Below are 72,089 nucleotides of genomic sequence, written 5' to 3' on the forward strand. Positions count from 1 at the left end.
TTGGGGGTGGGAAGTTAGAAGTTTTAGGCCACCTATTGGAACCTTCTGTGCAAGGAAGGTGAGTTGGAAAATCTGTGCCTAATGAGATTGAACATGCTGCAGGGAATGGGTGGAAGGGGTTGTAGGAACAGAGAAGAGTTGGACACTCTCCTGTGGTGTGTCCCTGCAGGCGAAGTTGCTCATTAGTACATTGGAAAGTCATGCCCAGGTATGTGTGACAGCTAGTTCAAGGACCCACTCCTAAAGCAGCTGCACCAGTGGCCTGGGAGTGTGGCCTTATTGAAGGGAAGGGGTGCACTTGTACTAGGGCCAATACTAGCGACAGTACTAGGGCTTGAATTCATGGCTTGGGCATTGTACCTTAGATTTTTTCCTCAAGGCTGGCACTGTACCACTAGAGCCACAGCTCTTCTTCCAGCTTTTTTGGTGGTACGTTGGAGATCGGAGTCTTACGATCTTTCCTGCTTTGAACCACAATCCTCATATCTCAGCCTCCTGAGTAACTAGGATTACATGCATAGGCCACTGGTACCTGAACATTTATTTTTCTTTCTACCCTATGTTTTTATTATCTTTAGTTGTCAAACGGGTTACCAGTCATTTTGAGTACAGTGCCTCTTATTTGGTCTTTTTAGCCTTGCCATCATTTATGGTAGTCAGATCAAGCATTGTGGCTACCACTAGGTGGCACTGTTCCCTTTTTTCTTTTTTTCTTTTCATATAGTTTTAATTGTAAAAAATACCGTACAGAGGGGTTAGTTACATGAGTAGGGTAATGAGTATATTACCTATCGAGCATTATTACCTCCTATTTTGTTTTTCTCCTACCATATCTTCCCTCCCACCTCTCCAACTCCTCTCTCCCCAAAGTTGTAAAGTTCGTTTTCAACATCGTGTCTTATACATCTCATTGTTACAATGAGTCTACCTGTATCCTTATTTCAGCACTTTATTTCCCTTCCCCTCCCCAAATTAGAAAAATATTTATACAAGATGCAGGGAACCAGAATCAAATACAGTGAAAATGAGTTATGCCATGGAGGAAGAACATCATCTTTACAATTTGGATTTCTGTGTCTGAGAAATCCAGAGGGATTAGGGGAGGTGGAGGCAGATGAACAAGTTGGCTGGGTAGGTCAGTTAGAGTAAAGCATGAGGAAGAGGCTTTGGACTGTCTATCTCATGACTGTCCAGGCTGTGATATGTCCTGAGCACAAGGTCACATGGCTTGGGGGAGCTTAGGCTTGACATTGAGAGTCACTGGGTAGAGAATGACAGTAAGTATATATGATGCTGTGATATGGGACATCAGGGCCTAGTGTGAGCCTGGTGTTTTGGGTGGTGGCTAAAGGATTTAAAGTTGAGGGCAAACATGGACAGTGGCCATATGATGAACTTGGTCTCATAAGGTAGTCTGTCTAGAGAGTGACAAGTATGGAAAATGGATGAACAGAGACCACTATTAACTACACAGGGCTGAATAGGGGATCTAGAGGAAGAGTGGAAACAGGCCTATAGGAAAGATAGGGACAGTGCAGTTCATCCAGGACAGGAATGCAGCTGCTGTTCATAGAATATTAGCTATTTTAGTAGAGTAAGGCAAGGACATGTACATATCTCACAGTTAAAGCAAAATGTCACTCATTTATGATTGAAATCTCAGCACATGGGAAAAATGGGAAACTCAGTAACTGATTGATTCCCAGTACTTGTGCCTGAACTCAGGGCCTGGGCACTGTCCCTTATTAGCTTTTTTGCTCAAGGTTGGTACCACTTAAGCTCCACTTTTGGCCTTTTTTTGGTGGTTAATTGGAAGTGAGAGCCAGGCAGACTTTCTTACAGGGGCTGGTATCAACCATGAATCCTTAGATCTCAATCACTTACATAGCCAAAATTCCAGGTATGAGCCACAAGGTTTATATAAAACATACAATAAGCATAATACTGAATTTTAGACTGATGGTTGCCCTGACACTGAGGATGAGACAAAGGTGTACTGAACATCCTCAACTGTGCAGTCAGGTAAGGGAAAGGAGGTCATGTCAGACCAAAGCGGTAAAACTCTCTCCATTTAGAGAACACATAATTATATAGGAATTCTCCAGATATCAATAAAAAGTTATTTGCCTAATTAACAAGGTTAACCAGGGTCACTGGAACCAGGGGACAATGGACATTCCATATAGTAGCAGTTTACAATAACATCAATACAGGCTGAGAATGTGGCTTAGTGGTGGAGTGCTCGCTTAGCATGCATGAAGCCATGGGTTTGATTCCTCAATGCCACATCCACAGAAAAGCCAGAAATGATGCTGTGGCTCAAGTGATAGAGCACTATCCTTGAGCAAAAGAAGCTCAGGGACAGTGCCCAGGTCCTGAGTTCAAGCCCCAGGACTGGCAAAAAATAATACCACAAAACAGGAAATACCTCTCCCTCCTTGGCCTTCCCCTCCTCTCTTGCAAGTACCCATTTTTTGTTGGCTTTGACTTAGTCTTTTAAAAGAATTATACTGTTTGTGCTCTCCACAGTCTCTTACACTTAATTAATTTGTAACCCATTGCTTACCACCTAGTGTGTTTACTTGTAGATTTGTAGGCTGCCAAAAATGTTGGGAAACCATGCAACTTACATTTCTCTGGGTCTGGTTTGCTTTGCTTAATGTTGAGTGAGAATGCAGGCAAGAATTAAGTGTATATACCACAGAATTGAGATATATAAGGAAAGGGGTGGGTTGAAGGAGGGTGAAGATGTTCAAATGGCAACACAGATCAATATGCATTGTACACATGGCAAAAAATTCAAAACACACCTTAAAATTATGTAAGGGAAGGGGGTTTGGATGGTTGGGAAGGGTGGGTAAGAATGTTGAAAGGGAGCGGTGATGGCAGCGGGGGCTGCGGGTGGTCAGGGCTCTGGGCCGGGGCAGTGGCGCCATCTTCTGCCGGGGGGCCGGGGGGCGGCCAGGAAGGGGGCCCCCGAGGGTCGCAGGGGACTAAGGGAATGGCCTGGAGACTGAGGAACTGGATCCTGGGGAGCTGCTGCTGGAGCTGGAGCCCAAGCCTGAAGAGGAGCTCCCATGTGCCCGCCCCCCTCCCTGGGAGCTCCGGGCCCTGGGCCTGGCTCGGGAATGCCTGGCAGCCAAGAGGAGGAGGAAGAGCCGGGACTGATCGAGAGTGATCCAGGGGACAGCACCATTGAGGACTCGGAGCTGGAAGCGATCAAAGTTCACCTCAGGGAGATGGAGGAAGAAGCTGAGAAGCAAAAGGAGCTACAGAACGAGGTAGAGAAGCAGATGAACATGAGCCCACCTCCAGGCAATTCTGGCCCAGTGATCATGTCTATTGAAGAGAGGATGGAGGCTGATGCCTGCTCCATCTATGTTGGCAATGTGGACTATGGTGCAACAGCAGAAGACCTAGAAGCTCCCTTTCATGGCTGTGGTTCAGTCAACTGGGTTACCATACTTTGTGACAAATTTAGTGGCCATCCCAAAGGGTTTGCATATATAGAGTTCTCAGACAAAGAGTCAGTGAGGACTTCCCTGGCCTTAGATGAGTCCCTTTTTAGAGGAAGACAAATCAAGGTGATTCCCAAATGGACCAACAGACCAGACATCAGCACGACAGACGGGGGTTTCCTGCTACCGTGCCAGGACCACAAACTACAACAGTTCCCGATCTTGATTCTATAGTGGTTTTAACAGCAGGCCCCGGGGGCACGTCTACAGGAGCCGGCTAGAGCGACATCATGGTATTGCCCTTACTAAAAAAAGTGTGTATTAGGAGGACAGAGAGGGGGGAAAAAAAGAGGAAAGAAGGGGGAAAAAAGAATTAAAAAAAAAAAAAAAGAAAAACAGATGACCTTGAGGGAAAAAAATATTTTTTAAAAAAAGATATACTGTTGGAAGGGGGGAGAATCCCTTAACTAACTGCTGAGGAGGGACCTGCTCTGGGGAGTAGGGGAAGGCCCAGGGGTTGGGGCAGGGGGCTGCTCATTTACTCTGGGGATTCGCCATGGACATGACTCAACTGTGCAAACTGCTCCCCATGTTTCCCTGCCCCTTTTATTCCCTTGGGGGCTGCTCAAGGGTAGGTGGGCTTGGGTGGTAGGATGGTTTTTTTTTGTTTTTTTTTTTTACCCAGGGCTCTGGAAGGACATCAAACTGTTCTGCTTGTTACCTTCCCTCCATCTTCTCCCTGCCTTTCCCAGACCCCACCTGCCTGCTCCTGTCCTGCCAGGTCTACCACCCACCCCACCCCTCTCTCCAGCTCCCTGCCTCTCCAGATTGCCTGGTGATCTATTTTGTTTCCTTTTGTGTTTCTTTTTCTGTTTTGAGTATCTTTCTTTGCAGGTTTCTGTATCCAGAAGATCTCCGTTCAGCTCCCAGCAGCTCCAGTGTAAATTTCTCTTCCCCCTGGGGAAATGCACTACCTTGTTTTGGGAGGTTTGGGTGTTTTTGTTTTTCAGTTTTTTGTTTTATTTTTTTTTCCTTTGCCTTTCTTTCCCTTCTTTTGGAGGGAATGGGAGGAAGTGGTAACAGGGAGGTGGGAGATTGGATTTTGATTATTTTTTTTAGCTCATTTCCAAGGGTGGGAATTTTTTTTAATGTGTAATGAATAAAGTTGTATTGAAAATTAAAAAAAAGAATGTTGAAAGGGATGGCATTGATCAAGATGCAGTGTACTCATAATCTGCTTCAGTGAATGGCAACTTCTTTGTCAGTACTTTCCTTTGCCTCAGAGCACTGCCTGAGTGCTGTGAACCTCTTATTTTTTAGTTTGCATGGTGGTTTCATCATGTAGGCATTAACCACTGATGATCCAACACTGCCTTGGCCTCTGTTTCTCTAGGTGAAAAGCCCCAGCCTTTTGATCCAGCCTTTGGCTTTCTGGGGCCCAGCCCCAATCTGAGGCTTCCATGGGCTGCCCCTCATCAGCCAGCTCAGCAACACACAGCAAGTGTCATCACTGGGGATCTCAAGAGTAGTAGCAACTGCGCACAGGCCAGACCTGCCTAATGGTATCACAAGGTACTACTTTCATATAGTGAATTTCCAGTGCTGCCAGAGTGGCAGTTTACTTAACTATGTCCTAGCAGGCTTTTTTGGATAGAAATTAACAAACCAGTTTCTAAAGTTTGTATAGATGTGTGTAGAATGGGCAGGATAATTTTGAAAAGGATCAAGTTCAAGAAAGTTACAAAGTGCTTGGGACACTGAAAAGTTGGGACAAAGACAAGACAGATAAATGAATATAACAGAATGAAAAGTTCAGAAGTAATCAAGAATATAGTGTCCATTATTTTTTTAAATTGAAAGTGTCATGATAATTCAGTGAGAGAAAGAGGATCACTTCAAATGGTGGTACAACACAGAACATCTGTGTGGAAGTAGATGAGCCCAAACTGCAGCTTATACACCAAACCGAACTCCAAATGTCATGTAGGCCTATAAAGAGAAGCCAGAACTCTGAAAACATACAGAGCATGAATTAATTATACTTGGGAAAAATAGTGTATTGGACTTTAGTTTGCTTTCAAAGGGATCTAACGAAAGGACAGACTATTGTGTATTGGCAATGTGTGTGTGTGTGTGTGTGTGTGTGTGTGTGTGTGTGTGTGTGTGTGTGTGTGGCTGAAGATGTATACCAAAACTATGTAAAGATTTCTTTTCTCTAGTATTGGGGATTGAACTCAGGACCTAAGTACTTGCTGAGGCCAGGTTAGAAAGGCAGAAGTTGGGGTTCAGTGGTAGACTACCTGCCCAGTATGTACATGGTCTTGGCTTTGAGCCCCATCTTACTTTTTTGAACTAGCACTTTTTTGAAAAATTGATTTATGAGATGTGGTATATGATAGCTAAATAAGGACATGAATAGCTGTAGCATTAGTAGGCCTTAGATCACAGGGTACTGAACTGGTATGAATGTTCCCTAAAGACTCAGGGTGCTAGAGGAAGAGGGTGGAATCTTTGAGATGTAGGGCTTGGTGGAAAGAGATTTATGTTATTGAGGTATGCCCAGGAAGGGACTCTCGCCCTCTCTGTCTTTGCCACCCCATTGCTGGAAGTTGAGCAGGCTCACTTCTGCCAAGGTGCACAGTGTTGTTACAGGACCCAAAGCAGTGGTGCCAACTGACACAGACTGACACCATGAATGAGTGATCATCTGTTGTTGGTAGAGAATAATACAGAATATATGTGTTGCTGTTGAGCATAGAAAATGGTACAAATAGTCACTTTGGAAATAATTGACAGCTCTTTGTGCACTTGAAACGTAACCCAGCAATTCCGCGCTTAGATATTTACCCAGGCTACAGTGTAGCCTCATAAGGACTTGTTTAAAGACACTTATAGGAGCTTTATTTATAGTATCAGCAAAGAGCAGAAACAGAGAGATGTGTGTCAGCAGGTGACAGGATATGTGAGCATGGTACATCTGCACAAGGAATAAAATACAGAGCAGTGAGGAGCAGACATGCAAGAGACATGCTGAGAGGTGAAGCTTGAATTCATAAGATTTGTGATTCCGTTTACCTGAGGTGTTGTAAAAGGTGACACCGACTGCTTTCAATGGAAGCACTACCTGGATGCATATGCAATATTGGTGAAGCTTTTTTTAAAAAAATACATTTTTATTGTAAAAATACTGTACAGAGGGGTCACAGTTACATGAGCAAGGTGATGAGTACATTTCCTATCAAGCATTGTTACCTCGTCCTTTGTTTTCCCCTACACTCCCTTCCCTCCCCCACCACCCCTCAACCTCGCCTAAATTGTAAAGTTCGTTTTTCAACAGTGTCTTCTGTCTCTCATTGTTACAATGGGTCAACCTGTATCCCTATATAAGAATTTTGTTTTTTCCCTTCCCCTCCCCAAGATAGAGAAGTGTATATACAAGATGCAGGGCACTGACATCAAATACAGTGAAAACAGGAGTTATGCTGTGAGGGAGGAACGTACAAAGAAACAGAAAAAAATCACATGGTATAATATAAATACATTAAAAACAGTAGCAAGAAAGAAAAAACCACTTGTGTCCCTATCTTGGGGTTCATTTCGCTTAACATCATCTTAGCTGGTCATATGTACATAGCTTTTGAACTTTTCTGCTTGTCCCAGACATATACTAGTTATTGCAAATAAGGGAAACCATAGGACCTATGTTTCTTTGGGCCTGAAAGACTTCACTTAGTACAATTTTTTCCAAGTCTTTCCATTTCCTAACAAATGGGGGGATGCCATTCTTTCTGATGGAGGCATAGAATTCCATTGTATGTGTGTGTGTGTGTGTGTGTGTGTGTGTGTGTGTGTGTGTATCACATTTTCTTGATCTATATATCTACTGAGGGGCATCTGGGTTGGTTCCATATTTTAGCTATGGTAAATAATGCTGTAATAAACATATTTGTGCTGGGTAGCTTTAGTATGGTCTTGTTTGTGATCATTTGGATAAATGCCCAAAAGTGGGTCATAGGGGAGCTCTATGTGGAGTCTACTGAGGAACCTCCATACTACTTTCCAAAGTCATTGAACAAGTTTACACCACCACCAACAATGCAGTAGGGTTCCCTTCCAGCCAATGCCCTTCACCATCTGTTGTTATTTCTTCATAATATCCATTCTAACTGGGATGAGGTGGAATCTCAATATTATTTTGATTTGCATTTCTTTTGTGGCTAGAGAGGTTGAGCATTTCTTCATATATGTCTATTGGCCATTCTTATTTCTCTTCAGAGAAGTTTCTCTTTAAGCCTTTAGCCCACTTATTTATTGGGAAGTTGTTTCTTTGAGGATTTGTTGTTGGAGGATTTAATTTTTTGAATTCCAGGTATATTTTAGATATGAGACCCTTGTCCGTTGTATGGCTAGTGAAGATCTTCTCCAATCTGTGAGCTTTCTATTGATCTTGCTAACTATGTCCTTTGCCATGCAGAAGCTTTGCAGCTTCATGCAATCCCATTTGTTCAACCTTTCTTTGATTTGTTATGATTCTGGGTCTCTACTGAAAAAAATTCAGCCTGTGTCTAGGAGCCCTAAGGTTTTCCTATTCTGTCCTGTAATGTTTTCAAGGTGTCTGCTTTGACTTTGAGGTCTTTCATACATTTGGAGTTGATTTTGGTGCAGGGTGATATATGAGGATCTAACTTGAGTTTTCTACAGGTATTTAACTAATTTTGCCACCACCATTTACTGAACAGGCTGTCTTTCTTCCATTCTATTTTTTTAGCTCCCTTATCAACGATTGGGTAGCTATAGGTCTGTGGGGTTCATTTCTGGGTTTTCATTCTATTCCATTGGTCCTGAAATCTGTTTTTGTGCAGTACCAAGCTGTTTTGATTACTAGGGCTTTGTAGTAGAGTTTGAAATTTGGTATCTATATTCTTCCAGCACTGTTTTTTCTGTTAAGGATCATTTTTGCTATTTGGGGTCTTTTATTGTTCCATATGAATTTTTGGATTGGTCTGTTTCATTAAAGAATGAGGTTGGATTATTGATAGGTATTGCATTGAATTTGTGCTGTGCCTTTTTCTAGAGTAGATCCTTTGTTGTGTCCTCCCATTGTCAGTGCCCAACACTTGCTCTGTTGCCATCTTTTGGAGTCATTGTGGTGCAGGGTGCACTGAAGCAGACCCACTGTACCTGTTGCTCCCTTGGTGGCTGGCTGCTGGTGGTGAACACCACCTGTGTGTCTCCTGCCCATATTTTGGCTGGATGGTTGACAGCTATGTTTGAGACAAAAGTCCTAGGCCAGAGTCTATCAATTCCAACCTATCAGGTCCAGCCCTTTGCCCAAGGAAAGAAAACAAAAACAATAGGGAAAGGTAGGAAAGGATTTTGGTGAAAATATCCATTTTGAGAAGATGGAACAGAAACATTTCAGCTCATCTTTGGCGTACAGAGATAGGTGAGCTTGTAGGTATAAGTAGCAGAAGAACTGGGGTGTTTGAGTTATGTGTATGTAAGCAATTTTGATTAATCAGAGCAGTCTGGTTGATCATGACCTCAGCTCTGGTTATGTAGCAGGGTCCTGGAGAGATCCTCATCCCTGGAAGGCATGGTACGGCTGTACTTGTGCTTGTAGGTGATCATGTCCAGTGATGTCTGTGAGGCTCTGTCCTTCCTGGAATCAAAGGTGACTGCAGGTTTAAGACAGGAACTGGAGACATTTAGGCACTTTTTCAGGGAACCTGGATGTTGTAAAAAGCTGTCAAGGAAATACCCAGTTATTATCTTTAGCCATGAAAGAGAATGACAGGTCATGTGTCACTATTTAGGCAAATCTCTTTAGTGACGTGAGAGGCTTCTATGCAGTGACAGATATTAGATATACTGAAACTAGCAAAACTCCTGTCATTTGGTGAGACAAATTTTCATAGTCTCTTGCGTTGACATGTTTGTTTGGGTGTGTGCCTGTGTGTGTGTGTGTGTGTGTGTGTGTGTGTGTGTGTGTGTGTGTGTGTGTGTAGAGATGAGTCAGAGTTTCCTACCCTGGCTGACTTTGAAACATGATCCTAAGATCGTAGCTTCTTTACTAGCTAGGATTACAGGTGTGAGCTACTGGCACAGGCTCTAATGATGTTTGGTTTTTTGTTTGCTTGCTTGTTTTATTTCTTGTTTTTAAGTTTTAAAGAGTTTACTTAGTAAAGAGAAAGTAAGGCAACTTAGAAAAATGAGCAGCAGGACCAAAAAACTGGTTGTCCTTCTAATGATGTTTTTTTGATAAGTGAAAATACTTGATTTTGATTAGATCTACCTAGTTTGTCATTTTTTTCTTTTGAGTGATTTCTCATAGGCTGCATGGTTTCCCTCATTTGTACTAATTAGAATATGCCTATAAATCTTCATGTAAACCTAATGGATAGCAAAAGACAATAAATTACACTTGGACATGATTGATTTGAGGCGGACAGAGGTCTCAATAGCTATGTGCATATATGATCATATAAAATGCTTATTGAAATGAACCAAGAAATGGAAACAAGAGGTTTTTTATTGTACTGTTTGTGGTTCTTTTTTCTTTCTTTCTTTCTTTTTTCTGTTTTTTTATTTCTGTACCCCTTGTCTTTCATATAAGTGTATCTGATTAGGGGAGGGGGGTAAGGAGGAGGCACAGAAATGGTGGAACAAAGGGTGAACCAATTCAGCAATGAAACCCACTAGTCACTACATTGGAAATGATCTATACAACTTGGGGGGGGGCAGGAGAAATGGGAGGGTAGGATTAAGGATCATCTTCTCCCCACAAGTTTGTCAAGTTTCAACATTTTTGAAAAGTTCAAATCTTTAAAGAGCTTTGAATATCTTTATCACTTTTGTCAAAAAATCTGTTGTGTGCATGGTGGTCTATTTCTTATGCTGTTGAGAAGAGTGTGTGTGTGTGTGTGTGTAACTGGGGTTTGAACTCGACCTTGTACTTGCTAGTCAGGCACACTACCATTTGACCCCCAACCCTAGCCATATACTGACTGTAAAAATGGTAGTACTGCTAGCCTTCTAATTTTTTTAAGATTGTCCTGCTGTTAAAGATTTGCTTGTTTAAAATATGTTTTAGAAATAGGTCATTGATATATGAAAAATGCCTTGTGTATGATGGTTTTACAGTGAATTTATGGATTAGTTTGGAGAGAGTTGTCATCTTAACCACAAACCTTCCAATCCCTGACACAGCATACCTCTACATTCATGTCAGTTTTTTCAGCAATCCTTCATAATTTTAAATGTACTGCCTTTACAGATTGTGTTTGTTTACAGGTGCCAAGTCTTATCAATTCATGAGGAATAATGTGTGCTCTTACAGCTAATCCAAAGAAGAATTAGAAGTATAAAATGTCTTCAAAATTTAAAATAAGATATGGAACTCTGAGATGAATTCTTAAGTATATGCCACCCTGGGAAGCAAGTTAGTATCCTGAGGCCTATATGCAGCTTCAGTTTACAGGACAAGCTTCTGTAGCAGAATTCATTTCTCTTAGACTCCCATTTTTTTCAACTCATGTTGTGAATAGCTTGATGGTAATATTAGCTGTGTGTGGTAGAAAAGATACAATTTTCCCTTTTATTTGTGTTCATGTTCAAGGCTTCTGAGGCCAAAATACTTCCACTTTGTAATTGTGAAGTGCAGGTTTCAGGGTGACCACTGCCTTTTTAAGTCTGTTATGCCAATTGGCATGACTCTTGTCTAGTCACAGCACTTAACTAATCACTGCTGGATAAGCATCTCTGAGTAGTTTTACCCACACTTAGATCAGGAGGCTTCTAGAAAATAAGCCTTCTTCCTGCCCATTAGAGGTCTGTTGGTCCCTAGTCTTTGTTTTGTGGTGTGAGGGCTCTGGTTGTGTATTCGTCTTCTGAGATTCTCAGCAACTCAGCCTGCGTTGCTGTTCTCAAGAGGAGCTCAGGGTTTCAGATGGGCCACCAAAAATTGAGAGCTACACTCTTTCCAGCAGAGTGAACTTGGTTCCTGAATACCAGGGCTTCTTGATCTCCCCACCCCCCATCTTCCTTTTTCATGTGCCCTGTTCCTTTTGATCTGCTGTCCAGTGTCATGCTGGCCTGAACAGTGTGTGGTGAGTATAATATCTTGCCAGAGCTCTTAGGGGACATTTCAGTAACTTACTCCACTCATTAGCTTATTCCCCCCACACACAATCTAAGTTGTCCTATGTTTTATTTATACATAAATAGCATGTATTACATAAAAAGTATGTATTCTCTTTACAAGAAGATTACATAGTACACATGACATTAAAGCTCCCTGTATTGCCACTCCTGACCCCAGCTCTGACATGGCGGTGAGCAATCCATGATGTATTTGGGGTGCAGCTTTCTAAAATATGTTCTGTAGTAGTAGTAGTAGTAGTAGTAGAGCTGGGTTGAGCTATGTCCCCAACCCTAGGGTAGATAATGTAAGAGTATCCTTTGTACTCCTTTCCTAGGATGCACATTTGTGCAAGCACTTTGGTACATGCAGTCATGCTCTCTGCTTGAGCCCTTTGCTAAGCATCCTTTGTAATGGCTCATGTGATTGGTCCTTCTGCAAGAGCAGTGTCCCAGCCTCTGTGCCTTTGCTGCCTTGCTTAATCCATAGGCAGGGCTTGAAGAATAGGAGATTCTTCCTGTAGTTCTGGAGACAATTCTCTACCTCTGAGGCTGGCTCTTTTCCTATCTTCTCTTTTTCTTTGGTCCCGATCTTGGGTCCAGAACCTGGATACTGTCACTGAGCTTTTGTGCTCAAGGATAGGACTCTACCACTTTGAGTCCCAGTGCCATTTCTGGCCTTTTGGTAGTCAACTGGAGAGAAGAGTCTCAAGGATTTTTCTGCCGTGGCCTTGCTTTGAACTTTGACCCTCAGGTCTCAGCCTCCTGAGTGAATATCTGGGATTACAGGCCCAGTGACTATTTTGCTTAGCAAAGAAAGTTGATTTTTATATAACCTGTGCAGCCCAAGAGAACTCACTTCTCTGTGGAAGCGAGTGGTAAATGGTGAGCAGTGAGTGCTGGAGTAGTACTGAGGAACACAAAGGAACAAGCTACAGTGAACCCAACAGTCTCTGCGGGTATCTGGATCATTAGCCAATCCTTAACAGTCTCATTTAGTGTCAGATGGTAATTGTGACATCATTTTGTCCAATGTCAGCTTGAGTGCGGCTGGTAAACCCTTTATATGATCTCTACTGTTTTCCACAGAGGCATGCAAGTCTATGATTCTGTCAGACTGAGGAGTTTAGAGTCATACCCAACAGCAACCACAGAAAGGAAACCAACACAGTAATGGGGCCACAGAGTTAAGAAATGTAAGACTATATAAAAATTCATTTTCAGAGATCACATTTCCCCCTCACTCAATTAGCTCCCTACATAGGCTAAGTGTGAATATACTATTAACTGAGCACCACAGACATTTGAGTGGAGTTCTTATTAGATGGCAACATCTAATAAGAGAGAATATTCTCAAGGATTTTCCTTCCTCAGCTGCTTTCATTGTGTGTGACAAAGTTAGGTGTTAGGAAAAACCTCAATATAGGAGCACATGTAGGTATGGAGCAGACATTTATGCCTCCTCACTAAAGTCACTTTTACTATCCTCCTGTTATTACACTTATGAAATTGCTTCTTTTTTCTAGGAAAAGAACTTGTCTGTGCTTCAATATGCATAAGAAAAAAACCCCCACAGGTCTTTCACTGAAAAGATCACTGAAGATGCAGAGGATAGACATAGTATGTGATGACCCTTCCTCTAGGAATAAAGGATGATGAGGAAGACATTGCGGTCTGAGGTACCTCAGTGAAGAAAGAAATGGCTGTGAACCTTCTGTCCCAGCAGAGCTAGTCGGGACATTGGGTTCCAGTCAGGTGGGGCAGCTGTCAGAATGTGTCTTGTCTCCTGGGACTGTCTTCATGTCTGGGTCGAGTGGGACTAGGGATTCTTTGGTTTCTGTGTCTGCTCACAGGTGAACATCTCAAGTGCATGTGGTGCTTTCTGCTCTCCACAGTGACATGTCCACAGCTGCCTTGTCAGGGAAAAGGGTTTTTTGCTAGGCTTCCTGAATACTCTGTGACAGAGAATGGGCCCGCCCAGCCTCCTCTCCTCCTGCTGCTGCTTGCAGCAGGTAACACTACCACACAGTGTTCCCTGGTAGCCATGGACCAAGTGTGCCCATCAGTGCTTTCTGTGCGGATGTTCTAGAGCTTACCAAATTCTTGCTCTTCCCAGTGCTGTCAGGAGGAAGTTGTGTTGCCAAAATATCTTAAAAGTTGTGCAAGAGTCCCCGGGGCATGAATCCCCAGCATTGGCTCCATTAGTTAATTCAGGTGACCTATTTCTTAAGAGCTTAGATGGGTTCTCTGATCTACCCCCGATTTGTCTAGGGAGGGTTCTCCCAGGGGTCTGTCTCCCCCATATTCTCTTGAGTGCTGGCCAGCAGTTCCTTCCACCCCACCTGCCAGGGTGCTGGCTAGAAAATGAAACCCGAGGACTCTGTACAATGGTTTGCACACGGGTTGGTGGGTGGGTTGGTTTTTCCATCCATGTCTGCATTAATTTAGACCATTTGTGTGTAGTCATTGGGCAAAAGAGAGGAGATGGGCTGGCCATGTTCTTTGGATTGAAAGGCTCTCCCTCATGGATTCCTGAGCAAGAGAGCTTCTGGTAGGACCTTTTGTGTACTTCCAGCCCAAGGAATGGTCTCTTCAACATGTACTCCTGGGTAGTTCTTCCCCAATGGACCCAGGTAACCGCTGGAATATGCCCTTCCCTTTGTGTGTGCCTTTGCACTCCTGACCTCTCAAAGTCCATGCACCCTGGGAGAATGCAAAGAGGATTGCCAGGCTTTCTCTTTTACCCTGTGAGTTTTGTTCTCTTTCATTTCCCATTGGGACACAGAGACCTGTGACCTGAATCAGAGCTTTCCTCCTCCTCCTTTTTGTCTTCCTACTCCTACTCCATGTGCAGATAAGAAGCCACCAGCAAGGGAGGTGAGCAATCTAGAATAAGGTTGTCTAGTCTGTTGGCTGCCAAGAACAAGGAGAGGTATGGGGCGGGGGTGTCCTCTGAAAGCTAGCTGTTTGAGGACTGTGCTCCCTAGTAGACAGGCCCAGTGACTGTACCACCTTGAAAATGACTTGAGTCCACAGATTAGAACTGTTTGGATTGGGGTGCGGGGGGCGGGGGGAGGTTGGCTAGAGAGTGGTTATTGTGTACCTTGTTTTCCTAGAAATAAACTTTAGTTGTAAGAAGAGTAGATATAAAGGAAACAGCAGGTCATATGGGATAGAAGGCAAAGGATTAGTGAGGCAAAGGGCAGGTGTGTGGCAGGGGCTGGTGCAAAGTGGAATTTAGCTCTAGAGTTGGCTGAAGAGTAAGGAGGAAGTTTCCATGTATGTAGCAGATTGTGGTCGAGGCATTTGTGCTGGTGCCTATTGCTCTAATGCTGAAGATGATGAGGAGTTGCCAGTGCTGGCCACAGTGCTGGTGTAAGGTCCGTGGATGCTTAGACAGCTGGAGCTGGTCCTGCAGCTGCAAGCAAAGCAGAGAAGATCCAAAGTCCATGTTGGTATAGGGATACAGTCCTGCCCACTGCCTTGCAGAAGGAGCTCTGCTTACTAAGGTACCCTGAGGTCGATGTAGGTCCTGATGACACTCATGAAGTTATTGACCTTTCATGATGTCATCTCCCCACCACACCCAAAAATACTCTGCTGTCTGTTTTCCATATAGTATGCACACTCCTCCTCTGTGCTTGAATAACCTTGTCTTGTATACATAGTAGGATTCTTTTCTTTCCCACAGAGCCAAAGGGCCAACCTTACCCTCAAGTGTGACTGATGCATCAAGAGGTTCCAGATATTCTGGGCATGTTTTTGACATATATATCCAGCCCTTCTCTCCACTTAACTTTTCGTTTCAAAAGTTATCTTTCAAAATCTTCAGTGAGCTTTGAGTTTTTTGCATGTGCATCCAGCCCTTCTTCCCATGCTATTTTTCCTTCCAAATGATATCTTCTGTATTCTCTTGTCTGGTTGAAGGCATGTCACACAGCTCCTGAAGAAAATATAGGGATAGGGTTGACAGCAATTCTTTGATGTCCCCTTTCTGGGTAGTGCCCATGTCTGTCCCCACCCAGCCCAGCACAAGTTGTTGGGGTCCTGGGTCACAGAGGAGTTCCATATGGAAGGTTCCCTAGTTGGTTCAGTTTAAAGCCCTCCCTTCTAAAGGAAGCCTCTCTATCTCTCTACCAGTTGGACACTGGTCTGTCAATTCTGTCTTACAAGGAAATTGTGTTGTGCACATATACTTGTGCATGTTGTTACCTACCTACTTGCTTGCCTGCCTGCCTTCCAGTACTGGGGCTTTGAACTCAGGAGTCTCATGTTCTTACTTGGTTTTTCTTTGTTTTTTGTGGGTTTTTTGTTGTTGTTATTTGTGTTGTGTTGCACTAGTGCCTAAAACTAAGGGTCTGGGCACAGTCCTTGAGGATATTTGCTCAAAGGTATTGTTCTAATCCTTGAGTCACAAGCTGTACTTCTTAGGTTTTTCTCTTATTTTATTGTAGATAAAACTTTCATGGGCCTTCCTGCCTAGGCTAGCTTTACATCGTGATTCTCAGCTCTCCATTTCTCAGTAGCTAGGATTACAGACAAAATTTGAGCCTTTTATTGTTCATGGAGACAATATTCTAATTTATGCTAAAATATTTGGTCAAGATTTTGAGTCCCTCCTCCTCCCTCCTCCCTCCTCCCTCCTCCCTCCTCCTCCTCCTCCTCCTCCTCCTTCTCCTCCTGTTGCGAAGCTTGATTTCTGGGCTTGGTCACTGTCCCTGCACTCTTCAGCTCAAGGTGAATGCTCTACCACTTGAGCTACCAAGCTACTTCCAGTTTTCTAGTGGTTGATTGGAGACAAGAGTCTCACAGACTTTCCTACCCAGTCTTGCTTTGATCCATGATTCTCAGATCTCAGCCTCCTGAGTAGCTAGGATTATAGGTGTGAGCCACCAGCGCCTAGCAAGAGTCCAGGTTCTTCTAAGACATGAATCAAGAGCTTACAGAATTTGGTCATGCTGTCTTGTAAGATCACTTGTACCTCAAAGGATACATGAACAGGCCAGAAATATTCACAGTATATTATGGAGTATATTATGTGCTTTCTGTTTCAAAGTCTGTGTGTAAAAACTGATTACTACCTTGGTTTATGTGACAATAAAAGGCAACTTGATATCCCTGGCAGAAAGCATCTATGAACTCCATGGGCTGGAAGGTAGTCAAGCACAGTTTACACAGGGATACTAAAAAAATTCTCTGCTATGACTGAATCTTAAGTCCATTTTGGCAGTTGGGAGAAATGGCATTGGCTGAGTTCACAGTTTGTATTTCCTACATGAAGATTTTTGAGAAGTTCAGACATTAATTTGCTTGCATTAGTTTCTTCCCTGGGTATGAGCAGTGGGGGTGACAAATCTAACTTGTTGCTTCTCAAGAGGAATAGGCAACTTCATACATAGAAAGTTTGAAGTGTGTCTTTTTTATGGATTTTGTATCTCAGGAGGTTATTGAGGGCTATTGTTTGCTTAGGTGTAAGGTCGAAGTAGTTTCTGAGAAAATACATGTACCTCATACAGTGGTACACGGATTAACAAATCAGTCAGGAAACACAGAATCACATAAAATCATGGCAGTCTCAAAGTATACAAATGCTTCATGAACCAGATTTCTTCCAGAAATTGGAGAAACCAGATTTCTTCCAGAAATTGGAGTTTTTACCTAAATGGCCAATTTTTATCCAATGCTTGTATAAGGCTATTACACTTAGCCTTACTTGGAATCTGACTTCTTTTCCTTAACACAATCATAATGGTAGAACACTTACTTGCTTTGAGGAACTGGGATATCAACTGAAATGAAAGGAATATAGACATCTGCAGGATGACTTACACTTTAATTTTGACCTATTTGCACACGCTCTTAGTAGTCTGACTGACTATTGGAAAGATATGAGAAATCATGGCAAAGTCAAAAGGATCTCAAAACCAAAGGTAAGGTAATTGTATAGAGAACCCCAGCAGTCTTTTCTAGATGTGTATCTCAACTCTGTTTAGGTCATTTATCAGTCATGAAATACTTAATCCAAACAACAGGAGATCCCTTGCATGCAGATTTTAATGCAATCCTACCACTCGTAAGTGTCCACTTGCAACAGATATTAGTTGTTAAGGGCCTACTCTTCTACCACACCAGCAGCAGAATCTGTTGTGCACAATGGACATTGTGGGAGTTTCCTGAGACTGGTGTTACTGTTGTGGGTGAACTCAAACACACATTATGCAAACGCCTTACCACTTAAGCTGTGCTCCTGAGTCCCTTTTTTGGCTTTTCTTAATGTTGAATAAGGTCTCGCTTTTGGCCTTGATTACTAGTGTGCACTGCGATCTTCTAACGATTGTTTCTCAAGTGGCTGAGATGGCAAGTGTGCACTGTCACACCAGGTGTTTTATTGGTCAAGGTGGGTCTCATGGACCCAGGCTCAGGCTGCCTTGAAAGGCAATCTTCCCCCTCTAAGCCTCCTGAGCAGTAAGACTATATAGGTGTGAGCCACTGCAAATCAACTGTGTTTTCTTTTTTTTTTGTGGGGGGGGGGGGGGTCCGGTCGTGGGGCCTGAACTCTGAGCCTGGGCGCTGTCCCTCAGCTCTTCAGCTCAAGGCTAGCACTCTACCACTTGAGCCACAGTGCCACTTCCAGCTTTTTTTTCTGCTTATGTGGTACTGAGGAATCGAACCCCAGGGCTTCATGCATGCAAGGCAAGTGCTCTACCACTGAGCCACCTTCCCCACCTTCCCAGCCCTCAACTGTGTTTTCATAACTAAACCTTATTTAAAAAGAGATAATGGAGGGGGGGAAATGAATGCTCTAAAACATAGTTTTCCAAACTATAACCAGTGAGTTATAAAACCAACTTACTAGATTGTGACCAGCATTTTTATGGGAAGGAATAGAACAGGATAGAAAACATGAAAAGGAAAGCGTCCATTATTTTGGTGAGACAATGCATTACAAGGAGTATAAACTCCATCGCAAGGAGTGTAAACCCCATCACAAAGTCATTACGTTGAATACTTACAAAATTGTGAAAAAAAAAATGTTTAATTAGAATTTACCAACTGAAAGAACCCTCAAAATTACAAAGATTCTAATCATAACTTATTCAATTGAAGACAAGGGGGCACTTACGGCAGGGAGTTCCCCACATCCCCTCGCCCCACTTCAGTGACTTGATGGCAGCAGTGGCCCCTCGGAGCCCAGGTTCCACCTTGGCAGGCTCAGACAAAGGCCTCTCCCCGCTGCCGAAGATGCAGCGCCCTTGGGTGGTGGCAGGCAGGACACAGCGAGGCAAGAAGAATGGCAGAAGCTTTCACAGGCTGGAGGATGGAGACCTCCAATGGCCTTGGAAGCTGGCCAGCATTCTAGGCCATGGAGCCAATAGATCTGGCACCAGGGGTGACCTCCCTGCCCCAGAGGGACCTCACCTCACCACAAAGACAGACAAAGGCCCTTAATGGTCCTGGAAGGTCAGCAGAGCCCTGGATGACTAAGTGCAATGGGTGGTGGCCCAAGCCGTTGTGCCCACCGGAAGCCCCAAAAATTTACTGGCTGCTTGTAGGTCTGTGTATATAATATGAAAAAGCTGCTCTCAACTTCCCCAGCCTTTTAAAAAATGACTTTTAGTCCATCTGAACATCCCAGATGTGAGGAGGTTGCTGATGTATGATGAAGTTGAGTTAGAAAGTCACACCTGTCAATGCCCATTTGTTTGTAAAGACCACAGAAATGTCTTCTGGAAGTGACTTTGAATGGACAGCCTCCAGATGAGATAGCCAGGGAGACACTCATCTATGTTTGTCCTATGGATGGAAGACATGCAACAGAGGACACATAAGAAGGAAAAAGAGAGGACCAGCAAAGTCTTTTTCCAGTGACAGCCATTGATCTGTGGACATCTCATTCCCCTTGCTGTATAGAGTTGACTGTGCTTAAGGACCTTTGATATTCTGAAGTACCTGTTGTATTGTGCCTGTTCTGTTGGTTCAGGTTGTCTAGCTTTGTTGTATATATGTATTTTAGTTAATATTGTTGCATATTAGCAATAAGTAGTAGCTAACTCGTAAATATCTGTTGAAATGAGCAGATCCATTTTGGATGGATTGTGCCACCTCAGGGCAATGAAGTCAGGACTTACTTCAAGGTTGGCAGAGGGTAGGAGGAAGAAGCGTGCAGGGAGACATATGTGCAGCTGTGCTCAGATACTTTGATTACAGCCATTGATGATTATGGTTCTGGTTGTACCATAGGGATGCAAATATTTAGTAGAAACAGTCTTGCTAATACTTTAATAGTATACCATAAAACCTACTAATGAGCTTAGAAATTTCTTAGTATATCTTGCTTTTGTCTCATTTTAAACTGAGCATAAAGAAAATGCAGTATTTTAATTGTAATTCTTCTGTCTAGAAGCCTGATGCCATTTTTGTCTTCAGGGAAATTCTTTCCCTAAGAAAAGCAGAAATACATTTTTTACCAGAAAGATATTTTCTGTAATGCAATGTTACAGGTTATTTAAAAAAAACATAATAAACAAAGCAACATTTTGGTTTCAGGCAAAAAGGGTTGTCTTACTAATTCAATGGAAGCTTCAACAGGCACATTTGGGGAATCTAGAAATAAAACTAAGAATTTTATGTTAATCTTTAATTAAATGTGACTTGGTAGTTTCTCCAGCAAATCAAGTTGACTACCAGGACTAATGAGCACAGGTAGCCTGTATAGAGACATAACCCTTTTTACTGATCTTCCCAAAGAACCAGATTGTAAGTTTCATTGCTTTTCTAACAATTAAGTTTTATTTAAAAGTTTCAGACGCTTTCATTACTGTATAAATTACTTAAGAGTTTCTTTTGTATTGCTTTCCTTACCATTTCCTAAACATTTTAATTACCAATTTCAAATCTCTCTCTCTCTCTCTCTCTCTCTCTCTCTCTCTCTCACACACAAACACACACACACACACACACACACACACAGAGACATACACACATATAACTTTCCATTCTCTAAATTACTTTGTAAGCATTGCTTGCGTTTCACAAATTTATTCTACTGGAATTTTTACTTCCTTTAACTCAGAAATCTATGAATGTCAATGGAGACTTCTTTGTTCCAAGGGAATTCAAAAGCAGGCATGTGACAAAATTATTCCTCCTATACATCTGTCACGTGACTACTGATATCTCCTTGAAATAAAACAACTAATGATTGCGCTGAAACTTTCTTTTTCATTTGGTAGTACTAACATTTGAGCTCAAAGCTTTGTGCTTGGGAAGCAGGCACTCTCCCAGCCCGTTCTGCATCCCCTCGGTGTTCCATACTGTCCAGAAAGAGTAAGTACTCAGCCTTTTTCATGGAATTCTATTTTTGTGGTGAGAAACAGCATCACCTCTTGGCTTTAGTGTTTAGAAATTTATCTGAGGCTCCCTTCCTACCTGAGCAAAGTCTCATTATCAATTGCAGGTAAGATACTAGGACATCCCAGGGTTCTTTCCTGATTTCACAGCCTGTGTATGTGGATAGCCCTATGCAAGAGTGCATTACTCACTATGTACTCAGTATTTCCTTCAATATTTGTCCCATCACCCTATATAACCCCAAGAGAAACATTGCATATAACTTTTTACACCAAATGTCTGTAAGACAATACTGTCTTCACTATGGAAGTTGGCCTTACTTCAAATACACACCAATGTGCATATAGAAATATCAGACAGACAGAGTGATACCTTGCATGAAAAGAGGCACTGAGGGAGCTGCATTCCTGTCATATTCCCCTTCCCGTGGTTTCCTCATCTTCACCATAAATATTGTCTCTCTCTTTTTATATTTGTTTCTTTTTTGCTGGTCCTGGGGGTTGTCCCTAAGCTTTTCGTGCTCAAACCTAGTACACTACCACTTGAGCCGCAACTCCACTTCCAGCTTTTCAGTAGTTTATTGGAGATGATACATTATACAGGTCTCTGGGCATTCACACACAGGGAGACCAAAGAAGTATGTTCTCAGGAAAGGAACACAAAGGTATACCTTTACAATAACAGTTTTTAAAATGCATCTGCCCTGAAGTGAGATGTGAGAATGACATTCATGATCAAACTCTGCTTGTAGCAGTACTGATTAGGTCAATGAAAGCTTTCACTGATTGAAAATTCTCCTGCAAATCTTCAGTTTCCTCTCTCTCTACTGGCAACAGTATGTCACATAATTCTTGTCCCTGACTCAAGCTAATGATTAAATTTCCATAGCACCTTTCAGAATGTCTGGTGTTGAGAGCACTACGGGGAGTGGATAGACTTCATTTGGGGTTTCTGGTGCCACCTTCGAAGATCTTTGGATCTCATCTATCATGAAGGTTACTAAGAAAGATAGTTGCAGAAAATGGTGTAATAAATCAATTTCACATACCAGAAAGCCACAGACTGGCAGATCTTCACTAGCCATACAACAGACAAGGGCCTCATATCTAAAACATACTTACAGCTAAAGAAATTAAATTACCCAAAAAACCCAAAGTGGTCTATTAGTCTTCTCTAAAGAGGAAATAAGAATGGCCAAGTGTAACCAGGTGCCAGTGGCTCACGCCTGTAATCATAGCTCAGGAGGCTGAGATCTGAGTATTGAGGTTCAAAGCCAGCCCAGGCAGTAAAGTCCCATGAGACTTTGATCTCCAATAAACCACCAGAAAATCAGAAGTGGTACAGTAGCTCAAGGGGTAGAGCACTTGCTTTGAGCTGAAGAGCCAATAGACAGTGCCCAAGCCCAAAGTTCAAGCCCCACAACTGCAAAAAAAAAAAATAGCCAAGTGGTACATGAAGAAATACTAACAAGCCTGGCCATAAAAAGAATGCAAGTCAAAACAATGCTGAGATTCCACTCACCCTAGTTAGAATGGCCATTATCAAGAAATCTAATAACAACAGATGCTGGCAGGGATGTGGCCAAAGGAGAACACTACTACACTGTTGGTGGGAAAGCAAACTGGCCCAACCACTCTGGAAAGCAGCATGGAGGTTCCCCTATGACCCAGCAATCCCCCTTCTAGGTATTTACCCCAATGACCATAAACAAGGCCATACTAAAACTACCACCACAACCATGTTCATTGCAGCATTATTTACCATAGCTAAGATATGGAACCAACCTAGATGCCCCTCAGAAGATTAATGGGTCAAGAATATGTGTTTTATATACACAATAGAATTCTATACTACCAACAGAAAGAATGGCATCACCCCAATAAGGAAATTGAAAGACTTGAAGAAAATCATACTAAGTAAGCCAGTCCCAAAGAAACATAGATTTCCTGTTTCCCCTCATTTGTAATCATTAATATATGTCTAAGAGTGTCCTAGCAGATGATCACAACAGTTCAAAAGCTATGTACATATGATCATATAAGATGATGACAAGCGAAATGAACTCCATGGCATGGAAACAAGCTTTTTATTGTGATTTTTAATGTATTGTGTGAAGTTACTTCCTTTTTCTATGTTTTTCTATGGTTTGTCCTCTGTTGTCACTGTATTTGATTTGGTTCCCTGGGTATTGTATATATGTTTATCTGAATTAGGGAAGGCGGAAGGGTAACAACAAAATGGTGAGACAAAGGTCAAAGTGCAAACCAATGCAACCGCATTACAAGACAATATGTTTAAATGAATTGGAGGAGCAGAAAGGGAGAAAAACGAGGGAAAGGGTAACAAGTTTGACAAGAAATGTACTCACTACCTTATGTATGCAACTGTAACCCCTATGTACATCACCTTGACAATAAAATAAAAAATAAAAATCAGCTTCACGACAGAAAATCAAAAGAAAATAAGTTATAGGATGGAAGAAGATAGTGGAGGAGCAGCTGGGGTCTGAGCTCTTGCAAAGAAACCAGTTTTAGTGTTCCAGCAAAAAATCCAAGGCTAGAGAGTCACACTAAGTATCACACTAAGTAAGCCATCATAGTACAGAGATTTTGGCCAGACAGGAAAAATTCAGGCAGCCTGCTTACAACACAGATTTGAGCATATTCTGGTAGTGGTGGAATTGGAAATAGCAACAGACAGAGCCCAGGACAAACGTGCCAGAGATAGAGTGTGAGCGGCTTCTCGCTACCAGAGAGAACTGAATAGAAGCAGAAATCTTGATCCTGCTGGCCACAGACAGACACAGATCATGGATGGTCCGAAAAACCAAGGTTAACTACTCCACAAAAGATATTCCCACTCTTCACAGAACAGTGTTTGGAAAGTAGCCCTTCCCCTACCACCCGAGGATACTGGCAAAGACTGGGCCAGAGCAGCTAGCAGGAAACTCAGGCCTGTGACTGTGGTGCCATTTTTCATCAGGGCAAAGGAATCTGAACAGTGGGACTCAACTCCACCCATGGGAAAGCTGCCTACACCAGAGAGTGTAGCTCCTCCCAGGGTGGGGTGACTTTAGGTAAACAAAGCCAGAGGCAGCCCTGCCACTCTTAGCCAGCTTAGCCAGCTGCAGGGTAAAATAATTAAAAACTGGATACACATAAACCCAAGAGTGGCTCCAGGCTGGGCCACAAGAGTGTCTCAGGAGCTTGCCCCTCTGGGAAAAGCCACTGATTCCAGACAGCCCACAACCCCACCCACACAAGCTCCCTAAAGACCACTCCAAGCTAGAGAAAACAGCCACCTCCCTCCTGTGTGACACACTAAACAGATTGCCCTCCCACTGAGCTAGTCTGCTCAAACTGATTTAAGAAACCAACTAAACCACAGGAAAACTGAGCACCACAAGGAAATCAGAGGCTTCATCAAGAGACTGGATACGGACACAGGGGAGACATAAGATCCCCCAAATGAATTGAAGATTAATTTTTTGTAATTATATACTTTTAAATTTTGTCTAATTTTTCATTGTTTTTGTTTTATGTTTTTCTCAGAGATATAGCTGACAGTTATTATTAGGTCTCCTCTTTGTGGGCATACTTAATTTAGACTTTACTCAATTCTCTATTTCTCAATCTTAGTACTTTATACTTCTATCATTCTTTAAGTTTTCCATTTATTTTTTAATATTTTTTCTTTTTCCTCTCTGAATTTAGGTCTTAGTTATCTTTTCTTCCTTCCCTACATTCCTCTATAATCTTATTTTCTCCTCCTAATGTTCCTTATACCTCTTAATGTCTGACACGCTTCTCCTTTCTTGATTTTCTTAGTCTATTGATCCCGAGTTGTTTTTTAGCTAGACCGTATCTGTATTCATTTTGACTATGTCAAAGTGGCTCATCAGGTTATCCTTTTGGTTCAGATTGAGTTAAACCTCATGACAGATTGGTTCACTGGTTACAACTGTATATAATCCCCACTGGATTCACAATAACCCCCCCCCCAACACAAAGAAAAGCAGAGATGGATAGGGGAATACCTACCTATGATTTTGTACATTTAAAATCTGTGCAAATACATGGCGTAGGATTGGATTTTGTCTTAAAATTGTGCTCTGAAGTGTATTGGACCTACTTACATATCCAAAAAAGAGATATAGTGAGAAAACTTATCTTTGGTTGTAACCTCAAAGTCTGTGCCACTACAGGGCTCTGGATTGGTTGGTGCTTAAGAATGTGTGCTGGCATAGAATTGGATATACTCAAAAAATAAAGGAGAGAGTGAAAATACCCATAGTTGATTGTAAACCTCCAAAGTCTGTGCAATTACATGGCCCTGGGTTGGTGCATGCCTTAAAATAGTGTTCTAGCATGGAATTGTTTTTGTTTTCATTCCCAAATCGGCAGAAGAAGCCATAGAAACACAAGAAGAATGGCAAGTCAAGGAACCTCAAGTCCTTCAAGATAAACAGGCAACAGAGCAGTTAATGAAAAATCCAGAAGATAGTTCTTAAAAGTGCTCTACAAACACTATTAAAACCATGCTGAATGAAGATTGAAAGCTGTATAGGGCTATGCATAAGCATGATGAAGCTAACAAAAGATTAATAGATGATTTCATGGAATCCACAAACAACTGAATGAATTCCAACAGAAGGAAAGGGAGTTCAATGGAAGTATAGCCATTCAACTAAGGGATTTGAGAGTAAACACTGAAAAACAAATCCAGGAGATAAAGAAGTCCATACAAGATCTAAAACAAAGTTTCAAGGAAGAAATGGAAGCCATTAAAACTGAACAATTGGAAGGGAGATAAAAAAAAAACAAGTAGTCTCTACAGTTGGCTAGATAATGCAGAAAATTGAATCTCTGGAATTGAAGATAACCTGCAATTTACAGATTAAGAACAATTATTCAAAACAAATCCAAGAACAATGATAGATCCACTCAAGAGAAGACAGTATCAGAAGGCCTAATTTAAGGCTAATGAGTGTAGTGGAGGCCCTAAAGGACTAGGAAATTTATTTAACAGAATCCTAGCAGAGAACTTCCCAAACATCAAAAAGGATGGGCCCATTCAGACATAAGAAGCCTTTAGGACCCCAAATAGACCAGACCACAATAGGATATCCCACCACCACAGGATCAATAGAGACCAAGGAAAAGATCCTTAAAGCTGTCAGGGAGAAAACAATCACCTATAAAGGAAAACCAATAAGAATAACTACAGCTTTCTCAGCAGAGACCATGAAACAAGAGGAGCCTGGAATGAAATATGGCATGCCCTAAACACAAACAACTAAGAATAGCGTACCAAGATAAACTCTTCTTCATAACATGAGGACAAAAACCTCCCATAGGAAAGAAAAACCAAAACTATATCTCTCCAGCTGACCAGCATTACAAAATATATTTAAAGATGTCTTACATGTAGAAAACCAAAAAGAACACAATAAAGGCAGAGAAATGCCTCCTAAACAGAGAATCAGATAATCATAGCAAGAACTCAAGAGGCACAGCCCCTAAGAAGGTGGATATCATGGCAGGAACTACCAAACATCCCTCAATCCTAACTTTCCATATTAATGGTGTTAACAACATAGCTTGTCTAGTTGGATCAAAAAGCAAGATCCATCTATCTTTTGTCTTCAAGAGACACACCTTGCCCACAAAAACATATTCCGAAAGTGAAAGGCTGAAATAAAATCTACCAAACAAATCACCCCCATAAGCAGGCCGGAGTTGCAATCCTAATACAAGATAAAATAGACTTCATATTAAAATTATCAAGACGAGAGAAAGAAGAACATTACATACTAATAAAGGGATCACTCCTACAGAATAACAATTCTAAATATCTATACACCAAATCTGGAGCACCCAAAGTTATCTAAGAAACACTGTTTTCCCTTAAACCACACATAGATCCAAAGACATTGATTGTTGGTGACTTTAACACACCACTTTCCCTGCTGGATAGATCAACCGGCAAAAACTCAACAGAGAAACCTCAGATCTAAACACTTGCATAGGCCAACTAGACTTAACAGATATCTACAGAATATTTCACCCAGCAGCATCAGAATGCATGTTCTCAGCAGCACATGGAACAAAGCAAATCTGTACAAATTCTGAAATACTGAAATTCCCTGCATTTTCTCAGACCACAATGGGATAAAATTAAGAGCTCAACACAAAAGCCACCAAAGCAACTCAAAACAACATTGAGATTCTACCTAGAATCTCAACTAGAATCAATCTCTACCTAGAATGCAACTAGAATCACTAGAATCAAGAAATCTAATGACAACAGATTCTGGAAGGGATATGGCCAAAAGGGGACCCTACTACACTGTTGGTGGAAATGTACACTTGTTTAACCACTCTGGAAAGCAGTAAGGCAGTTCCTGAAAAGACTACAGTACAGAGAGCTCCCCTATGACCCAGCAATCCCACTTCTGGGCACTTACCCAAATGGCCACAAACAAGGTCTACCAGCACATCTGCTTATCAAAGCATTATTTATATTATTTACCAGAGCTAAGATATAGAACCAGCTAAGATATGGAACCAACCTAGATGTTGCTCAGTAGATGAATGGATTTAGAAAATGTGGTGTATGTATACAATGGAATTCTGTGACACTGCCCTATTTGTAAGGAAATGAAAAGACTTGGAAAAAAATCAAGCAAGCCAGAACAAAACAAACATGGAACCATGGTTTCCCTCATTTACAAAAATTAGTATAAATCTAGGACAATCCTAGCAGATGAGCAAAATAACTCAATAGCTACGTATATATGATCAGGTAAGATGATGCTAAACAAGACATGGAAATGAGGTTTTTCTTTGTTCTTCTTGTTTTCAATGTACTATGTGATTTTTTTCCTTTTGTATTTTCCCCCTATGTTTTATCCTATTGTCACTCTATTTGATTTTCGTACTCTGGGTATTGTATATATGTTTATCTGAATTAGAGAATGGAAGGGTAACAACAAAATGGTAAGGCAAAGGACAAAGGGCGATATAATATGTTGGAAATGAACTGTACAACCTGGGGGTAGGGGTTGGGGATGAGGGAAAGTGGGAGAAAAATGAGGGAGTAAGAAGTTCAACAAGAAATATACTCACTATCTTACATATGTAACTGTAACCACTCTATATCACCTTGGCAATAAAGGTTTAAAAAAAATAAAAATGTAAAAAAAATAAAAGAAGCTATAGATGTGCAGACCCCATGCCTGTAAGACGGGGGGCTCCAGAAGTTCATGGTTACTGGGTTGTGGTCCCTTTTCCCTTCATCCATCACTCCAAGCACACTTTCAAACTGGGTTTCAGCTCTGCTAATTACTCAGAGTCTACTCCATGGAGTTTCACTCCTGCATCTATTATACATTCTTTATATAGAGGCAGTGTCTTCAGGCAGTGATTCAAAAATACATACCAACTTTCTTCTTTTCCTTTCATACCTCCTGCTGATAGGGGAAAAAAGAAACTCACAGGGTACCGCTCATGGTGAGTTCTGTTTGCACAGCAGTTTGGTTCTCCTGGTAATCTTTCTGTGTGTCTGTGTGCCAATCCCAGAACTGAACTCAGGTCCTAGGTACTGTCCCTTGAAATTCTGGCTAGTGGCTGGCACAGCCCCCCAGTTCTAGCTTCTTGCTATATAATTGGAGCTAATTCAGAGCTTGGAGGACTTTCCTGCAGAAGCTGGCTCAAACCTCAATCTTCAGATCTCAGCCTCCTGAGAGCTAGCTAGGATAACATGTATGAGCCATGGGGACTGAACGCCCCTGGTGACCTAAGTAAATGAGACTTTGGGACACAGTGGTTAGGACAAAAGACCAGTGTTACTTTGTTAGGCTTTCTTCTCAGGAAAATGGCCAAGTTATAACATATTTCTACCATCTTGCTGATTCAGAGTTGAGAATCAGAGTGTCCCCTCTGTTTAGCCTCTAATGAGATTTCCCTAGTTACCAGCCCACCTAGTGAGAACTAACATACCTGACCAGGTACAGGGCATGACCACCATTAATCCCTTCTGAGAGGAGGTGTGTTTTATCTCCTTATCTGCTAATGCGGACCTGGTGACTTCTTCAACACCTCTCTATCCTGTGTTAGGAAGCTTTCAGCAACACCACCCATGGAAGAATACCGTCAAACCATGCCCAGACCACAAAAGCCCTGGAAGCAATCACAGGCCACACAAGCTTTTCACTGTTGTTGAGTTTAATAGTTGAGTGAAAATTATGAAATTATGCTTAAACCTAAAGAGAAACAATTTCTCCAGACAAAAAGTCCTAGTGTGAGGGGGGACCAAGATGGCGACGGGGCAGTAGGGAAACGCCACAGCTCCCCCCAACCAAAAGAGAGTTCGAGTTCCAATGCTTAATCTCCCCAAGAGACCAACAACAACAAAAAGACGAACACTCAAAGAAAAACCGGAGGTGGAAAATAACAAAAAAAGAAAGAGGAAAAGAAGAATTTCAGAACAGAGACGAGTGAAGACCCCTCCCCCAAACTTTACTGGCCACATGGAAGTGCGACAAGCCGCGGGCCAGCCGGCCCGGTGGGGGCTGCCAGAGCCCCAGAGACACAGGGCGCCGCCTGCAGATCACCAGTGCAGAAGCCGCCTGAGGTACCGGTTTGCAGAACAACTGATCACCAGGAACAGAGAAACCTACCAGCCGGGAGTCTCCACGAGGATCCCACCCCGACCCCTCACTCTCCACCCGAGCAGAGAGGCTCCATCCCGCCAAAGCTGCCCGGAACCAACCTGTCTGCAGACCACCTGCGCAGAAGCCGCCTGAGGCACTAGACCGGCCGGATCGCGATCGCAACAACCCGGCAGGGACCGCCCGGGTCCCAGAGGCACAGGGGGCTGCCTACAGATCACCTGCACAGAAGCCGCCTGAGGCACCAGAACCACCCGATCACAATCGCCATGACCCAGTGGGGGCCGCCGGGGTCCCAGAGGCACAGGGGGCTGCCTGCAGATCACCCACGCAGAAGCCACCTGAGGCACCGGCGTCAGACCCACTGGATCTCTACAACCCGCGAAGAAGCCACCTGAGCGTGGACACTGTGGACCCGACAGCTTTGATAGAGGCAGAGACAGAAAAGAATCACACAGAGCCACCACCACCCAGCCCAGCCCGCAACCACCCCAACTGAACTCGGATGGCAACAACAACTGACGACCTACACCACACAGAAACAACCAGCTCCAGGGTGAGTACCCCACAGGGGACAGTGTATCCCTCAAGGGAGACCAGAGCTGGAGGGAATCCCCAGACCCTGACCTAGACTCCCTACCCCAACACCCGGACCACAGGACCCACTAAAACTGGGAACTATTCGAGAGCTCCACCAGCCCGTGGAGCACACTCCGCTGGCTAGGCCAGAGCAAGAGTGCCCCTGGAAGGAAGCTTAAATGCCCAATCCAGGAACAGTGCCCCTGGGTCAAGACTACCAACAGTAGAAGAAATTTGAACTGTGTCCTCCAGGCTGCATAACCTAGGTAGTATACACATCAGCACAGGCCTAACGAGCGTGCTCCAGGCTGGGGCCAGAACCAGGCCCGGGGATCCGGCGCCTGAACAACACAACCAACTCCTCCCAACTGAAGTAAAAAGCTGAGCATATGCCTCAACAGAGGGGAGAAAATCAGGAAACAGCACTCCCCGGGAAGCACGCCTGTGACAACAAAAGACCTGGAGGCTCAGGACAAGAGAAGCCCAAACCCCACCAAAACTCCACCCATATACCCTAGGCTGGGAATTGGACAACACAGGCTGCCAGCACCTGATAGTAAGCAGGAGCTCAGGCTGATAAGGCGGCTCAGCAGTAGAGTGATAGCCTTGGATGTATGAGGCCCTGGATCTGATTCCTCAGCATCACAAAAGCAAAAAGGGTCAGAAGTGGTGCTGTGGCTCAAATGGTAGGTTGCCAGCCTTGAGCTGAAGAGCTGAGGGACAGCACCCAAACCTAGAGTTCAAGCCCACAACCAGCCCAAAACAAACAAACAAACAAAAACACATCAGGAGCCCATAGCAGACTCCAGTATTTGGGAGAGTGCATCCAGAGCATCTGATCTTCCCAAGAGCACCCGTAGGAGCAAACACAAGCAGTCTAGGCTGCTCAACCCTTCCAAAGGCGGGAATTGCCAGCAATCTACAGCAGAGAGCTGAGAATCCTAAGTAGGTCAGAATAGCAGTTGGAAATAGGCTCCCAACAGAACCCAGATCAGGCACAGACTCTCTCTACCAATACAGAATCAGCAACCAAGCAAGGACAGACACACCAAAACAAAATCGCAGAACAGTCTCCTGAACCCCCATGCGAAAATCACAGAGAAAAATCACAAGGTTTACCACCACCCAGGACAGCAAGCTCACCTCAAAAGCCAGCAGCCATGCAGGGGAGAGCCCCAGTGGGAGCAAAACAGGAATGGAAGACAAAAGCTACATCCAAGGGTTGCTGGAGGCAATGACTCAAGAAATAAAGTGAGAAATGGATCAGAAATTGAAAGAGCACAAGGATGAACTATCAAAAGAGATACAGGATATCAAACAAGAGTTGGATGCAAAAATAGAAGCTGCACAAACCTCAGTAAGAAGTGAGATAAACGCCAAATTAGAGGTAATACATACTGAGATCAGTACTCTGAGAACCAACATTGAATCCATAAAGGGATCTATTTCCTCCATGCAAACCACAATAGAAGCCACGGTCAACAGAGTAAATGAAATGGAAGGTAGAGTGTCAGATACAGAAGACAGAATACACCAACTGGACCAAAAAGTGACAGATATGGAAAAATCACTCAAATTAAACCAAAGGGAAATTCAAGAGCAAGCAGATAATGCCAAGAAATTTAACCTTCGCATAATCGGAGTGGACGAAGGTGAGGAATTCCAGAGCAAGGGAATGCAACACCTATTTAACAAGATAATCAGTGAAAATTTTCCCCACCTCAAAAAGGACCATCTTACCTACATTACAGAAGCGTATAGAACACCCAACAAGCAAGATCCCAGGAGAAACACTTCTAGACACATTATAGTAAAAATGATAGATCTGAATAATAAGGAAACAATCCTACATGCAGCAAAAATGAAGAAGGAGCTATACTACAATGGGAAAAAAATTAGAATCACTGCAGATCTCTCCACATAAACAATGAATGCAAGAAAAGCCTGGGAAAGCACCATACGAGCCCTAAAAGCCAAAATAACTGCCAACCCAGACTGATATATCCAGCAAAGCTAGCATTCACATTCGATGGAGAACTGAAAACTTTTAATAGCAAAGAAAAACTAAATGAATACATAAACATTAAGCCAGCATTACAAAGAATTCTAAGAGGGGGGACACAACCTGAAGAAAGCAACCAGGAACTGGGACCTGCCCCAAACGGGCATTACTCAAAGTCTAACTGAGCAAGCACAGGAGGAAAGGAAAGAAGAAAAACTTAGGAAAATGGAATGGCAGGGACAACAATGCATCTCTCTATACTTTCTCTTAATATAAATGGGCTGAATTCGCCAATCAAAAGAAAACGAACTGAGAACTGGATCAGAAAACAAGACCCATCCATCTGTTGCCTTCAGGAGACCCACCTCTCAGCCAAACATACAAGCAAACTCAGAGTGAAGGGGTGGAAAAGGATCTACCAATCAAATGCCTCCAGTAAGAAAGCAGGTGTAGCTATCCTGATATCTGACAAAATAAACTTTTCATTAAAATCAGTACAAGGACAGACACTACATATTAATACAGGGAACAATCCAAGAGGAGGATATAACCATCATCAACTTATATGCCTCAAATATTGGTGCACCCAGATATGTTAAATGCTCTCAAACTTACAGAATAAAATAGATCCCAATACGATAATACTAGGAGACTTTAACACACCACTCTCACCAAAGGACAGGTCTACCAACCAGAGGATTGGCAAAGAAGCTACCGAATTAAGTGAGGCCATACTTCAAGCGGAATTAACTGACATCTACCGAGTATTTCACCCTAAAACAACACAGTACACATTCTTCTCAGCAGCTCATAGAACTTTCTCCAAAATAGACCATCTCATAGTTCATGCAAGGAACTTAAGCAAATACAAAGGGATCAACATAATGCCCTGTATCCTATCTGACCACAGTGGAATCAAGCTAGCTCTCAATAACAAAGCATACCACAGAAATTTCTCTAATACATGGAAATTGAACAGCACACTCCTTAACAATGCCTGGGTAACGGAAAAGATCAGAGAAGAAATAAAGCATTTCCTACAACTCAATGAAAATGAAAACACCTCACAAAGAAACTTGTGGGACACAGCAAAAGCAGTCCTGAGGGGCAAATTTATTGCCCTCAGTGCCCACATCAAGAGAATGGAGACAGACCAAGTAAATAATCTCATGTTGCAATTAAAACAGCTAGAAAAACAAGAAAAAATGGGACCTAAAGTTACTAGACGAAGCCAGATAACCAAATTGAGAGCAGAGATTAACCAATTAGAAAATCAGAAAACCATAGCCAAAATAAACCAAACAAAAAGCTGGTTCTTTGAAAAAATAAACAAAATTGATGGCCCTTTGGCTAGATTAATTAAAAAAAGAAGAGAGAAAACCCATATTAATAGGATTAGGGATGCCACGGGAAACATCACAACACGTACCCAAGATATCCAAACAATTCTAACAGACTACTTTCAAAAGCTATACTCTCTAAAGGAAGAAAATCTGGCTGAAATGGATGCATTTTTAGAGAAATACAAGTTGCCCAAACTGAGCAAAGAAGAAGTTAACCAATTAAATAAGCCAATATCCTATAACGAGATACAGGAAGCTATCAAAAGTCTTCCAACAAAAAAAAGCCCAGGATCAGATGGATTCACAGCGAAACAGAGAAGGAGGGAGCTATCCCAAACTCATTCTACGAAGCCAATATCACACTCATCCCCAAACCAGGCAAAGACCCAACCAAAAAGGAGAATTACAGGTCAATTTCCTTGATGAACACAGATGCAAAGATCCTTAACAAGATTCTAGCTAACAGAATCCAGAAACACATAAAAAAAATTATAAACTATGACCAGGTAGGCTTCATCCCAGAGACACAGGGATGGTTTAACATACGTAAGTCAATAAATGTAATCCAACATATCAACAGAGCCAAGGTCAAGAATCACATGATTATCACCACAGATGCAGAAAAGGCCTTTGATAAAATTCAACATTCATTCATGCTAAAAGCTCTGGAGAAAATAGGAATAAAAGGAACATTTCTAAAAACAATAAAAGCCATTTATGGCAGACCAATAGCCAATATTATACTTAATGGGGAAAAGCTACAACCAATTCTCCTAAAATCAGGAACAAGGCAAGGATGCCCACTATCTCCACTCCTCTTCAATATAGTCCTAGAACCCTTAGCCAGGGCAGTAAGGCAAGAAAAAGACATTAAAGGGATCTGCATAGGGAAAGAAGAAATTAAACTATCCCTTTTTGCAGACGACATGATACTATACCTTCACAATCCCAAAAACTCCATCCCCAAACTCTTAGAAATCATAAATCACTTTGGCAAAATAGCAGGATACAAAATAAACCCACAAAAATCAGTTGCCTTCCTATACACTGATAATGTACAAGAAGAGAGGGAAATAAAGGGAGCAACCCCATTCACAATAACCTCCCAAAAAATAAAATATTTAGGAATTAACCTAACCAAAGATGTAAAAGAACTATTTAATGAGAACTATAAAAAGTTAAAGAAAGAAATTGCAGAAGACACTAGGAAATGGAAAGACCTCCCATGCTCCTGGATAGGCCGACTTAATATAGTAAAGATGGTGATACTTCCAAAACTAATATACAAATTCAATGCAATTCCTATTAAAACCCCAATGACGTACATCACTGAAATACAGAAAACAGTCCAAAAATTCATATGGAACAACAAAAGACCTAGAATAGCCAAAACAATTCTAGGGGATAAAGACAATATGGGAGGGCTATCCATGCCGAACTTCAAACTCTACTACAGAGCTATAATAACAAAGACAGCATGGTACTGGCACAAAAACAGACCTGAAGACCAATGGAACAGAATAGAAGATCCAGAAATAAATCCACAGGCCTACAGCCAGCTGATATTCGACAAAGGAGCCAAAGACATACAATGGAAGAAACACAGCCTCTTCAACCGCTGGTGCTGGGAAAACTGGGCAGCCATATGCAGCCTATCACCATGCACCAACATTAACTCAAAATGGATTAAAGACCTTAACATTAAACCTGAATCTCTGAAACTACTGCAGGACAGAGTAGGAGAGACACTTGAACTAATAGGCACAGGAAGGAACTTCCTGAACAGAGTCCTAGGGTCACAACAAGTTGGAGAGAGACTCGACAAATGGGACTACCTTAAAATAAAAAGCTTCTGCACAGCTAATTCTATCGCAACTAAGCTAGAAAGACAACCAACTAATTGGGAAAAAATATTTACCAGCAATATATCAGACAAGGGGTTAACATCCTGTATATACAGGGAACTCAAGAAACTAATCCCTCCCAAACCTAACAAACCAATTACTAAATGGGCAAGGGAACTAAAGAGGGACTTCTCAAATGAAGAAATAAAAATGGCAAAGAAACACATGAGGAAATGTTCATCATCCCTGGTGGTGAAGGAAATGCAAATAAAGACAACCTTACCCCAGTCAGAATGTCCCACATCCACAAATCAGCCAACGACAAATGCTGGAGGGGATGTGGAGAAAGAGGAACCCTATTACACTGCTGGTGGGAACGTACACTTACACAACCACTTTGGAAAGCAGTCTGGAGGGTCCTTAGAAAGCTAAAGATTGACCTCCCTTACGACCCAGTCATACCACTTCTAGGCATCTACCCTGAACAACAGGAACCAATATACAAGGACACATGCACCTCCATGTTTATTGCAGCACTGTTCACAATAGCTAGGATATGGAAACAACCCAGATGCCCCACCACAGATGAATGGATCCAAAAATTGTGGTATCTATACACAATGGAATATTATGCAGCCATTAGAAATGACAAAATAATGGCATTTGCAGGAAAATGGATGGAGCTAGAAGGAATCATGTTGAGCAAGGTAAGCCAAGAACGAAGAGACAAACGGTACATGGTCTCCCTGATAAGTGGATGCTAAATCCAAAATGTTAGGTGATACGACAAAACTAACAGGACTTAAGAAACAAAGAACTCCCACTCATCTGGTTGAACCACTACTAAATATCCCCAGGCTGCTGATCACATATATGGTATATAACATGTGAACACCGTTATATGTTACAGACTGTGATAGACAATTTGCTCCAGGAAAGTTAGAATGAACTTGTGACTTTAAATGAGCATCATTATTCCACAATACTGTGAAATTCCGGAAATTATGTAATCACTTAATCACAAAAAAAAAGAACCTCGGGGAAGGGAGGGAGGGAGGGGATGGTAGGGGGAAAACAATGGAGGGGGTAACAATGTTCAAGAGGAAGTGTACTCATTACCTCACTCATGTAACCTCACTCATGTGTGTGTGTAACAACCTAACATTTCCAATGATTAAACTTCTTGCTTCAGATCCAGATCCAGAGCTGGAAGATGGTGCCAGTCCCTATGCTGGTTTCAGTTCTGGTTGGTTCCGGTTGGAGTTCAGGGGTTGCTTGAATAGAATGACTGGAGCTGGCCCTGCAGCTGCAAGAGGTATAGAGAAGATCCAGAACCCATATTGATGCCCTCTGACTTTCAGATCGAGCTCTGACCTGTTTGTCACCCCAGAAGTTGATGTCAGCCCTGACTGCATCCACAAAGTGATTGTCTGGTTAATTGCCACCACCCACAAAAACTTTCCCATAGGTTATACACACCCCTCTCCCCTTGTATCATCTTGCCTTGTGTGCATAGTAGGGCTGGCTTTTCTTTCCCTCAAACCCAAAGGACCTAGCTTAGTCACCCTCACCTGTGTCCTATGCCTCAGAATTTCCAGATGTTCCAGGTGAGTTTTTTATATAAACATTCAGGCCTTGTCTCCAGTTCGCTTTTCGTTCTAGAATATACCCTTGGCAGTCTTCAGTGAGCTCTGAGTCCTGGGCATTTGCATCCAGCTCTTCTGCCCACGCAGTTTTAGATTTCAAATGACAGCCTCTGTCATCTGCAGTCTGCTGTGGAGGCATGTCACAGAGTTCCTGAGGATAATCATGGGATAGAGTTGGCATCAGAGTGTGTCCCAAACAATTCTTTGATGTCCCCATCTGGGCACTGCACTGCTGCTGGGATTCCTTCCTCTATTAGCCAGGAGATCATGCCTGTCCCTTCCAGCCCAGTGGAAGTCATTCAGGTCCCAGGTCATAGAGGAGTTCCTGATAGAAGCTTCCTTAGTTGGTTCACCTTAATGCCCTCCCTTCTCTGCCAGTGGACACTGGCCTGCCTGTCAACTCCATCTTATGAGGAAATTGTGTGTGTGTACACACACTCTTGTGCATGTGGTTACCTACCTACTTGCCTGCCTGCCTTCTAGTACAGGGGCCTGAACTCAGTGTTTCATGGGCTCACCTGGCTTTTGTTTGTTTGTGTTTTGTGCTGCACCAGGGCCTTGGACTCATGGTCTGGGCAGCCCTTGAGTTTTTTTTGCTATACTTTGCAATGTTTTTCTTAAGTAGAGATAAAATTTTCATGGGCATTGCTGCTTCAGCTACCTTCGAACCGTGATCCTCAGCTCTCTTATCTTCTCAGTAGCTATTACAAACCTTACTCAGCTTTCTTGTTCAAGGGTGGTACCATGCTACTTGTGCCACACACTCTAGTTCCAGGTTTTTGCCTGTTAATTGGAGATCAGTTGCATGGCATTTTTTCCCCTGTGGTGGGTTCAACCTTGATACTCTAGTCTCAACCATGTGAGTTACCAGGATTACAGGCATGAGCCACCAATGCTAGGCTAGAACTTCACTTCTATACGAGACACAGAAAGATGCTCTTACCTCTTCATCAAGTTCTGGGTATTCCACACCGTCTTTTATGGGACCTGGGAAGAAATAGAGTAACTGTCAGTGTGTTGCTAGTCCACTGACTGAAAAGTGCTCAGGGAGCTTTTCTGGCTCAGGATATTGGCCCATGAAGCTAAGTGGTTGATGATCATAGACTAAGTTGTTGCTGTATTGTCTTCCTGCATGGAGAAGAGATGGAGAAGATGACCAGCAAAGAAATTTAACACAGAAACCCAAACCATGCATCTAATGACATCTGAACCCAAAATGGACAATCTAAAATTACATTATATATACAAAAATTTCCAATAGAAGCGTCTCCTCATTCTTTGTACACACTTTGAAACTCATCTCAAAGCTTGTTCAAATATTGAAAGGCAATTTCAGTTTTTGAGCATTCCATCATGGTCCTACCTATTCCAACATGGTCCTGTGTTTTAGAGGATTCCCAGTTAAACGCCATCAGCATGAACTGGACTCCATTTTAGTAAATTTCTTGTATCATATTTTATCACACCTTTTTGTCAAAATATGTCAAATATAGAAGATGAGGCAATATTAAAATAGAACAACATTTAACAATAAAATAAAATAGAACAACATAGCCAGGCACCAGTGGTACCTGTAATCAAAGCTACTCAGGAGTCTCAGATCTGAGGATCATGGTTTAAAGCAAACCTGGGCATGAAAGAAAGTCCATGAGACTCTTGTCTCCAACAAACTGCTCAGAAAAAGCAGTTATTGGTGTTATTGCTCAAGTGGTAGAGGGCTAGCCTTGAGGAAAGACGAGCTAAGGGACAGAACCCAGGCACTGAGTTCAAGCCCCAGGATTGACCAAAAACTTAAAAAAAAGAACAACTTAATATGACAACCTTTTTTTTTTTCAGTTTGTCATCCTCATAGTAATGTGTGCATACCACACCCTTACATTTCCCTGTGGTCAGGAGAAGCAGGCGACTTTGAGCCCCTCTTCCTGAAATTGTGTCCTTAACAACACAGAGCCTAGCTGGGTATCAGTGGCTCATGCCTGTAATCCTAGCTACTCAGGAAGCTGAGATCTGAGGATCATGGTTCAAAGCTAGCCTGGGCATGAAAGTCTGTGAGACTCATCTCCAATAAACCACCAGAAAAACAGAAGTAGTGCTGTGGCTCAAGTGGTAAAGCACTAACTGAAGAGCTGAAGGACAGTGCCCAGGCCCAGAGTCCAACCCCCATGACCAACAACAACAACAAAAATAAGAAGACAGAACCTTCCATCCCTACCTTAGCTTAGCTTCAGCTAAGAAACCTTACCCAGAACACATTTTAAAAAGGATACCAAGAAATCCACAAACCATTGTTTTCTGATGAAGGTTTGAGTATTTAAAGATCTAAGCGATGAAGTTTTTCTCTTTGATTTCTATGCAGTAAGGCAAACAAAATTAATTGGTTTTGAGCTGCAGCTGGAGATTCCCCTTATAATCCTAGCTACACAGGGGCTAAGATATGAGGATCACAGCTGAAAGCTAGCCTAGACAAAAATATCTGAAAGACTCCCTACATAACCAGCAAAATACTGGAAGTGAAGGACGCATGACTCAAGTGGTAAGACACCAGTTGTTTGAAAAAAAAAAAAAAGCTAAGCAAGAGCCTCAGAAAGGCCCTGAGATCCAACCCCAATATTGGTAAAGAGAGGAGGAAAGTTTAGTGGTTACTTGAACTGAGGGACACAGGATTGATTAGCAAGTATTATACCATGTCAGCCACATCTCCAGAATTTTTTGGCTTTGCCTTTTCTTGAGTAGGATTTTGCTCTGTGTGTGTGTGTGTGTGTGTGTGTGTGTGTGTGTGTGTGTGTGTGTGTGTGCGTGCGTGTGTGCATGCATGTATGCAAACATGCACTGGTCATGGCCCTACTGAATTGTGGTTCTCCTGTTTGTTTGGTTTTTCCTTTTTTTAAAATTTTATTTTATTTTATTTGTGAACATACTGTACAGAGGGGTTACAATTACATGGGCAAGGTAAGTGGTTCTCCTGTTTTCATGCCTCCTATGCAGCTGAATTCAGTAACACCTTGTCAGGCATTTTGCTAACTTTTGTGCATTGAGTTCCCTTCAGCTATGATTTCCCTCAATTTTTTTTCTTTTTTTTTATTGTGAAAATACCATACAGAGAAATTACAATTACATGGGCAAGATAATGAGTACATTTCTTATCAAGCTTTGTTGCCTCCTCCTTTGTTTCCCCTTCCCATCCCTTCCCATCTTCCTCCCCCATCCTCCCTTCCCCCCGCCCTCCCCATTGCCCATACCCCTCCTACCCCCCAAACCAAACTTGTAAAGTTCATTTTTTGACATAACATCTTGTACATCTCATTGTTGCAATGGGTGCATCTGTATCCTAGGATCACAAGCAGGAGCCAGTGTACCTGACCTAAGACATCAATTTTTAAGTATAAGCAGTATTTTCTTTGAATGGCATGTTAATACTATGTGACTTAACAGCTGTCATTCTAGAAATAGTATTACTTTTTGGTAACATGCAGTTAAAAACCAAGAATTTATTTAATGAAAAACCTAAGTAGTAGGATGAGTCAAGTAAGCCCAAATCCTTTAGGTTGACTACCAAGCTACATGGAAATATTGTTCAATCTAATACATATACATCTTTCTGCTTGCAACACACTATCCTTTGTAGAGAAAGAAGAAATAAACAAAATTTGAAGAATTGTCTAAAGACTAACATTCACATAATGGGACATGAAATGTTCTATCTATCACAAACTCAGTATGTACTATAAGATTCTTTGGTCATCTGACCAGTCAGTCTTTCTGCCCATTTTGAAGTCCATTATGTTGATAACTTCTTTATGTGCACACCAAAATGACTATCAGACCCACCAACGGGATGACTCCACTTATCATTTGAACAGGATTTACATCTCAAATAGCATTTATCAAGATCCTTGAATGGATTTTTTGGCAAAATATATGATCTACTAATGCTAGGTCTTGATATAATGTAATGAATTTTTGAAAATACTGGTCTCCTACAACTGAAAGTGTCCATAAATCTTATGATATCCTTTCTGGCACCTGTTTCTACTGCATGTGTTACATGTCCATGGAAGTGGTGGCTGCGCAGATCACACTATCTAGTAAAGAGTGACATAGCTCATCATCATAAAGTAGAGGCATGGGCTGGCTACCAATGCTCTAAAGTTTGGGTGTACAAGAGACTTTCCACCCAAATATGGAAATCATTCTAAAAACAACTTTTTAAGTCCTTGTTTATTACCTCTCTAGGATCTTCATCAAACATGATTTGAGCCTTTTATTGTTCATGGTGACAATATTCTAATTTGTGCTAAAATATTTGGTCAGATTTTATGTTTGAGTCCAGCTTCTTCTAAGATATGAATCAAGAGCTTACTGAATTTGGCCACACTGTCTTGCAAGGCCACTTGTACCTCAAAGAATATATGAATACGCCAGAAATATTAATGGTATATTATGGTATATTACATGCTTTGGGTGTCAAAGTTTGCATGTAAAAACTTCCTATTACCATCTTGGTTTATGTGACAAGGCAACTTGATATCCCTGGCAGACAGCATCTATGAGCTCCATAGGCTTGAAGGTAGTCAAGCACAGCTTGCTTACATGGGGATGCTATAAAAAAAAAAAAAACAGTCTCTGCAATGACTGAATCTTAACATCATTTTGGTAGTTGGCAGAAATGGCATTGGCTTACATAAACGAGCTCACGGGTTCTATTTCCTACATGAAGTTTTTTGAGAGCTTCGGTCATTCATTTGCTTGGGTTAGCTTCTCCCCTGGTTTGAGCAATGTTTGTGTGGGGGTGGGGGGAGAACAAATTTAACTTGTTGCTTCTTAAGAGGAGTAGGTGACTTCATATATAGAAAGTCTGAAGTGTGTCTTTATGATGGATTTTGTGTCTCAGGAAGTTATTGAGGGCTATTATTTGCTTAGGTGTAAGGTGGAAGTAGGTTCTAAGAAAATACATACCTCATACAGATGCACAGTCACACATCCATTCAGTCAGGAAACACAGAATCCCAGAAAATCCCAGCAATCTCAAAGTACACAAGCCCTTCATGAACAAGATTTCTTCCAGAAACTTGACCAGGAGAAACTTGACAGCCAACTTTTATCCAACACTTGTATTATATTAGTTCTCTTCAGAAACTCAAAATCAGGATGGCTTTGCAAAACAGAAATCAGTTGGTCTATCACACTTAGCCTTACTTAACATCTGATTTTTCTTCCTTAACATGGTAGTAACTGTAGAGCACTTACTTGCTTTGTGGAACCGGGATGCCATCTGAAATGATAGGAATATAGATATTAGCAGGATGACTTACATTTTTATTTAGACATATTTGCACATGCTCTTAGTACTCTGACTATTGGAAAGATATGAGAAATCATAGCAAAGTCAAAAGGATCTCAAAATCAGGGGTAAGGTAATTGTATAGAGAACCCCAAAAGTCTTTTGTAGAGGATGTATATCACAACTCCATTTAGGTCATCCACCAGTCATCAAATACTTAATCCAAACAAGAATCATTTCCAAAAGAGATCACTTGCGTGAAGATTTTAATGCAATACTACCACCTGCAAATGTCTGTCTGCAACAGATAGTATTTGTTAAGGGTCTACACTTCTACCACACCAGAAGAAAAATCTGGTATGAATAGTGGACACTGTGGAGGTTTGCTGAGACTGGTGTTACTGTGGTGGGTGAATGAGCTCAGTCCAAATACTCATTACACTAGCGCCCTACCACTTAAGCCATGCTTCTGAATCCTTTTTTGGCTTTCTTTAATTGGTCTTGCTTTGGGGCTGGATTAATGTTGTGTACTGTGATTTTCTTATTCATGCTTTTCGAGTGGCTGAGATGGCAAGTGTGCACTGTCACACCAGGTGTTTTATTGGTTGAAGTGGGTCTCATGGACCCAGGCTCAGGCTGCCTTGAAAGGGCAATCTTCCCCCTCTAAGCCTCCTGAGTAGTAAGACTGCAGGCATGAGTCACTGCAAATCAAATGTGTTTTCATAGCTAAACCTAATTTAAAAACAGATAATAAACAAAGCAACATTCAATTTCAGGCAAAAAAAGGTTGTCTTACTAATTCTGTGGAAGCCTCAACAGGCACATTTGGGGCATCTAGAAATAAAACAAAGAATTTTAGGTTAATCTTTAATTAAATATGACTTGGTAGTTTCTCAATCAAATCAAGTTGACAACCAGGACTAATGAGCATAGGTAGCCTGGATAGAGACATACCCCTTTTCACCCATCTTTCCAAAGAACCAGATGGTAAGTTTCATTGTTTTTGTAACAATTACCTTTTATTTAAAAGGTTCAGAGGCTTTCAGGACTGTTTAAATTACTTAAGAGTTTCTCTTGTATTACTTTCCTTACCACTTCCTAAACATTTTAATTACCAATTTCGAATCACACACACACACACACACAAACACAGACAGACACACACACACACACACACACACACACAAATTTCCTTTCTCTAAGTTACTTTGTAAGCATTGCTTGCGTTTCACAAATTTATTCTACTGGAATTTTTACTTCCTTTAACTCAGAAATCTATGAATATCAATGGAGACTTCTTTGTTCCAAGAGAATTCAAAAGCAGGCATGTGACAAAATTATTCCTCCTATACATCGGTCACGTGACTACTGATATCTCCTTGAAATAAAACAACTAATGATTGTGCTGAAAATGTCTTTTTCATTTTGGTAGTACTAACATTTGAGCTCAAAGCTTTGTGCTTATGAAGCAGGTACTCTCCCAGCCAGTTCTGCATCCCCTCGGTGTTCCATACTACTGTCCAGAAAGAGTAAGTACTCAGCCTTTTTCATGGGACTCTTTTTGTGGTGAGAAACAGCATCGCCTCTTGGATTTAGTATTTAGAAATTTATCTGAGGCTCCATTCCTACCTGTGCAAAGCCTCATTATCAATGCAGGTAAGATACTAAGACATCCCAGGGTTTTTTCCTGATCTTACAGCCTATGTATGTGGATAGCCCATGCAAGAGTGCATTGCTCACTACGTACTCAGTATTTCCTTCAACATTTGTCCCATCACCTTATATAATCCCAAGAGAAACACTGCATATGACTTTTTACACCAAATGTCTGTAAGACAATACTGTCTTCACTATGGAAGTTGGCTTTACTTCACATATACACCACTGTGCATATAGAAATATCAGACAGACAGAGTGATACCTTGCATGAAAAGAGGCACTGAGGGAGCTGCATTCCTGTCATATTTCCCTTCCCATGGCTTCCACGTCTTCACCATAAATATTGTCTCTCTCTTTTTATATTTGTTTCTTTTTTTGCTGGTCCTGGTGACTGTCCCTGAGCATTTCGTGCTCAAACCTAGTACACTACCGCTTGAGCTGCAACTCCACTTCCAGCTTTTCAGTAGTTTATTGGAGATGATACATTATACAGGTCTCTGGACATTCACAAATGTGAAAGACCAAAAGAAGTATGTTCTCAGGAAAGGAACACAAAGGTATACCATTACAATAACAGTTTTTAAAATGCATCTGCCCTGAGGTGAGATGTGAGAATGACATTCATGATCAAACTCGGCTTGTAGCAGTACTGATTAGGTCAATGAAAGCTTTCACTGATTAAAAATTCTCCTGCAAGTTTTCAGTTTCCTCTCTCTCTACTGGCAACAGTATGTCACATAATTCTTGTCTCTGACTCAAGCTAATGATTAAATTTCCATAGCACCTTTCAGGATGTCTGGTGTTGACAGCACCACGGGGAGTAGACAGACTTCATTTGGGGTTCCTGGTGCCACCTTTGAAGATCTTTGGATCTCATCAATCTTGAAGGTTACTAAGGAAGATAGTTGCAGATAATGGTGTAATAAATCAGCTTCACAACAGAAAACCAAAAGAAAATAAATTAGGCAGAATTTATACTTCTCATGTATGGTTTCCCATTTTTCTACAGCACAATCCATGCCTGTAAGATGGGGGCTCCAGAGGTTCATGGTTACTGGGTTGTGGTCCCTTTTTCCTTTCATCCATCACTCCACACACACTTTCAAACTGGGTTTCAGCTCTGCTAATTACTCAAAGGGTCTATTCCATGGAGTTTCACTCCTCCATCTAATATTATACATTCTTACCTAGTCTTCAGGCAGTGATTCCAGAATACTCACCGAATTTTTTCTTCCTTTTCTTTCGCAGCTCTTGCTAATAGGGAAAAAAGAGACTCACAAGGTACAGCTCATGGCGAGTTCTGTTTGCACAGCAATTTGGTTCTCCTGGTAACTTTTCTTTGTGTCTGTGTGCCAGTCCCAAAGCTTGGACTCAGGTCTCCTGAGGTTCTGGCTAAAGGCTGGCACAGTCCGCCTATCCCTCCCTGAGCACCCCCCACCCCTAAGTTCTGGCTTCTTGCTATGTAACTGGAGCTAATTCAGAGCTTGGAGGACTTTCCTGCAGAAGCTGGCTCAAACCTCAATCTTCAGATCTCAGCCTTCTGAGCAGCTAGCTAGGATAACATGTATGAGCCATGAGGACTGAACGCCCCTTGTGACCTGAAGTAAATGAGACTTTGGGACACAGTGGTTAAGACAAAAAATCAAATTACTTTGTTAGGCTTTCCTCTCAGGAAGATGGCCGATTTATAACATATATTTCTCACCATCTTGCTGATTCAGAGTTAAGAATCAGAGTTCCCCCTCTGTTTAGCCTCCAATGAGATTTCCCTAGTTACCAGCCCACCTAGTGAGAACTAACATACCTGACCAGGTACAGGGCATGACTACCATTAATCCCTTCTGAGAGGAGGTGTGTCTTATCTCCTTATCTACTAAAGTGGACCTGGTGATTTCCAAGTTTCCCACTTCTTCAACACCTCTCTATCCTGTGTTAGGAAGCTTTCAGCACACCACCCTTGGAAGAATACAGTCAAACCATGCCCCAACCACAAAAACCCTGGAAGCAATCACAGGCCACACAAGTTTTTTACTGTTGTGTTGAGTAGTTGAGTGGAAATTATAAAATTACACTTAAACCTAAGTGCAACAATTTCTCCAGATATAAGGTCCTAGTGTGTTTTTTATAACCTAATGTTTCCAATTATTAAAATTCCTCCCTCAGATTTGTTGATAAGATTCTATCTCTGTTTCATTTTTCATAACTGGTATTATTTTTATGTGGTGGCATTAAGAAACTTAAAGAGAAAAACAAAAGTACCATTTATATTTCAAAGTACAGTTATCTTACCTCCACAGGCTGGTTGGTCAATTTTTCATCACATGAATCTAGAAGGACACAAAATAATGCTTAGCTCATTGCAGATTATTTCTCATTAATGTCTCAGAGAACTTAGTGTGTTGTGGAGGAAGGTTTGCATGACGACTCTATAGGGCCCAACTCTATAGGGCTATGGTTGACCAACAACCACAGGTTGAACTGCAAAAGCTGCAGAAGCAAAGGAACAATAAAGAACAGGGCTTCTAGCTTTCCAAAGAAGTCCAACTACTCTAAGCAATGTAAAGCAACATATCTTTCATGGAGTCAAAACTTAAATTGACCTGAAAATTAAATGACTAAATCTTGTCTCTTCTTCAGACCATTTTGATGGTAGGTAGAACTGACACAGCCTTGACATCTATCAACCTTTCAATTTCAATCAGGAATTGCTTCTGGTTGAAATTGGCTTGATATATATCGAAGTCCATATATGCAAATCTGTATTTATTATATTGAATTTGCCTCAGGTGCTGTTTACATTTAACTTGTGTAGTGGGTAGAACAAAGTATAGGTACATGTACCCATTTACCCTCTGTTATAGAAGCAGTACTTAAGAGTTTTTTCACTGTCATAATGTTATTTTCTTAAATAACTACTCTATAAAGTCTCTATAAATCATACGCAATGTTCATGCCTGTACTCTAAAAAGTCTAGATCCAGCTGGGCTAGAGAATCTTCCTCAGTGGAAGATATATTCTACTCAGTGGAAGAAAAAAAATTAAATAAGGAGCAGGAAAGAAATGAGAAGCAATACAGCAATAAGACAAGATGCAAACATAAAGGGGATCCAAATAGGGAAAGAAGAAGTAAAACTCTCCCTCTTTGCAGATGACATGATCTTGTATTTAAAGAATCCCATAGACTCCACTCCCAAATTACTCAAGCTGATTCAAAACTTTGGCAAAGTAGCAGGGTATAAAATTAACCCCCCAAAATCAATGGTTTTTCTGGATGCCAACATTGAGAAAAGTATGGCTTAAATTAGGAAAGCAACTCCACATGTAATAGCCCCACAAAATATAAAATACCTAGGAATTAACTTAACCAAAGAAGTAAAGGAACTCTATGATGAAAACTTTAAAAACTTGAAATAGGATATCAAAACAGAACATAGAAAAATAGTAAAAACTCCCTTGCTCCTGGATTGGAAAGATCAACATTGTGAAAATGGCAATACTTCCCAAGGCTATCTACAAATTCAATGCGATACCTATCAAAATTCCAACCTCATTCTTCAAGGAAATAGAAGAGGCAATCCAAAAATTCATATGGAACAATAAAAGACCCTGAATAGCAAAAACGCTCCTCAACGGAAAGAACACTGCTGGAAGAATATCAATACCAAATTTCAAGCTCTACTATACAGCTGGGTATGGGCACAAGAACAGACCTCCAGACCAATGGAATAGAATTGAAAACCCACAAATGAACCTACAGACTTATAGTCATCTAATCTTCGATAAGGGAGCTAAAACAATAGAATGGAACAAAGACAGCCTCTTCAGTAAATGGTGCTGGCAAAATTGGTTAACTATTTGTAGAAAACTAAAGCTAGATCCTTATATATCACCCTGCACCAGAATCAACTCCAAATGGATCAAAGACCTCAGAGTCAAAGCTGACACTCTGAAAACATTAAAGGATAGAATAAGAGAAACCCTAGGTCTCCTTGGCACAGGCCAAAATTTTCTTAATAGAGACCCAGAAACACAACAAATCAAAGAAAGGTTGGACAAATAGGATTGCATGAAGTTGCAGAACTTCTGCATGGCAAAGGACATAGCTAGCAAAATCAATAGAAAGCCTATGGATTGGGAGAAGATCTTCACTAGCCATACAATGGACAAGGGTCTCATATCTAAAATATACTTGGAACTCAAAAAATTAAATCCCCTAACAACAAATCTTCAAAGAAACAACTGTCCAGTAAATAAGTGGGCTAAAGACTTAAAGAGAAACTTCTCTGAAGAGGAAAGAAGGATGGCCAATAGACACAAGAAGAAATGCTCTACCTCCCTAGCCATAAAAGAAATGCAAATCAAAACAACATTAAGATACCACCTCACCCCAGTTAGAATGGCAAAAATCAAGAACTCTAATAACAACAGATGCTGGGGGGGATGTAGACAGAAGGGAACCTTACTTCGTTGTTGGTGGGAATGTAAACTTGTTCAACCACTTTGGAAAGCAGTATGGAGGTTCCTCAAAAGACTCCACATAGAGCTCCCCTATGACCCAGCAATCCCACTTTTGGGCATTTACCCAAATGTTTACAAACAAGACCACACTAAAGATACCAGCACAACTATGATTATTGCAGCATTACTTACTATAGCTAAGAAATGGAACCAACCCAGATGGCCCTCAGTAGATGAATGGATCAAGAAAATGTGGTATATATACACAATGGAATTCTATGCCTCCATCAGAAAGAATGACATTGCCCCATTTGTTAGGAAATGGAAAGACTTGGAAAAAATTATATTAAGTGAAGTAAACCAAGCCCAAAGAAACACAGGTCCCATGGTTTCCCTTATTTGCAATATCTAGTATATGTCTAAGTCAAGCAGAAAAGGTCAGATAAGGTGATGTTAGGGAAATGAACCCTAAGATATGTATTCAAATGTTTTTTTTTCTTTCATGGGATTGTTTCTAACGCATTTATAAGATTATTTCTTTGTTGCTTTGTATGTCCCTTACCCATACTAAACCCATGCTTTCACTGTATTTGATGTTGGTATAATTTGTGGAGGGGAAGGGGAAAAACAAATTGTTTAAATAAGGATACAGGTGGACCCATTGCAACAATGAGAAGTAAAAGTCGTTATGTCAAAAACGAACTTTACAACTTTTTGGGGGGGTTAAGTAGGGGGGATTAGGTGGGGGAGCGGGGGAGGTTTGGAAGGGATGGGAAAGGGAAACAAAAGAGGAGGCTACAATGGTTGATAAGAAATGTACTCATTATCTTGCCCATGTAATTGTAACCCTCTGTACAGTATTTCCACAATAAAAAATAAATAAAAATTTAAGAAAAAAGGAATGAGAAGCAATGTCTTCACATTGTGCTAATGGTAATGTAAGGAAACAAGTCAAGCCTGCAAACGCTCCCAGAGTCCCATCACTCAGAATGCTTACTTAGATGCTCAGACACATGATGTTCTAAAACACATGAAATACTTCTTGCATAATTTATACCAAATTGCATCTAATACAAGGAACTCTGTAGTAGATTTTGGCACAAAACTCTTCTGGAACTTGATGTCTGGAACTGAAGGTAGAAGAATCTATCTTCTGATTTTGCTTTGCCAAAGCTTCTGTTCTCCACAACACCTCTAACTATTTCAACATTGTAAAAATAGTATTGAATCTGTTTACTCCATTTAGGAATAAATGTTAAAGAAATTAAATATTAAAATAAACAATAAATTCCATTAAAGAAAAGAAATGGCTGAATCTCAGTAACAGCAACAAGAATTCTGGCATTTTAACCCATGCTAGTTCAGCATGGTCCTCCACAATCGGTTTCTGTGGTCAGCTGAAAAGCAGCAGATATATTCATGGTGTACATTCTGAAGCCACGAGACAGGGAGTATAACTGGGATGCAACTCCCCCAATTCCTCTTTCCATGGTAAACATGGTCATTTTTTCAGCCTGATAGAGCTGTATGTATGTCTGTTTTCAAATAAGTCCAACTTCCTCAGTGAAGAAGCACTTTCTTATAGACGTGTGATGTAAAACATTACATGCAAGTGTTTCTCTTGGGGTTACATAAGTCGAGAGGTAAATATTAGAACATATATCAAGTAAAAAGTGAGAAATGACCTTTCAGGCATCTAAAAGGCACACTCCTGTGTACAGCTACCTACATACACAGGGCTCTGATAGTGATCAGAGAAGATCCTGGGGATGCCCTAGTCTCTCACCTGCAATTGATATTGAGGATTTGCTCAAATAGGAAGGAGAGCCTCAGGTAAATTTCTAAACACCAAGGCCAAAAAGTGATGCTGCTTCTCAACACAAAAGCAAAGAGTCCTGAAAAATGCTAAGATGCTTACTGGTTTTACATGGGAAAAGAAAACAAGGGGGATTATAAGTATGGCTCATGTGCTAAATATAGGATGCCTGCTTCTCAAGCACCAAACCCTGAGTTCAAACTGTACTACTGCCCAGCTATAAACAACTTAATTTGTAAAAAGGAAGAAACTTCAGTGCAATTATTGTTATCTACTGTAAAAAGACATTAGTCATCACAGTGACATATAATCAATGACTTTGTGGAACTTGTCCAGCAAAGTAGGGGAAAAAATTAACTAAAATGTAGAGTAACTACAATAAGAGTAACAATCTTGAGGTTTCTAGAGAATGAGTTTGTCACACGTCCACTTTTGAATTCCTGTGGAACAAACAAGAACCTCAACTGGCATTTCTAAAACTCCTATAAAATTCCAGTAGAATAAATTGCTGACACAAGGAAAGAATGCTTACAAAGAATGGAAGCAACATATTATAAAATGACTACTGAAATTAATAATTGAAGGCTTTAATTAGGTCTGGATTAAAAGGCAATCCAACAAAAATTCACAAAGTAGTTTTTTAAAACCGTAAAATTCTCAGAAGTTCTCTCAAATTTTTAATGCAACATAATTATTACAAAAGCAATGAAACCAAAATCTGGTTCTTTGAGAAGACCAGTAAAACTGGCATGTCCCTATAATGGCTACATGATGATTAGTCTTAGTCGTGGGTTATCAACTTGATACAATGAGAAACAATCACTGCATGACTAGCATGCTTCAGAATATGCCTATCAAGATGTTTCAAGAAAGAATTGAGGCATCAGGACTTTGACCTTATGAGTAGATCGCTCCCTTGGTGGGATTCAAAATAGGTAGGGCTAGTGGACGACGGTGAACAGTACGAAAAAGGCCCTAGGAGGAGGAAGGAGGTCACTACGGGTGAAATTAATGAATGAATAATAAGTGAATGGGGACAGCTCTGCTGACCCATGGATATGGAAAGCACACACAGAACATTGTGAACAATTTTATGCCTGATCAATGAAATATACAAATCTTGAGATTTTTACCTTCCAAGGCACAGACAAGACAATTGGAATTACATCATACCTACTAAGTAAGTTAAAGCCGTCTTCGTAACATTAAAGAAAGTGCTAGGTGATGATAATCAAGTTAGTGGAATCACCAAATTCTCAAACGTTAAAACATACATTAGCCATGCGATGAAAAACTGTGTTCCTTAGATATTTTTATCCCATTGAGATAAAAAGTTAAATCTACATGAACTGTCCCACAGGAATGGACCCATAGGCTTTACCTATAGACATAAACTGGAAGAAAACATGATGGCCTTCACAAGGTGGATGGAGTGGACATTTTCATTTCTTCATATAGTGCAATATCATTCCATGTTGAAAGAAATAAGCTCTCTGTGGTCAAAAGGGCATGAAGCAACCATAAATGAACATTGATTTGTGACACCGGTTATGTAGAAAAAGTTACATAACCTGAAATTTCATTTATATAACGTACAAATTGTAGATACCAAGGTGAGTACACATGAGAATCTGGTGGATACCTCACTGATGTGGATATTAACTTATACTTCTACAAAAAGGAAAAACAGCTAAATTACAAGAATTATCGAATCTGTCAAGGTTCAGTACAATACTTGGGTAAGTTACAGACATAAGCTGATCTCTAGCCATAAAGGAAATGCAAATCAAAACAACACTGAGATTCCACCTCACCCCAGTTAGAATGGCCATTATCAAGAATACTAACAGTAACAAATGGTGGATATGTCCAAAGGGGAAGAAACCCTATTATACTGTTGGTGGGAATGTAAACTTGTTCAATGACTCTGGAAAGTAGTATGGGGATTCCTCAAAAGACTACACATAGAGCTTCTCTATGGCCCCAGCAATTACACTCTTGTGCATTTATCCAGTAGAACACAAACAAGGCCATATTAAATCTACCAGCACAACCAGGTCCATTGCAGCATTATTTACCATACCCAGTATATGGAATCAGCCTAGATGCCCCTTGATAGATGAATGGATCAAGAAAATGTGGTACATACACACAATGGAATTAAACCCATCCATCAGGAAGAATGATATTGTACCATTCATAAGGAAATGGGGGAAAAATCATATTAAGCAAAGCCAGACCCGGAAAAACACAGGTTGCATGGTTTCTCTCATTTGTGGTAGCTAGAATGTCCCTATAACTCTGTAAGTAAACACACTGATGGTTTCAAAAAATAAAAACACTGGGACATTATATAGGTCTTTAGGTATTCACACACAGTGAGACCAAAGGAAAGAAAGACAAAGGCACAATACCCATGTGCATCTGATCATGCAAAATAATACTTATTGAAATGACCTCCATGAAATGGAAATAAGGGTTTTTGTCCTTTATTGCTGTTATTGTTTTCTTCTTTTTGTCTTCTTTGTTGGTTTCTCTCTCTTTGGGATGGTAAGGAGGGGCCATAGAAATGGTGGGATAAATATGAGCAAATGTAGCAGTGGTCATCTCTAGACAATATGTTGAAAACTAACTATACAACTTGTGGGTGGGCATGGGAGGGAAAAACTGGGAGAGAGTGAGAGAAGGGGTAACACTGTTCAAAAAGAAATGTACTATTTATCTGGTTTATGCTACTATAACCCTTCTTTTTTCTGATTGAATTTTTTAATACTTTTTGTTGTAAAAATACTGTACAGAGGGGTCACAGTTACATGAGGAAGGCAATGAGTACATTTCCTATCAAGCACTGTTACCTCCTCCTTTGTTTTTCCCCTACAATCCCTTCCTTCCCACCTCCACAACTAACTCTCCTCGCCCCACCCCCAGACCCCACCCCCACTGCCTGAATTGTAAAGTTCATTTTTCAACATAGTGTCCTGTACATCTCATTGCTACAGTGGGTCTTATATCACCTTTTAATAACCATTTTTTAAATGCTGTTGCCATGAAGTGAGATGTAAGAATGACATTCATGATAAAACTCTGCTTGTAGCAGTACTGATTAAGTCAATGAAAACTTTCACTGATTGAAAATTTTGATGGAAATATTCAGTCTTTCTCTCTCTAGTGGTAACAGGTATCACATAATTCTTGTCCCTGACTCAAGAATTCCCACAGTACCTTTTAGTATGCCTGGTTTTGACAGCACCATGTGAGGTGGACAGACTTCATCTGGGATTTTTGATGCCACTTTTGAAGGTCTGCGAATCACACCTAACATGAAAGTTACTAAGGAAGATATTTACAGAAAATGTTGTAATAAATCAGCTTCACCACAGAAAACCAAATCAAAGTAAGTAATGCGGAACTTAAACTTCTGATATGTGGTTTCCCTCTTTTGCAAAGTAGAGCCCATACATGGAAGACTGGGGTTCTAGAAGTTCATGGTTACTATGTTGTGTTCCCTTTTCCCTTCATCCACCAATCTAAGCACACTAGCTCCTCCCACCCTTTAAAAACTGGGTTTCAGCTCGGCTAATTATTCAGAGTCTACTTCATGGAGTTTCACTCCTGCATCCATTATACATTCTTTATCTAGGGGCTATGTCTTCAGGCAGTGATTCCAGAATACTTACCAAATTTCTTCTTATTTTCCTTCTTCTTCGTTTGTACCTCCTGCTGTTGAGGGACAGGGGGGAGACACTCACAATGTACAGCTCTTGGCAAGTTCTTTTTGCACAGATATTTGGTTCTCCTGGTAGTATGGTGTGTGTGTGTGTGTGTGTGTGTGTGTGTGTGTGTGTGTGTGTGTGTGTGTGTGTGTGTGTGTGTGTGTGTGTGTGTGCGCGCGCGCGCGCGCGCGCACGCGCGCAAGTCCCAGAGCTTGAACTTAGTCCTGACACTGTCCCTTGAGCTTTATGGCTGAAGGCTGGCACTTTTACCACTTGAGCCACACCCCCAGTTCTGGTTTCTTGCTAGTTAATTGGAGATAATTCAGAGTCTGGGGGACTTTTTTGTGCAAGCCAACTCAAACTTCAATCCTCAGATTAAGATAGGATTGCATAAGCCACAGGGCCTGAGCTGCCTTGGTGACTTGAAGTAGGATAGACCTCAGGAAAGAAGTCAAAGGACCTATATTCCTTTGCTATGATTTGCCCTCATGAAAATGTCAGCAGGTGGCCACTTTATAATAAGAGTATATTTTCATCATTTTGCTGATTCAGAATTCAGGATCAGTTTTCCCTACTTACCCTTATAATAGGGTTAAGAAAATAGGAGCTAACAGTTCCATGGACAAGTGCCTGAGCATATGTGGTAGCCTTGCTTTATAACAGCCCCTCTTGTGAGAACTAATGTATCTGGCAAAACCATCCTCAATCCCTGAACTTTTGACCTCATCATCTCTCTATGCTGGGTTAGGAATCTTCCAACGTACCACCCTCTGAAGGAACATGGTCAAACCATACACAAAACACGGAGGCCCCCAAGCAGAGAACAATTACGGAAAGCACACAAGTCTTCAGGATTTTTGAGTCAAGCCTCACCTCCACTTCCAGCTTTTTTTCTGGTTAACTGAAGGTAAGTGTTTTCACAGCCAGCCTAAGCTAGCTTCAGACACCAATACTATCAGCCATTTTGGATTTGCTAGGATTATAGGCATGAGCCACCCATTCCAGCCTGGAATTTCATTTGTGTGTAAGAAACAAAAAAAAGTGCACTTACTTCCTCAAAATCCTGGTTTTTTGCGCCATATTTTGTGGGACCTAGGAAGAAATAGAGCAGCTGGCAGTATTTTGGTAATTGGTGATGCAAATCACTCAGGAAACATTTCTGACTGTGGATGTGGGATGGGACGTGTGGGTGGTTGACAAGGATAGATTGAGTTGTTCCTGACCCATTCTTCTGCTTAGAGGAAGGATAGCCATGAAAATATGTAGACATTCAAAAATATGACACTACTACCAACAAAAACCCCACATGTAATCTGTTGTTCTGATTCCTTTCTTTCCTGTCAGTCTTCCACATAGAGGGTCTACCACTGCACTGGGTTCATCTCACACGGCTTCCCACCTGGGATGCTAGCACCTACCTGAGCGGTCTCTGTCATCATTCCTCAAGCTCAGATACTTGTCCGAGACCAAAAGTGGTCCTGCATCTGGAGAAAAATCAGTAGAGACTATGGCTTGGCCCATCCTGACTCTAAGCAGGCAAATCCCTGCTGGCGTACAGAACATCAGCCTTATCTTTCCTTCAGTTTACAGATTTTCCCAAAAACCTCCATGTTCATAGCCTTACTGCCAAAATCATTTCTTTCGCTCAACTCCAACCTTCCTGATCAATGAGAACCCAGAATCAGGCTTGTAGACATAAGCCAGTAAGGTATTCCATCAGCAAGTGCATGAATACATACCACTACCACATGGAGCTTCGGATATCTGCAATTACAAAAATGAAAAAGTAAAAACCTGTGAAGATCACATCAGGCTGGATGCTTTACACTTTACATGGATTTTCTCCTCAATACTTAGAAAACCAAACAGAAAACAACTGTTTAGTCAATGGCCATGTGCCCCACACAGCCATGGGGTAGTATACTTGTGGCAAGGGGATGAGCTTTTCCTGAGAGTATATTTCTCAAAATCCATTAAGATATTCAAATGTATAATCCTTAATTCAAGGAGGAAAATCTGCGTGGTCAAAAGTACTTCTGAAAGCGATTTCAATTGTCCTAGAGTCAGGTATCCACAGAGAGGAGATTTTCACTCAACTACATCTCTCTAAAGGAATTACCACTTTCAAAGATTGATGTCCATCCATGGTTGGACTTTCATATCTATTTTGGTTGAAAAGAGAACTTTATTTTTGGTGTGTCTGTGGTCTGTAAATGTGCCAGCACTGGGGCTTGTACTCAAGACCTTAGGTTTGCATGTATGTGTGTGTGTGTGTGTGTGTGTGTGTGTGTGTGTGCGCGTCTGTGTCTGTGTGTCTGTGTGTCTGTGTCTGTGTGACTGGAGGTGGAACTCTGGACCTGGGTGCAGTTTTGCTCATGGCTAGTATGCTACCACTTGAGTCACACTTCCACTTCTAGCATGTTTTTGGTAGTTAATTGGAGATAGAGTTTCACAGGCTTTCTTGCCCAGTCTGGCTTCAAACCACAATTTTTTCAGATCTCAGCAGCCTTCTGATCAGCTAGGATTATAGGCTTGAGCCACCCTGCTGGGCTCACTTAGCTTTTTTATTCAAAGCTGGCACTCTGCCACTAAAGCCACACCTCCACTTTCAGCCATTTCCTGGTTAACTGGAGATAAATGTTTCACAGAGTTTTTTTCTGCCCAGGCTTGCTTTGAACCATAATCCTCAGATCTCAGCCTCACAAGTAGCTAAGATTGATTATAGGCATGAGCCACCCAATTCTAGGCTACAACTTCCTTCCTATAAAAGACTCAGAAAAGTTCTTACCTTATCACATCCCTGATATTCTACACTTTCCTTTGTGAGACCTGGAAGAAACAAACGATTGTCAGTATGTTGGTAATTGGTGATTGCAGATCACTGGAGGAGTTTTCTGACTATAGATGTGGGACTGGACCTATGGAGGTGGGTGGTTAATGAGCATAGACTGAGTTGTTGCTGGGTCATCCTCTTGCATAGAAGGATGGCCACAAACATATGTAAACATTCAAAAGTAACAACAGAAATTCCACATAGAATCTGCTGTCCTGATGTGATTTCTTTCCTTCCTGTCTTCCACACAGAGGATCTAACTTGACTGCTCCTGGGTCCATCTCACATTGCCTCCCACCTGGAATACTGATTCCTACCTGTGAAATCGACCCTGGTAAAATTCAGGTACTCATCTACATGTTCGAGGGAGGGTATATCTGGAGAAAAATCAGTGGAGATTGTGGCCTATCTATTCCTGCCTGTACCAGGTGATGATATGCTGGTTCACAGAAGATCGACCTCATCTTTCCTTCAATTTACAGACTTTCCCATGAACATTTGTGTTCATAGCTCTTGTAGCAAAATCACGTTCCAGCTTCTTCAACTTCAACTTCTATGCTATATTAGGAAGCTTCCAACACATACCCTTTGAGGAACTCCAACCCTCTGGGTCATCAAGAACCCAGAATCAGGAAGTGGAGCAGTGGTTCAAGTGGTAGAGCACTACCTAGTCAATGCTTAGGCCCTGAGATGAAGCCCCAGGACTGACACAAAAGAGAAAAAAAAGAAAGAAAAAGAAAACAATTAGGGTTGTATATATAAACTAGTAAGGTATTACATCAGCAAATAGATGAATACATACCACTACCACTCGGAGAAGCTGACACCTGCAATTACAAGAAAACTGTGAGAACTGTGAGGCTCAGGCCAGGCTGGACACTTTACACAGGTTTTTATCCAGAAATATATAGAAAACTAGACAGGAAATAATTGTTCAGTCAATGGCCATAGACTTCCCTCCCCAAAGCCACCGCAAAGGGTTAGAGCTTTTGCTGCAGAGTATATTTCTGAAGGTCTAATAAGTTATTCAACTACAATCCTTAATTCAAGAGGGAAAAATCTGTGCTGTCAAAAATACTTCTATCATACACTTGATAATCAGTGAAGTGATTTCAATTGTCCTAGAGTCTGTATCAGTAGGTAGATTTCCACTCAACTACATCTTTGTAAAGGAATTATGACTTTCAAAGATTAATGGCCTAATGGTTAGTCTTTCACAGCTAAATTTGGTGAAAACTACAACTTCATTTCTTTGTGTTGGGGGGGCATGTGCTGATTCTAGGGCTTGAACTCAGGTTGCAGGCACTGTTCCTTAAGCTTGCTCACTCAAGGCTGGCACTCTAACACTTGGACCACACCTCCACTTTCAGCTTTTTGCTTGTTAATTGGAGGTAAGAGTCTCATGGATTTTCCTGCCCAAGAAGCTGGCTTTGAACCTGTGTTTCCAGATTCCAGCCTTCTGTGGGTAGGATTTACAAGTAAGCCACTGGAGCTTGACTCTCTGGGAGAATTGAAGCAACCCAGACTTTGGGAAAGAGTGGGTAAGTCAAAGGACCTGATTAATTGGTTCTGATTTGCTTTCAAGAACATGTCAGAGGTTGGACACTTAATAACAAAGATAGTTTTCACCACCTTGCTGATTCAAAGTTCAGGAACAGACCTGTGCCCTCTGTTTGGCTTCCACTGAGTTTCCCCTAGTTACATCACAGTAGGGCCAAGAAAATGAAGGTGACAGCAGTCCTGAAGAAGTGCCTGTGTGTACTTTATATCAGCCTGTCTTGTGAGAACTAATGTGCGTGGCTGGCATTTACCATTTACCTGTCCTATCTCCTCATCTCCTTGTGACTTCAAGTTCTCACTTCAACAGTTCAACACGCTGTTAGGAAACTTCCAACACCACCATCCTTTGAGGAATACAGTCACACCATACCAAACCACAGGAGTCCCCAAAGCAATAGTAGAGGACACTCCATTGTTATGTTCTTCACTAGTGGAGTGAAAATTATAAAACCCTTCATCTAAAGAGGAACACTTCCTCCAGATAAAGTCTTCTTAAGTGTGTACTTTACAATCTGACACTTGCAATACTTTAATTCCTTCTTCAGATCTGTTGGTAAGATCCCATAGGATTTCTTCCTAACACTCCCGTACATTTAATGATTAGTTTTATTTTTATATGTGATATTAATTGAAAGGTTAAAAAATAGCCTATCACCAGTGGCTCATGTCTGCACTGCTAGCTACTCAGGAGGCTGAGATCTGAGGATCACAGTTAGCCTGGCAGGAATGTCTATGAGACTCTTATCTGCAGTTAACTACCAAAAAGCCAAAAGTATAGTTGTGACTCAAGTAGTAAGGTGATACATTTCAGCACAAAAGCTAAGAGACAGTGCCCAGACCCTGAATACAAATCAAAGACCCAGCATACACTGAGAGAGAGAGGAGGGGAGGGAGAGGAGGAGTGTTAGAGAGAGAGAGAGAGAGAGAGAGAGAGAGAGAGAGAGAGAGATGAAAGTACCAGAAAGGCTATCTTACCTCTACATGTTTAGTCTTGGATTCTTCATGCAATAAATCTAGAAGGACACAAAGTAATAGCTTACTGGAGGTAACTGGAGGCAACTTTGGGTGATATGGGAAAAGATTTATTTTACCTACTCTATAGGGCACACCCTAATAGTCGTAGTTGACTAACAACCACAGGTTATGCTCCTAGACTATCCCTCCAGAATGGTCCAAAGGAGGCAAAGGGAGGATGATGGAAATAGAACCCCTAAATCAGTGTGAAACACCTTACCTCTGATGGAGTAAACACTCAAATAAACCTTACGGCAGAATGACAAAACATTGTCACTTCTTCAGACCATTTTGATATTCAGTAACACCAACACTTCTCTCTTGGCATTTTTCAAGCTAGTTTTAATCAGAAACTGCTTCTGGTTGAAATTGGCTTGGTAAATGCCAAAATACACATATGCAAATCTGAACTTATTATAGAGGGTTTTGCTTTTGGTACTGTGGATCTTCACTAGTGTAATGGATATAATACTAGAAGGAAGATATAACCACATCTTATCCATTTGCCCTCTGTTATAAAAGTAATATATTATTTAAGAGAGAAAATTACTGACATTAGTATAGTTTAAAAATACTACTATACATGATAGCTTTATCCTTCTAGTCTTTCTTCCTCTGCTCTGCATGTGTCCATAGTCACTCTGTGAGGTACTGTTTATGTGCAAGCAAGCAAGTCAGCCAACCAACAGGGACCAGGGGTGTTTGGCCCCTGTGGAGCCTGAGGCTCTTTAACCCAGTGAGGGTGGCAATTCCACTGATAGGGCAAGACCTACAATTCAGGGGAACTCGGGTTCTTGTCAGAGGCAGCTGGTGAAGCTCACAGGGTGTCAGCACTTCTAGGGGCTATAATTACAAGAACATTAAGTATTGTTCATTTCTTGTTAGGTTTGTGCTGAGGAGTGAGCCAACACTGATAGAGTTTCTCTGTCCAATCAGTAACCATACTAAGATTATTGGGGCTTTGATAGTCTTTGCACCTAATTTCTTCACAAAATCTGTGTTGTCAATGCAGTAATATCTACAACTGACTGTGGAACTACTGGCACTGCCTTATAGAAAGTAAATAATATATACGATTTCTACAAGCTTGGAGAAAGTTATAGACTCTTTTGCAGATAATGGGACCTGCTGTATAGTGGGTTACCAAAGAAATACAAATGAGTGTTGCGCCTGGCACTGTGAGCACACGGTCTCCCTGATAAGTGGATGTTAAATTCAAAATGTAAGAAGATATGACAAAGTAAACAAGACTGGAGAAAAAAATGACCTCTACTCATCTGATCAAATCATTACTAAATGACCCCATGCTCTGACCACATATATAGTATATATGTGCACATCTGAGGCAAACTATGAGGAGGACACAGAAACAAAGGGAAATGGGAAAACATACAACAGTGGGTCATTGGTCATTGATCAGAACAAACTAAGCAACTCAATGGCAGCAATGGGAGGGAGGAAATGAGTGGGAAAGAGGGAACCGCTGACACTAAGCAAAAGGAAATAAATGTACATATCACCCAACGTGAAGAAGTAACTATTGTCAAAGCTCTTAGAATTCATAAACTTCATAGGCCACGATAAAGACAATTTGCCTCATGAAGGTTAGAATGTGTTTGTGACTTTAAGTATCACTATCTCACAATACTGTGAAATTAATGTAATCACTTAATCACAATTTTTAAAAAGTTGCTATAAAAAATGATGCTTGTGTCTGCCCAAGTGTACACTGAGTATCCACTCCTGAAGTTGTTGTCTATAGACTATATCCATTACTTGAGCACAGACAATGGATACCCATTTGGAGGAGATGAACCCCAGTGTACTAGATTAACCCACACTGTCTATTAAAAGGGCTAATAAAATAAAATATAAAATAAAAATAAAAAATACCACCTTCAAGTTTCTATGCCTCACAAATGCAATTGTCTCTTCATTAAGGTCATTGCCAAGCCATTGTGTGTGACTCAGTTTACTTCCAGAATGGAAATGGGTTGGGAAGTTACCTATAATTAATATCTCTGGAATTCTAGATTTACTACTGACCACACTGTATTATAAGAAATGTCTCAAAATGTCCCCACCATTCTAAAGTCACATTAAGTTTCCAAGATTAATCATTTTAAATATATAGGGCATAAGTAAGTCTTCATTATAAAAGGCTATAGTTTTTACTTCAGGGAATACTTATTTTTTATGGGAAGCTTGAAGGGTACAGGTTGTAATAGAGTTTAATACATACTTTTAGACTAGGAAAAGTTTTCAAAGCTTAAAGGCAAAATATTTGATAGAAAATTCAAATATATAAATTGAAGAATAAAATATAAAAGTTTCTAGTATAATACAGAGAATAAATTTAAATAAAATATTTCACAGATATTAACAAATCCATTAGAAGAGCAGCATACAGCGGGGAGTATTAACCTACCTCTCAAACAACAAAATGCATTACCCATTTTCAACTCTTTTTAGAATGAATCCCAATAAATGCACTGAAAATCTCCCAGCTTATAAGCTTTGAGATCTCAGCACAAATACTGACTGACATTCAGAGGCGAAGCCAGTATTTTAAAGGTATTGTTACCATGGTGATAGCATGTCATAAAGTTTACAGTCACAAAACATACTGTGGGGGTCCAAGAGCTACTATACAGACAAGTATTTCTTTTGAAAGTACAGGTATGTCATTTAAGCCAGGTTTTGGGGGCTCATGCCTATAAGTCTAGCTACCCAAGATGCTGAGATATAAAGTTTGATGTTTGAAACCAGCCTGGGCAAGCACATAAGGAGAGACTCTTTAGCCCCAACTAACCAGTGAAAGCTAAAACTGGAGGTTCAAATGGTAGTGTGCCACCCATATGTAAAAAGAAAAAACAAAAAGCCAAGTGGGAGAATATGAGGTCTAGAGTTCAAGACCTGGTACCAGGAGCTTGAACAGAGGAAGCGAGAGAGCAAGAGAGTGAGAGACAGAGAGACAGAGAGAGAGAGAGAGACAGAGACAGAGACAGAGACAGAGACAGAGACAGACAGCAAGGGGGGAAACATCATTATCACTTTAAAGGTTATCATGTATGTATCATTTTGGAAACAATTCTAAACCCACTTTTTTTATTATACTGTCTTTTAAAATAAGATATGAAAGAAGAAATGCTATCGTCTAAGTAAAGTCAATGGTGAGAATTTCAAATTGAAGAGGCACCAGTTACTCATGCCTGTAATCCTAGTTACTCAGGAGGCTAAAATCAGAGGATCACAGTTTAAAGCTGGTTCAGTCTGGTCAGAATCTTATCTCCAGTTAACCAACAAAAAGCCAGAAGTAGAGGTATGGCACCAGCCATAGAGCACCAGCCTCAAGAAAGCTGAAGGACATTGCCCAGGCCTAGAGTTCAAATCCTAGTAACTGGCATTAAAAAGAAAACAAAGAAGAATAAATCTAACATCCTAAAACAGAGTCCACATCTTTATTTAACATCTCACCTCATTCACCCGTACTATTCTTGAACCACCAATTATTTTTAGAACTTCGTTTTATTTAGATAAAAGAGAGCATTAGTAGAACTTCATTTACACAAAGATAATTTCCACCCTAGAATACAACTATCAATATGTTTTGTCTCTTATCTGTTTGCTATGAAGTTATTTGCCTCTCAGTGTCTAACAACTCAATGAGTAAATGAGGGGGAAAAGAATACTTTTATGAGGGAGAAATATTTTTGGCATGAACATACAATTCCTTTTTGTGTAGTGGTACTGGGGTTTGAACTAAGGGTTCCCACTTGTGTTTTTTTCCCTCAAGTGGCACTCCACCTTCTGTTACAGCTTTAAATACAGATTTCAATCCATGTTCAACATATAAAATTACCTAAGTATGAAACATTGTAAATGGACAGCTAATCACATAAATTCTTATAATCTTCTCCTTAAAATAAACTATTAAAATAATGTGACCTTGCCAGATGCCAGTGGATCATGTCTATAATCTTAGCTGCTCAGGAGGCAGAGATCTGAGGATTGCAGATTGAGGAAGCCAGCATAAAAATCTAAGAGAATCTGCCCTGAACAAAATATCATCTAGCCAGGCACCAATGGCTCATGCCTGTAATCCTACCTAATCAGGAGGCTGAGAACTGAGTATTGTGGCTTGAAGCCAGCTCAGGCAAGAAAGTCCCATGAGACTCTTACTCCAATTAACCACTAAAAAGCTGGAAGTTGAGGTAGAGTACTAGCCTTGAGCAGAAAATGCTAAGGGACAATGCTGAGGTCAAGCCCCAGTACTGGTTTGTGCGCGCGCGCGCACGCACACACACACACACACACACACACACACACACACACACACACACAAATCAAATCATCCCCAACTGCTACATTAGTATAGATGGGACATATTTTTTTCTAACAATTACTAAATGGAGGTAATAAATTGGATAGTTTCCGAAACAACAGGAAATTGTATATCACTGTAAAGTATTAAAGGTCTCTCTCTTGAGCATACACATATATTTAACTGATATATATATATATATATATTTACATTTTTTTCTTTTGTACTAGTCTGGGGCTTCAACTCAGAGACTGAGACCTGTCCCTGACCTTATTTGCTCAAGACTAGCACTGTACCACTTGAGCTACAGCTCCACTTGTGACTTCTTTTGGTGATTAATTGAAGATAAGAGTTTCATGGGCTTCCTTGCTCAAGCTGCACTGAACTGAGATTCTCAGAACTCAGCCTCCTGAAATAGTATCACAACGGGAATCTAGCAACACTCAAGTATTTAACACTTTATATGTTTAGATTTTTAAAAATCTAAATGGGCAAATTCAAATAAAACTAGAATATAGAGTCATGCATCTAAATCCCAAAATGATGGAGAAAAAGCTGGAAGGATTTGCAAATGTTAAGAAAATTAAAGCCATATCATCAGAGAAGAAGCCTTGAAAAGGTAATAATGAACAATTCATTTAGGGAAAATGCCACGCAACTCATCACAATAATGAAGAATAAGTGAGAAATACAGGCAAAACTCAGGAAAAAAAGACTGTGCCACTGCAATTGCTAAAACATTTGCAGAACATAGTAAAAATGCATTAGGAATGAACTTTATTAAGTGTATATATTGACCAAGAAAACTCAGGCAACAGTGATATCTCAAGATATTAGAAAGTGAAAAATAAAAGGGAACTAAGCTAAGAAGTGATATACTACACATAATAGTAGAAACCAGAGGAAGTAAAAATAGAAAATTAAGGTTTCTTTGAAAGTATCAGTAAAAATGCCGAATCCCTGAAAAACTGAATGACAGATAACTAGTATGGTGAATGATATGACAGATATTCCAGACGTAAGTACAATGGTAAAGGAAATGTTTGAACTGTACCCACTACACTTTAACTACTTTGGCATATCTGAATACCTGCTTCATAAAATTCAATTATCTTTCATGATCAAAACATCACCTAATTAAGCAACCAAAAATGCATGATAGAAAGGAAAACTTCTTGTTACCAAGGAAAAATAATAATCCCTCTAGCTTCAATTGTTATTAGTTGATTTGAAATCACTAGTTTTGGCTGGGCACTAGTGGCTCAGATCTGTAATCCTAGCTACTTGGGAATTTAAGAGCTGAGCACCACCATTCAAAGCCAGCCTGGGCAGGAAAATCCCTTACTCTTGTCTCCAGTTAACCAGCAAAAGGCTGGTAAGATAACAGTCTCGCTGACTTTTCTGCTGGAGAGATCTTCAAACCATAAACCCTCAGAACTCAGTCCTCACAGTCTTGATCTTGGAGATTGGAACTCTGGCTCTAAGACTTACACGCTTCCTCTTTTTTTATCTTTTTATAAATGCTGTTTTTACTTTTTTTCATAAAAGTCCCATGCTTTTGCTTTGGTATGAGCAAACAATTCTAGTTACTTGACTAGAATTATGAAAGCTTCAAGGTTGTGTTAGGCAGATACGATTTCAGAAACTGCCTAATTTGGGGAGTGAAGCAGATATATTCTTTCTTGCATCCTGGCTCCCTTGACCCTTCATGGCCCTGGATCTTCTTTTGTAAGGACATAGATATACTTACAAATAGGGAGGTTGTAAAAAGTACAAGGTGCAGCAGGTGGCTCACACTTGTAAGCCTAGGTACTCAGGAGGCTGAGGCCCAAGGATTGCAGTTTGAAGCCAGCCTGGACATAAAAGTCCATGAGGCTCTAATCTCCAATTATCTACCAAATCTACATAAAGAGAGTTGTGGCTCAGCGGTAGAGCACTAGCCTTCAGGGCGGGGGGGGGGGGGGAAGCTCAGGGATAAAGTGTAGATCATGAGTTGAAGCCCCAGGACCAGTAAGGAAAGGAAGAGAGAGGATAGAGAAGGTTTGTTCCAGAAATAACAGGGGCCAACATTTTCATGCTTCTTAATGTTTAAAGGCAATACTTGCCTCCATGAACCTACACAACTAAGCTGCTTCATTTTCAAGTAAGAAATCTTACACCCAAGTGACACGACAGATTACCTGGGACTTCTGCTCCCAAGCTCATGTCCTCACTGGGCTACCAGCCTTGTGCTTTGTGGCAGGTTCATGGTCACTCATACACAGTGGGTACATTCTTGTTCCTACAGCATCTACCCACAAGAACTTGGCCCACCAATGATCCCCCAAGTCCTAACCTGGCAGCAAAAAAAGAGACTGATTACTGGCCCTGATTGGAAAATATACAAAGATGTTCCAGCTTGGAGTGTTCCTGAGACCTTCTGTCCTACCCCCTGGACACAGCCCTCTACAGCCCTACACCCCCTATACCTGATTCAGGGCTCCACAGCTCCATTACCTCAACTGCCTATGCTCCCCTCAACCTGGAGAGAATGAAAACCAGGAACTGTGTTTTTTGAACATGGGCAGAGGAGGCGTGGCCTATTTGACCACAGGTCCAAACCTCCCTGGCCCAAACCCTTCAGAACTACATTTCCTAGAAGGTACTGCACCAGCTCATACTGGGGTGTTTTCCTTTGTTTTGTTTTGGAAGGTTTAAGAAAGGCTAGAAAATCTTCATAGCAAAGAGGCAAAGAAATTGGCTGCACTGTTCTTGTATTTTATTTTATTTTTTTTGTCAGTCATGGGGCCTGAACTCTAGGCTTGGGCGCTGTCCCTCAGCTCTTTCAGCTCAAGGCTCACATTCTATCACTTGAGCCATAGTATGGCACCACTTCCAGTGGGGGGAAAAAGGAGGAGGTAACAATGCTCAATAGGAAATGTACTCATAAAGAATCCCATAGACGCCACTCCCAAATTACTCAAGCTGATTCAAAACTTTGGCAAAGTAGCAGGGTATAAAATTAACCCCCAAAAATCAATGGCTTTTCTGTATGCCAACAATGAGAAAAGGGTGGCTGAAATTAGGAAAGCAACTCCATTTGTAATAGCCCCACAAAAAATAAAATATCTAGGAATTAACTTAACCAAAGAAGAGAAGGACCTCTATGATGAAAACTTTAAAATCTTGAAAAAGGAAATCAAAACAGAACTTAGAAAATGGGAAAAACTCCCATGCTCCTGGATTGGAAAGATTAACATTGTGAAAATGGCAATACTTCCCAAGGCTATCTACAAATTCAACGCGATACCTATCAAAATTCCAACCTCATTCTTCAAGGAAATAGAAGAGGCAATCCAAAAATTCATATGGAACAATAAAAGACCCCGAATTGCAAAAACGTTCCTCAACGGAAAGAACACTGCTGGAGGAATATCAATACCAAATTTCAAACTCTACTATAAAGCCATAGTAATCAAAACAGCTTGGTATTGGCCTAACAACAGCCCTCAGGACCAATGGAATAGAATTGAAAACCCAGAAATGAACCTACAGACCTACAGCCATCTAATCTTCGATAACGGAGCTAAAACAATAGAATGGAAGAAAGACAGCCTCTTCAGTCAATGGTGCTGGCAAAATTGGTTAATCACTAGCTAGATCCTTCTATATCACCCTGCACCAGAATCAACTCCAAATGGATCAAAGACCTCAAAGCCAAAGCAGACACTCTGAAAACATTACAGGATGGAATAGGAGAAACCCTAAGTCTCCTTGGCTCAGGCTGAAATTTTCTGAATAGAGATCCAGAAACACAACAAATCAAAGAAAGGTTGGACAAATGGGATTGCATGAAGTTGCAGAGCTTCTGCATGGCAAAGGACATAGCTAGCAAGATCAATAGAAAGCCTATGGATTGGGAGAAGATCTTCACTAGCCATACAACAGACAAGGGTCTCATATCTAAAATATACTTGGAACTCAAAAAATTAAATCCTCCAACAACAAATCCTCAAAGAAACAACTGCCCAATAAATAAGTGGGCTAAAGACTTAAAGAGAAACTTCTCTGAAGAAGAAAGAAGGATGGCCAATAGACACATGAAGAAATGCTCAACATCCCTAGCCATAAAAGAAATGCAAATCAAAACAACATTCAGATATCACCTCACTCCAGTTAGAATGGCAAAAATCAAGAACTCTAACAACAACAGATGCTGAAGGGGATGTGGACAGAAGGGAACCTTACTTCATTGTTGGTGGGAATTTAAACTTGTTCAACCACTTTGGAAAGCAGTATGGAGGTTCCTCAAAAGACTTCACATAGAGCTCCCCTATGACCCAGCAATCCCACTTTTGGGCATTTACCCAAATGTTTGCAAACAAGACCACACTAAAGATACCAGCACAACTATGTTTATTGCAGCATTATTTACCATAGCTAAGATATGGAACCAACCCAGATGCCCCCCAATAGATGAATGGATCAAGAAAATGTGGTATATACACAATGGAATTCTATGCCTCCATCAGAAAGAATGACATTGCCCCATTTGTTAGGAAATGGAAAGGCTTGGAAAAAATTATATTAAGTGAAGTAAGCCAAGTCCAAAGAAATATAGGTCCCACGGTTTCCCTTATTTGCAATATCTAGTATATGTCTGAGTCAAGCAGAAAAGGTCAGATAATGTGATGTTAGGAAAATGAACCCTTAGATATGTATTTTAATTTTTTTTCTTTCATGCATGTGTTTCTAACGCATTTATAAGATTATTTCTTTGTTGCTTTGTATGTCCCTCCCCAACAGTATAACCCCTGCTTTCACTATATTTGATGTCAGTATAACTTGTGGAGGAGACGGGGGAAAAACAAGTCGTTTAAGGATACAGGTGGACCTGTTGCAACAATGAGAAGTACAAGATGTCATGTCGAAAAATGAGCCTTACAATGTTGGTGTGGGGGGGAAGATTGGGTGAGGGGGTGGGAGGGGAGGCTGGGAAGGGATGTAAAGGGTAAACAAAGGAGGAGGCTGCAATGCTTGATAAGAAATATACGCATTATCCTGCCCATGTAATTGTAACCCCTCTGTACAGTATGTTCACAAAAAATTAAAATAAAATGAAAAAAAAGAAATGTACTCATTACCCTACCCATGTAACTGTAACCCCTCTGTACAGTACTTTTACAATAAAAAATGTAAATAATAAATAAAGAAAACGCTAGACAGCCTAACCTGATACCTGAAATCCAGATTCTGCCAGAGTCCCCCATTCTAAGTTATGAGTTATATTTTGTGACAGAACAACAAATTCAAATGGCTGGTCCTCTATAAGCATCCTGGTTGCAGAAGAGCTGTGGAATACCATCTGAGGACTGATGCGCAAGCATGGTGGGCTTTTGTTCTCCAGTAGTATAGAAATAAAACTAGGAACAATGAACACAGTTTTAAGGCATGTATTCAGTAAAGAGCAAGTAAAGGCCACTCAAGAAAGGGAGCAGTGGGACTTGGAAAGCATCTGTCCACCTGTACTATCCCTTCCTGGTCTCCTTTTCTCCATTTTGGCAATCTGTCACATGATGATTGCTTTGTATGAAACAAGCTACACCCTCCCTTGGGCAGTAGCTGCAGGATAGTTGCTTATAGGAGGGCTGGCCTGAGGTCTGGTAAGACCTAAGACCCTCCCTTGGGTAGTGGCCACTGGTTGGAGGTGAGGAGGCCAAGGAACAAGCTGACCTGGACCAGTTGGCTGATGTTTTCCTTCAGAAACAGTTGGGGAAATCTTTCTATAGGCTGGATAGTAAATATACCTAGAGTCAGTGCTGGTAGTCCTAGATACTTAGGAAACTGAGACGCGGAGAATCTAGGTTCAAAGCCAGCTAGGGCAGTGAAGGCCAAAATACTCCATCTCCAATTAACCAGCAAAAAACAAGGATGTGGCTACGACTCAGGTGGTAGAGTACCTGTCATAACTAAAAAACACCAACAATAGCCTGAAAACCCTAAGATCAACCTGGGATGGTGGCAAAACAAACAAACATCAAAGACTGAAGGAAGCTAAGGAATGTCTGTAAGTTCTTATACTGCGAATGTCTATATTTTAAACTTTTGAAAAAGTTTAGATGGGGACGATCTGAACTACCTTTGTTGGAGGGGAGAGCAAGGCTGGACCTGAGCAGCCCAGATGAAGTACACACCAGCAATTATTATTATTGTTGGCATTCTATTTATAAGCACTTGCTCTTCTTGATCGGATCCATTTTAGAGCTGCTCAGAGCTATTCCTGCAGCCATGGGGAGAAAAAGGGGTGATCCTGTGTATACAGCCTGGTGGACATTTCTGTTGCGTCTCAAGATGGGTACAGGGGCCATTAAAACCAGGAGAGCAGGAGATAGAGATGGGGATCCTGAAGGTCAGCTGCAGTGGCAGGAACGCAGAGTTAAGGGAGGTGAAGGAGAAGGGTGTAGGACAGGGGGACAGAATGATATCCATGGCCATGTCCCAGACTTGGACACCAGGGTGAGGGGAAAATCTTTAGCACAAGCTGCTCTGCTCTTGGGTCTTGGCCAGAGATGACACAACTGCCCTCTCTGCCAGCACCCACATTCCATGAGGAGGCAGCAGGAAAAAAGCCAAATAACCTCTCACTACCCATCTCCCACACTCACAGGCAGGTGGTAACAGACACAGAAGCCTGGGCACAAACACTGGCTGTCTCTCCTCATTTGTTCTATGACTTTTGGCTCCTGAATTTCCCACCTTGAGCTTGAGTTTTCTCAAAGTAAAATGGTCAAATGCCAGGTGCCCTCCATTAGAGGACTAGTGGCAGTTCAGATGATACAACCTGCCTGCCATGCTTGGCATGAATCCTGGCCAAGGTGAGACACAGGGGCAGGCTCCCTGACCATCTGGGACAGTCAAAACTTGAGGCTCAAGGTACATAACACACTATACCACACAAGACAAAAGGCATAATCTGGTGACAGCCTCTCTGGGATGAGAGGACAGGGATGAGCCTGGGTGACCAACATGGCCATTGATTGCAGGGCAATGTCAAGAGGGGGAAGCAAAGGGGACCATGCAGAGTGTCAGAACAGAAAAGCTACCTGAGAAGAGCTCAACAGGACTACAGAAAAAAACCCACAAAAACAGTGCCTATCTTACTCACCTCAGGACTGGGGCAAAGTGAGCCTAAAATGCTATCGGGGCACTGCATCATTAACCTTAAACTAGGACCTGAAAGGATCAAACTCATCCCAAGTAACTGAACTGCATCCCTGAGCAAGGCTGGAGAATATTATCAGGAACACGGGAATATCCATACCCAGCGAGATGAGGTTGGTCTGGGTATAGTACTTTGGCATCCACTGCTGCTCACTGGGCACATGGTCGTCAGGCCTACAGTTAGGAAAACATGGTCCACAAGAAGGAGAGCAGACCCAGAACTGACACTGATCTCAGAACCAGGTGGCACTGAGTCATTAAATTTCTTCCCTGGGACTGAATGCTAAGAGACCTATAACAACAGAAAACAGCTGTGCTTGACTAGAGATAAAAGGGCACTTGTGAGAGGAAACAGGACAGATCGGACAGTGTAGGGAAAGATTAGTGAACCTAAAGATACGGCCAGCAAAGGAAAAAGCCAGCAAAATGAAATGCCAAGACTGTGCATTAGCAGGCAGTGGGGACCATATCATGTGTTCCACCAGTGTACCTAAAGCACCTAAAGAGAAGACTGGAGATGGGGAAGGGAAGTGTTATCTCTGAAATGGCTCCTGACAACCAACTTCAGGTGTCACAGTCTGTGCAAGTTCTGCTTCTGCAAATGCCAGGGAGGGTCTTCTGAGGTCAATTATACTCAGTATTAGTCTGCTCCTGCTGTCTCCCTGGTCCTCAGGGCTCTGATAAAGCCAGTGGCCTGCATGGCTGTGTGGCAGGGAATTGAAGTTGGCTCCCAACCTTGTCACTTAGGTATTAAGTGGCAGCTCAGTGGCTCAGTAGAAAGGAAATCTGCCAACAGTCATGTGAGATTTGGGGGCTGATGCTCCCCATAGAGGCCTAAGATGACAACAGCAGCTCACTTGAGATCCTGGCCTAAAGAAACATGAGCACGGGGTTTTAATAACGTGCAGGAAGAGATATTGACATTCCGCACCATAGCTGATAGAACAGGAAGAGGAAGAACTGGGAAGGATGTGGAAGTCCCTATACCTCCACCAGCAAACCACCTCCCTACACTCATATCATGTTTCAGAACCAGACACCTCCCCTTCAGAAGTGGACAGGAAGCTCATGCACAGAACACACCAGACTCTGGATGGACTTTAGAGCCAAACTCAACAAACTTAATGATCCATATCAGTCACTATCTTCTAATCATTAGGGAATTAAATTAGAAATTGTTAGAAAACAAGTATCTGGA

General features: G+C 41.3%; 1 protein-coding gene and 1 pseudogene across 1 annotated transcript; one reads left to right on the forward strand and one right to left on the reverse strand.

The window, feature by feature from the left end:
* The first annotated feature begins 2,882 nt into the window (after window positions 1-2,882).
* Window positions 2,883-3,817, forward strand: LOC122113637 (annotated as a pseudogene).
* Window positions 3,818-15,488: 11,671 nt separating this feature from the next.
* LOC122113639 lies at window positions 15,489-55,481 on the reverse strand. Its single transcript, XM_042686706.1, has 11 exons — window positions 55,379-55,481; window positions 53,470-53,577; window positions 46,263-46,300; window positions 45,194-45,227; window positions 44,758-44,865; window positions 43,111-43,148; window positions 42,281-42,305; window positions 37,977-38,020; window positions 36,959-37,184; window positions 17,362-17,386; window positions 15,489-15,540 (listed from the first exon to the last, which is right to left on the reverse strand). Exons 1-9 carry the CDS (start codon window positions 55,479-55,481, stop codon window positions 36,966-36,968), a joined length of 717 nt encoding a protein of 238 aa, XP_042542640.1. The 3' UTR covers window positions 15,489-15,540; window positions 17,362-17,386; window positions 36,959-36,965.
* Between the last annotated feature and the right edge of the window lie 16,608 nt (window positions 55,482-72,089).

Source organism: Dipodomys spectabilis, unplaced genomic scaffold (assembly GCF_019054845.1).
Source record: "Dipodomys spectabilis isolate Male_0828 unplaced genomic scaffold, ASM1905484v1 ptg000098l, whole genome shotgun sequence".
NCBI classification, from domain to species: Eukaryota; Metazoa; Chordata; class Mammalia; order Rodentia; family Heteromyidae; genus Dipodomys; species Dipodomys spectabilis.

Excerpts from the sequence above, each read along its gene's own strand:
- LOC122113639 (XM_042686706.1), bottom strand. The coding sequence starts at position 55,481 with ATGGGCCAAGCCATAGTCTCTACTGATTTTTCTCCAGATGCAGGACCA. Across the intron at positions 44,866-45,193 it reads GAAAAGGAAGAAAAAATTCG|TAACCTTCAAGATTGATGAG; the intron begins GTGAGTATTCTG and ends TATCTTCCTTAG. Across the intron at positions 43,149-44,757 it reads AACACCAGACATCCTGAAAG|ATGCCCCAAATGTGCCTGTT; the intron begins GTGCTATGGAAA and ends TTTTATTTCTAG.